General features: G+C 35.5%; 1 protein-coding gene across 1 annotated transcript; it reads right to left on the minus strand.

Moving 5' to 3' along the window:
* Positions 1-21,096: 21,096 nt before the first annotated feature.
* LOC149564899 (uncharacterized) lies at positions 21,097-57,841 on the minus strand. Its single transcript, XM_089818438.1, has 2 exons — positions 56,262-57,841; positions 21,097-22,280 (listed from the first exon to the last, which is right to left on the minus strand). The coding sequence occupies exons 1-2, from the start codon at positions 57,351-57,353 to the stop codon at positions 21,129-21,131; spliced, it is 2,244 nt and encodes a 747-aa protein (XP_089674564.1). The 5' UTR covers positions 57,354-57,841; the 3' UTR covers positions 21,097-21,128.
* Between the last annotated feature and the right edge of the window lie 14,248 nt (positions 57,842-72,089).

Genomic DNA, 72,089 nt, shown 5'->3' on the forward strand with positions numbered 1-72,089 from the left:
CTCATTATGATTTTGATTCATTCATGGCTATGAATCAATCAAGTTAATATTATATTTTATTGATGTTTTGTTTGTAATTATTTATTGGTTACATATGGTTGGATTACCTTTCATTAGATAATCAATTTCTAATTACATTATGTAATATTTTAATTTGTAATATATATACAAGTTGATGTGGGACAATATTTTTTTATGGCATGATCAAACTAATGAATATAAATTGCACATTCGAAATAAACTGAAATTATAATTGTTCTACTCTTGAGCTTGTTTCTTTATTAAAGATTTTAACATTTCCTTTTCATCTCACTATTAATTCTTATATTTCTACTCTAGAGCATACTTGGTTACTTAGTTTTGGGTGCATACCAAAGAGGAGGTAAAATATATAATAAAGATTTTTACTTAATTCTTTCACCTTCATGTTTTATGCTACTTTTGCATAATTAGGGTTGATATATATCATTATAAAACTAGATATATTTTATTATCATACCCAAGGGCACCTGTCAAGGAAGAAACTCTAAGGGCACCCTATTGCAATTCACTTTCCAACTCCTATGTAAGAGAACTATTGGTGGATCATAGATAACTCCAACCATAGATGAATGGAGGACCATATGGATGGAGAATCGTTGTCTTAAGGCACTCTACCATGCCTTCGTACTCCATATTTTCTATTATTTTAATTCATGTACAATGTAAGAGTTGCATAATGATGAAGATATAATCGCTTTATTCCAACCCTTACTTTATATATAAATAATGTTTGCATATACATACACATATTGGTATGTTTACATTTATGTTCGCATGGTGAATGCAAGATTCAAGTTACAGATCACAATATTATAAACACCATTTATATGGTAAACCCTAACCCTAGATTGTTTCAAAAATATGATTTTAGTGTGAATTCTAGGGCATCTCTCTTTTCCTCCAAGTGCAACAGTTGATTCAAATGCATATGCACTCTATCTTCTCCTTCCTTATATTCTTGCATGAATCGTAATGTTGGAATCCTCAATTGGATAGGAAAAACTGGATCTTGTCCATAGACCAAATGATATGGAGATGTCCCCAAAGAACTCTTTATTCTGATTCTATCCGCCCAAAGTGTGAATCTAAGCTGTGTATGCCAATCTCTAAGATTATTGTCTAATAACTTCGTCATTGCACTCAATAGATTTTTGTCTATTGACTCTGCCAATCCATTCCCTTGCGGATAGTGGCTTGATGAAAACTTCAGTGTAATCCCATAATCGAATGCCCAGTTTAAGAACTTCAAGAATCCAAATGCAGGTCCATTATCACATACAAATGCATGGGGACATCCAAACCTAGTAATGATATTTTCTTCAAGAAATTTGATAACGAACTTTGTTGTGCAATTTTTTAGTGATTGAGCCTCGGTCCATCTACTACAATAATTTGTAGCATTCAGGATATACTGGTGGTGTCTAAAAGATCACGGATTGATGGGACCAATGAAATCCAATCCCCATTCATCCCATTTTGTAAATGGCTTTACTTCAATAACAGGTTGTAGTGGCATAGTGGGATTTCTTTCACATGTCGCAACTATCTAACATGTGTGACAAATCTTCACATGTTCATAAGTGTCTTTAAACAATGTTGGCCAATAGTAACCTGCTCTCAATATTTGATGAACCATAGCCAAACCACTTCCATGACTAGTTCCATATTTACTGTGAAAATATTCAATAATGAGTCCAACCTCTTCCTTTCCAATGCATCTTAAATAAACCCCATCATGGTTCTTCCTATATAGAATAGATCCTTGAAGCATAAATGTTTTACCCTTCATTCTCAATGAACTCTTTTGCACAGAATTCAAGTGTGATGGAGACTTATGGTTTAGCAAGTAGTGAACGATATCATCATACCATTCATCTAGAGATACTTCTTCTAACACATATACTTGTTGTACTAACCCAGGACCAATTGTAGATAGGGTTTGAGCTAAAGCTTGTCCTCGTACCAACTTCATTGGTTGTATCTCCATGTCATATTCTTGAATGATTGCCATCCACTTTCCTCTTCTTTCTCCCAACTCATTCTGCATTAGCAAAATCTTCATTGTTGCATCAAGAACTATTGCATATACCTTTCTTCTTAGAATGAAATGTCGGAATTTATTTATTGCTTTTACCAAAGTGTAAGCTTGTTTTTCAACATTTGGGTATCTCAATTTTGCATCTTTCAAGGGTGAACTCATGAATGCAATAGGATGTTCATCTTGATCATCTACCTTCTCAGTGAGGATAATTGCATAGGTATGTTCTAAGGCAAAGAAATATATATAAAAAGGCTTGGTGTAATTTGGACTCAACAAAACAGGAGCATCCATGATTTCTTGCTTGATTTCCTCGAATGCCTTTCTTGTTGTAGGTGTCCAATCTATCTTTCTCCTTTCTTTAACATGCCATTCAATGGCCTTACTATCTCTACAAATCTAGTTATGAATTTCCTTATGAAGTTAATTTTCCAAAAGAATGACTTTAATTCTTTCTGACTAGTTGCAAATCCTATCTTTGATATTACCTTGATGTGCTCAGGATCGATTAAGATTCCTCATTCTGATATTATATGTCCTAACAAATTTCCCTCAATGATAGCAAACATGCACTTCTTTGGATTCAAGGAAATTCTAGATCTTCTACATCTTTGGAAGATTCTCTTCAAATCACTAATGTGGTCTTCCCTGCATCGAGAAAATAGCGTGAGATCATCCATGTATATGAAGATGCATTTCCTTAACAAGTCTCTGAAAGCATAATCCATGGCCCTTTAAAAAGTGGCTCCTGTGTTGATCAACCCAAAGGGCATTCTTCTATAAGAAAATGTACCCCATTTAGTTGTGAATGCAATCTTTAGTTTATCTTCTTCTTCTACCATCACTTGATTATATCCAGAATAACCATCTAAAAATGACATCATTTGAGAACCATTAACAACTTGTATCACTTCATCTAACGATGACACTAGATAATTATCTTTCTCTGAAGCTCTATCAAGATTTCTAAAATCCCCGCATAACCTTATCTCTCCATTCTTCTTTCTGACAAGAACAAGGTTGGCGACCCATGTTGAGTGTCAAATTGGGAATATAATTCTAGACAACAACTTCTTCACTTCTTGGTGTATTAGTGCTTCTAACAATGGATTTATTGGTCTCTACCTCTGTCTAAATAGCTTACTATTTGGCTTTAGTGGAATTTTGTGTGTGATGAGAGACATATCCTATGTCTTCAAATCTTCATATCCCACAGCAATCACATCAAAGAATTCCTTCATAAGCTTCAGTATTTCTTCCTTCTTTGTGGGTGTACAAACTTTCCCAATAAAAACATTCTTGATGTTTTCTCTCATTCCCAAATTTACCTTTTCACATTCCCCTCCTTTGGTACTTTGGTACTTGAGGGAACTTAATCTATCTATATCAACAAATGTCTCTAGTTCAATAATTCCTTTCAGAATGGTATTTGTCCTCAAATTCATAATATCATCGATTTCAAACCGAGCTTGTTGTTGTTCTCTATCATCTATGACTTGTGCTTCAAAGACCCTCGAGCTTGTTAGAAAATTGAGGATATGCTTATCATCTTCAAACACTTGAAAATTTGTGACATTGTCAGGAACTGATGGCATTAAAGTTAGCTCAACTATGAATTTCTTCACACAATCCATGGCTAATAGTTCTAATGAACTTGCAAATTGAGCCAAAGAGTGATGTAGTGCAAGGCATGAGAATCCCCAAAGGAGATGTCCTAGCCCCCAGCAAATAACCACACAGTGGAAACATAATAGAAATGCAAGATATAATACCAAATCACAACTCTTTATTCATAAAATAATTTTTACATGCAATGTCTCGAGTTGTAAGGCCTTCCCAGTTATGGCCAAATACAAAGCAATTACAATAATAGTTCTGCAAGATCCAACTCAAACACTAGCTAGTCCAGATCCACACTCTGGTACAAACCTCCAAGGAAGGTCAAATTGGTACTCACAAGCCCACCAAGTAATCTCCTTGTTTCTAAACCGCAACCACTATCCCTTCTCACAAACTTGCAACTCCACCACAATCTTGTTGTAAACTGCCTCACATTTGGCACTCTGTCCACAAACTTAGGAAAACTCGCTCTTTTGCTTCCTCCTCTCTCCAAGCTTCTACTAAGAAGAGATGGCACCTTGAAGCTTGATTACAAATGCTCATTAGCCTTGCTTAAATAGGCAATTACCACCCAAGACGTTACAAACACAACCGATGTGGAATAAAAGGTAAATGCAACTACCTTACAAAAAATATTTAATTCCCACCCAAAAACAACTAAGCACCACCATGTGGCCCAACAAATATTAAATGCATGATTTAAGGAAATGTCCACAAACTTCTAGAATTCCACCTACACACCTCAATAAATGGAATGACAACCATTTTTATTTATTTTTCTATTTACACCACCTATGCACCTTGAAAATAGAAATTCCTCTTTTCTCCTTTTTTTCTATTTTTTTATTTTTATTATTTTTTCTCTAATTTTCATCACTTTCTCTCTCCTCCAATTTGTTTCCCTCTCTCTTTATTTTCTAATGCAAGATGCTTTTGCATCAAAGAGTTTTTTATAGGATTTCTTGTTTGACTTATCCTTTTAATACTAAAAGCATCAAAGCTTTCGATTAGGTCCCAAACTCTATTGCGATGATGACCCAATATTTTATCATGACATGTATATTTCTTGCACGCTTGTCCAACCACTATGTCTGAATCTCCACGTACATATAGGATTTTGACACCCTTTTGCATAGCAAGGAGCAATCCAATAACCAAATGATTCATACTTAGCCACATTGTTAGTACATGGGAATTGCAATCTATGTGTTGCCAAATAAGTTTCTCCAATTGGGCTGATGAGTTCAACACCAACTCCACTACCTTTCTTTGCTTTGGATCCATTGAAGGATAGGATCCATACTTGATCATTTTCATATTCTATGGGTGGTTTTACCTTTGAATCCTTGGATTCTTTATGATGTTATTCTTGGCCTATTTCACCTTCCTAAATTCTTTCATGTTGTGTCTCTAAAACTCCCATATGGGATGAGTTCACTTTGGCCACATTTTTTGCTATCCACGCTTGTGGAACCATTTTGGATACTTGTGCAATTGCATCTTTGCACATGGTGCATGATATCTCAAAATGAAAATCATTTTGTATTCTGCACCAATTGGGTAATAAAAAATTCTGAATGGATGCATATTTTCCTAATTCAACTTCCTACTTAATGCTTTCTAGGACAAAAATCCTAAAATTCTCAAACATTCCTTCATTCAGTGATGGTTCTGAATCATCCATAACAAGTACCTTAGTGAAAGTTGGATTCACATTGGGACATCCCCTTGATTATAACCTTGCGACATTAGAGTCTCTCCTGTTTTGGGAACATATGATCCCAAAGTGGTTCCCATGAATAAGATCTCATTATGTTCGTTGTACTTAGTAATCAACAATCGGAGCCTTGGAGTGCTCTCTATCCTTATCTAATTGGGAATTCCTTCCATGGAAGCCACATGTGTGAAAATTTTATTGTAGTGTAGCCATTCAATTTCCTTGCCTAATCTCTACTCAGAAGCATGCCATATCCCTTAGGAATGTCCACAATGGATATATCAATACAGCTTTGAACACGTGGATCAAATGCTAATTGCATGTGAATATATTCAACTCTCCCATGACTGGGACCTATGTTTTATACAATTGTGTAACCTTCTTATTAGTCTAAAGTGGAACCAATCCCAACCTTCTACATATGTCCAAAGGCATTACATTGCTTGATGCACCAGAGTCAATTAAACAATTATGTAACATTTTCCCAAAAATTCTAATAGATACTAGGAAAGGTGTAGGTTCCTCCTTCCCTTGATTAAAAATCACTAGCTTCTGCACTTTCGAATCAAATGAATCATTGTTATGTACAAAATTTCTCTCATTTTGTGTTGTCACAGAATTTTCCACTATAGGAGAATTATCTCTAATCATTTCTTGTGGTGGACCATTTTAGGATATCTATCCATTTGATGTAACCTATTGATCATCTCGAAAGTTTTGTACCATTCCAATGAAACTTGAAGGATTTTGAGGAATCTCAGATGCATCTGGAAATACATCCTCTGCTACATTGGTTTTTTGTGCAAAATTATATTATTGGACATTGGATGCCCATCTTGGAAAATGTGATACATTTTGAGAAACAATATTTGTGGAGGTGTCATTTAAACTTCCCAACAATGTATCTCTAATTTCTAAAATTTCATCAATTCATATAATGGAAGACTCACTTTGATTTTCTTGAATTCCTCTAGTATATAAGAACTCAATCTCTTCAATTCCTCTCCTAAAGGACTTTCATTCTATTTTTGTCCTAGATTTTCATATTGCCCTTGTTCTCCTTATTGAGTAGAGGATTGAAGATTATTTTTCCCCTTCTCACTTTGTGAAGAATTCATCATGGAAGATTGGCCTCTATCTCCTTGAGAGTTGGTGAGTTGTCGATACTCTGGTGAATCTCTAAGAGGACCAAGATTATTGTTTGCATTGGGATGTGGAGGCGTTGAAAAGTTATTTGGAGGGACTAATGATGCCAATGGCTCATGGTTCCTATAATTCCTTTGATATGTCTTTATCGAAGTATTAGTAGATGTTTGTTGAAAAGCTTACACTTCACTTGTATCTTCCACCAAGACACTATTGTACAAAGGAGGGAACAAAAAGCCATCCTTATGTAGTGTTTCATTTGGGGACACTGGTGGAGGTTGATTTTCTAGTGGAACTTGATAATGTGGCATCTCCACTAGATTGTTTGTTGAAGTAGATGGAAACTTCTACTTAGCTTGTATTGGCATTTAATCTTGAGAATTGGGAGGAGGAAATTTAAAATCGTCAAAAACCAATGCTTGGTCATATCTTGGTGCAGGCACTATCTCATATCCCTTAGGAGGAGGATTCTCAGATGTGGTAGTGTTCCTCACTTCTCCCTTGAAAATATCTATTGCTCTTTGAAATTTCTTAAACTATAATTCAAAATGTTGATTTGTCTCATGTAATCTACACCATCTAGATAGTGTGGCTTCTACTAAGAAAACTTTATCAGCTAGTCGATTCTCAGATGGAGGGTTGTCCAATGGTGACGATATGCTTCCATTATTTGGCTTAGTGTTCTATGATCCTCTTTGATGACCTTGGTTATTATTATGATATCCAAAATTATTTTCTTGATGACCTTGGTTATTGCTTCTATATCCTTGATTACCTTCATTAAATCCTTGATTGTGTCCTTGATTACTATCATGATGTGGAGGGGGATTTCCTTGATAACCTCGGTTACTACCTTGATATGGTTGATAATTCCTCTGTGTATTTTGCAACTAATTATTCTAATTTTTGAGGTAAGTGACTTCAGTGGATAACTTTTTCACTTGTTCAATCATATCTTTCATCTCATATTTTCCCTCTTGGGTCCTTGTAGAAGGTGTCATGTTCTGAAGATAAATTGGTTGTGTGGCCATTGCCTATAACATAGGCGCTCCAGCTGGTTCGGAGGGGTAGGGACTGGATTGATAGTCGGAGCATAATTCAAAGCTCCTTGATTTAATGTATTTTCCTTTCCAAAATAGTTGGGTATTCCATTCGTAGTTGTAGGTGATTGTAAACTTTCTCTGCCTCAGCATATGCTTGAATCAAACTTGTAGGAGTCAAATGAGTTTTTGAACAAACATAGATGTGAAACAATCCAGGGTTTCATAGTAGATAGGTCATGTTGCATCATCTCCTATACGATATGGATTGCACAATCTTGAATAAGCCTTCTGAAATTGATTATTGAAAGCATTGATTAGTTTACGTTCTTGTCTCCTTATCTCGATAAACTACCTATATAATTCAGCAGGGGCAATAGGCAATCTGAACTTCCTTAAGAATGCATCCTTCAATTGTTGCCAAGTTTGTATTGAATTTGAGGGTAGATTGATACACCAGTAAAATGCTTCCTCACCCAACAAATAAGGGAATAGTCTGCGAGCAACATCCTCATCTTGCACATTTCTATTCTGGAGGAAATCTCAAAAATCTTAATGTGCTCATCAGCAATGCGGCTCACATCATTCACAAATAATTTAGAACAAAAGTGTTCAGGATTCTTTGGCATATTATTGTAGGCGGAAAATGTTGCAAGGGGTGATGCATTCTACGGACATCGTTGATGGGTCATTGCTAGAACTTGTTGTTGGATAGTTATAGTTGCAACAAATTATATAAATATTTGCACAAATAATTGTTGAATTTGTGTAGCTCCTGGTCGAACTCCTACTTGGATTGATCCTTGTGCTTGATATTGAGGTGGTGGAGTTTGGATTATCCTTGTGAGATCGACTACACTTGGTGAATTCTAACTAGTGGATGCTTCTTTGTTTCCTCGCCTAGCCTTTGGATCAAAATTCAACTCATGCAGTTCGTGCACTCTCGGAGTGAATCTCAGGGATCTTTGTTGTACCTCAGGTGGGGATGAATCAATGTGCTCCAATATGTGAAACTTCTATAAAATCTTTCAGTTAGGCCCTCCTCCTAGCGTTAGTTTCTGTTAATGTGTGTTTTATGACCCACCAAACAGTAGAACAAAATATTGAAATATCTTATCCTCTCTTGAATAAAGTCTCGTGTATGCTAAAATTTCTAGAAGATCATACAATGACTTCAAGGTTCCTTTGATGTCAGGACTTGACTATGGATAACATCGGTGGTCGATGTGATTTTTGGATGATCACAAGGGGGCTCACGTGTTTATTTAGATTCATTTCAACCCATACTGGATATGGGAGCTATCTTAAGGTTTTGCAATGAAGTGCCTTTTGGATTTTTCACAAAATATGCAGGAATTAAATAAGATAGGGTTCAAAAATTCTATTCTAATCCTAAAGGTAGTGATGATAATAAATGGTACTCTGGTGGACAAATTCCTCAATTTACCGAGCTCCACTTTACCAAGTTTTACTAAAACTACGCATGAACTAGTGCAATCTTCAAGGGTTATGCCAAAGATTTTCCTGGTACCACCACATACACCATCATTAAGAACAATGTATACAAATGATAGAAGTTAAACATATGCATAAAAGGGGTTCAACCTAACTTTGCACAATGAATTAGAATCACTAAAATGTCAAAAGTATGAACCAAAGGAAATCATCAATACACCATCATATTCTTCATTGTAATCACCACACATTAACTAGGATAAACTTAATCTAATTGAGGGAATTTAAGAGAAAAAGCAAGCACTAAGACACATCAAGTATTCACCAAGATTCAATGAAAACTTTATTATCTCAGTAGCTCATAGCAACAATCTCAAAAAAATCCCCCTTACAAATGAGAAATGAGGCCTTTATATAGGTCCTCGATTGCAATGGGTGGCCCAGATGATTACAATAACTGATGGCCAAGGTCATGTCACATCAACCCTAATAAGGGTTAGGGCAAAAAAACACAATCTTCATTAATGCAACAAGGAATCCACTACTGTAGTGGGTAATAAATGCCCACTATGCATGCTAGTTTAGGAAGGGAGTGGGGTACAATAAATGACCACTAAGAACACCCACTATGCATTAAATGCATCTATCCTTGATTCCTCGCTTGAAGGCATGTAATTGATCCAACATTGCTTCCAACTCCTTTGTACTAATGCTTGGTGTAGATTATTGCTTGAATTCTAGAACTGCAATTGCTCTTTCTACTTTTCCCAACCTTTCCTCCCAATCTGGTAGCAAGTCCTGAGTAGTGTGCATCGTATTCAAGAAGATGGAGAAGTTCTCAAAATCATCTCTTTCATAGACATTTAGTCAAAAGAATTCCTCTAACTTGAATTTTAGCTTATCAGTTGTCATTTCTTCTTCCACCAATCCCTGTACTAACAAGAATGCAACTACATTGGGTATCCCCTGTTTGATGTTGTCAACAATCTTCTTCCATTGAGTGGATTCCTTAGTGAAGCTCTCAAACATTTTCGTAGTTATGATCACTGTGTTGTACCATTGAAGAAAATCATAGACATTCCCCTCACTAATAACTTGACCATCAATCAATGCTTGCTTTAGGGTCTTCATCAGATTCTGAATGTCTGCAATCACTTCATCTTGGTGAATATGTTCATCCTCCCATGATTCCTCCATGCATTGGATCCTAGAGAGTGCAACTAATGTCTTACTTTGCACTTCCACTAATTCTTCTGCATGTTTGAAGGCTTCCTCCTAAATTCCTTCAACCTAAACCTTTGCACCTTGAGCACTTTGCTTGATCATATCAATGTTATCTAGCACTTTAGTGGAAACACCTGTCGAAGGGATGAATGATGGACCTTCCTCTCTTACTAGGTGAGGCAATCCATTGATGTATTGAAATAAGACCCTAATTTATCTTTTTTGTTTCTCGTACCCTTCTTCCACCTTCTTTAGTCTAACCTTCAAAGCCTATGTAGAGTCATCAAATTCTTCTAGTATTTGATCCCAGGAGGCACGACCAAGATTTATTTCCGTAACATGGTATTCATCTAAAGCAATCTAATTTTTTCTCTTGTCAATCGTAGAAGTCACAATCTGCAAGATTCTGGACCTTGATTCTCCTCTAACAACTTTAGTATATCTTCTTTCTTTCCCTTGCTCTTCTAATCGGTTTTCTTAGTCCAAAATTTCCTATAATTCAATTGCTAGATCAACCTCCTTTTGTTGACTCATCTGAATTCGTTGCCTCAACCATTCTGGAATGGGTATACTTTGGTCCCCTGGAATCACCAATTGTTCTTTCCTTTGGAATGCTCGAATGTTGATCTCCTCTTAACCTCTTGGACTATCCACCGTTACTTCAAGAACTACTGCTTCAACATTTGGAAGATGTATTGCTACTGTAGGAGCCTCTTCCTCTAGTAGACCATATCCAAAGTTCAGCATTTCTCACTCTAAGATTGTTGTGAGACTTTCCTGTGTAGTGATATCTTGATCTCTCCCTCTTTCTTGCATGGATTTTTCATAGGCATTTATACTTAATCTATCATGTACTAGCATATCCAAATTTTCTTCTTGCTCAAATCTCCTTATGCTTGTCTCTACCTCCTGCCTTTCAAATGTTTCTATCTCTTGAACACTAGGAGTGTGACTCGGAGAAGAGGGAGCATTTCCATGTTTTTGCTTCTTATTTTGAGGCTCTTGGATGACTTCCTTAATCCTAGGATGCTTTTCTCGACATACCTCTTTCCCTTTCTTGGTTCCTACATCCTCCAATGGAGTTCCTCTTTCTTCAACAATCCCTTCAGATATGTGTCCTAATCTTTCATCCCTAAGTGGTTGGTGACCAAGCAACCTATATGTGAATCCATTGGCTGGTGCAACTAATTTTTCAAGCTTACGCTCAATCCACCACTTTATAAAATCCAAGACTGGCTTTGAAAGAGCTTCCAGATCTGTAACCTCTTCCCTTTTCCAATCATATGGTTGAGCTATCATTTCTAGATTGAATCCTTTTCACATCACATTTGGATCCTCCTCCATTTGATCAGGAACCCTAAATATGTTGCATGTTTTGATAATGCTCAACGGTCATCTTGAATGCATCTTCTTTCTAATCTCATTCTCATCTACAACATTTGCCCAAAAGTCTTCAAGGTGAACTTTGTGTTGATACTTTGATCCTGCTACTGATGTGATATTGTTGTAGGGATCAAAATTAGTCCATTTTGGATAAAGTGGAAGATAGAAGAAGTGGAGCTCATCTAATGATCTCTCTGCAGCCTTTAGACATTAGCGTACCTCAGTTTTCCCTTCTCCTATGGAAATTGGGAACTGCAATCCCAACTTCTTCTTCCCTTTCTAGGTCTTGTATAGGCAATCCCAACTAAATGAACCAGGCATCCTAATCTTCGACCAACTTCATCATGCCAACTGAAAATCGCATAAGTAGCCTCTTTTGTAGTGTTCTCACTATGTGCATGGTAAAGTTATCATTAACTCTTATGTAATCATCCTTTGAATATAAATGCAATTGTGAGTAGCATTCATGAACTTTGAGGTGTTGGGTTCCACTTCCAATCAGTCCTTTGCATCATAATCCATCATAATTCATCGTCTATGCTAGCATGTAGATGACATAAGAGCTCATCTAAAATTTCCTTGTATGCTCTAGATTCATCAACTATTCATTTAGGTTGTCACTTATGAGCCCAACCCAATCTATCTTGGCACCTTGTTCTGTCACCTGCTCAACAAAGTACCACATCAAAGATTCAAATCTATAAGAATGAGGCATGTCAAATATGTGACTCAACATCATTATCATATCGTTGTACTCCCTCTGCAAGTCAATCCATACTATCTCCTTCGGAATCTTGGAATGGTGTGATCTATTCTTTTTCAACCATCCTTTGTTGATTATTTTCTCACAGAAATGGACTCCAAAGGTGTAGATTCTAAGTGCATGCTCATTTTTTCGTGACCATCCTTGGGTGAGAAGGAATCCCAAACACTTTAGAAATGGATGTTGGAGAAAAGTCTACCAAAATATTCCGTTTAGAACACCTGATGATTCTATCCCTAGGACAGTAGTGTTCGGTGCATTCCATGATCAACTCTAGATGGTGAAAGGAAGGAGGGAAACCAGTTGCAGCAACAATTCCACTTCTCACAATTCTTGTAGCTAGGTGTGTTGGATGATGGTCATTGTATCCAAACATTCTCCAATTAAACTCTTTCAAATCAAGGTCGTTGAGGCTTGTATCTCCGATTTCTGCCCACTTCGACATAATTTTGGATTCAAGATAGAATCCTCTCCTTTCATTATTTATCAATTGTCTGTGTGTTTCTCCTGTTCCCCTGAGTTCTGTCATTCCTCCTTCCTGCAAAATAGAAGATGCCCATACGTAAGAATATGTGGAAAGCATAAAAAACAGATACAATTTGTCCAAAAGACAAAGATTTTGGATTTTTGTCAAAATTTCCATATTCCTCCCCATGATTCACTTTTCAATATTTTCACAAGAAACGTGCAATTTTCCACAACTCACTAAAAAAGTTCCTTTTCTGATAAAATTCAAGATCCTTTATCGCTAATTCCTAGAAAACTCCTCAATGATTTCAAAAATTTCTCCAAAAATCTTATTTCCAAGCTCTTTGAATTTCACTCATATTCTCACTTTGCTCTTCAAGTTTTTGTGTGAGAAGGAATGAATGAAAGGGTTTCTTATATAAATTGTCCTTCAAAAAAGTTGCCTTCAAAGCTATAGGCTAAAATTAGGCAATTACTTTACTTAACCACCAAGATTTTCATTTTTTTGTGGCACTTGTCGCTTTTTCTGCGTGTTTTCAAAAGGTTGTCAGTATTGATGCTTTTAACTTCAGGGTGAAGCTGTGTCTTCATTTATCCCATTTTTATTTTTATTTTTATTTTTAATTAATTAAATATTAATTAAAGTCAATATTTAATTAATTTTCATGCTTTAATGCAAAAAAACAAATTTCTTTCTAATTTTTTATCCAATATTTCTTTTTTGGATTATCCTTTGAAATAGCCAAATTAAATGTAAATAATAATTAAATCTCCTTGAAAGAAAATCTTTTTTTTTAATTCCAACTTTTCCATTTATGAAGAATTTTCCACTCTTTTGCTTTTTCGATTTCGATTGATTTCTTTTCTAATTTTTTAATTTTGAGATTTTTCTCAAATTTCCCAAATATTTCAACTTTTCATGATTTTTCACACTTTTGGGATTTTTGGCGTGACTTTGGATTTTCATCCTCAAGAATTTTTTAATTTTCCCCAAATTTCTAAATTTTAAAACTTTTATCATTTGGATTCCAATTTTTTTTTGCCCTTTGAAATTTTTAGGATGTCTTAAATTTTCATGTTTTCAAAGTTTTCATGATTTTATAGAAAATTTAACTTTTTCAACTTCTCCGAAACTTGGATGATTTTTGGAATTTTTTAAGTTTTCCAATTTTTCCAATTCTTGGGATTTCTCCACAATTTTTGAATTTTCAGAATTTTCAAATTTCTCTGGATTTCTCCAAAACTTTTCTCATTTGAATTCCGAAATTTCTTGCCCCTTGGGATTTTTTAGGATGTTTTGGATTTTCTATTTTTTTTTATTGTCCAAGATTGCCCCCAAAAATTAATAAAAATTAAAAATTGGATTTTTCAAATTTCAACCTTTTGAATTTTCTTAGATTTGGTAGAAATGTGCTCCAACATTATGGGAGAGTGGAGGGTTTTAGGGAAATCATGGATTTTCATCCAAAAGAAGAAAATTCCACATAAAGGACAAAACAAATGCATTGCGAAGGGAACTCGATGAGGATTTGAGTTTGTCCAGGATTCTATTCCATATGACAAAATCCACAACCTTACAAAAATTGTCCTGCATAATGTGTGGAGAGCGGGATTTTCAAAGCTCTAATGGATTTTATCCATGTCAAAAAAAAATCCTCCACTATGTCCAAAGTGCGCTCCGAGAAAGGTGGACATCACAGTTTTAAGGCAATTAGGGATTCTTCATCCACAGGAGACATTCCATGATGGTATGGAAAACCCGCTCCAAGTTATGTGGAGAGCACATTTTTTAGGGCGTGGGAAATTTTAGACTTTTTGACTTTCCTTGAGGCGCATTGAAATGTGCTCTGCCTTGATCCGGAATCCATGTTGCTAAGTCTTCCATTGACTGCAAATAGAACACATAGACCACTAAATGCGGGTGGGGAAGGCTCCACATGTTGACATTTGGCTATATATAGTGATGTAATTGTTGTCATTAATGGCAACACATGATGTACATACTTGTAGAAAACCTCAGAAATAAAGATACTTAGCTTTTGGTACTCAAAAAATTGTCCAAGTATGAAATTGGTTTATAGCAGTACATTATTTTATATCTAAAATGTTTCTGACATCATATTATGACTAGCGAAGATAGATGAAGATAGTATACATGTTGATGATTATGTGTATAACCTCAGACATCAGTATGGAAAAGAGATATTCATGATTTACCAGTGAAACAGAACATCAAAATTAAAGGTAAAGGAATTATTTTGTTTACAAAATAATTACTTGACCAATTAGGGCCAACATCCTAGATGTTTACTCTAAGTTGGAAAAGTATATTGTGGTCCTAGCCGACCTAGCAACAATTTGTGAAAAGACATGATATTTATACAAAGGATATCTTGTGAGATTTAGAGTGCAATTGTAATATGAAAAGTGATATGCAAACTTTTTGTGAAGCAATATATGCGAAGTCTTTGAGAACCTGATTTTGTGATCCGGGATCAAGCTGAGGTCAAAGATCAGCCTAGAAGAAGTTACAGCGTCTATACATCTGTATTTGAGGAACTTAAAGTTCAGTACATGTTTGGGTAGTGAGCTCTTCTTGTAACTAGAAGTGCATGTTTGGGCAGTGAGCTCTTCTTGCATCCACTGTACTACAACTCCTAACAGGGTTGGAATCTCCTAACAGGGATTCAAAGTCTCCTAATAGGGACTCTTTATACTAAATTTTCTCATTGACTCCTAATAGGGTCCATCCTCTAACAAGGAACATATATATCAGTACATCATCTAGTTGGTATCATCCCCACTGGGGTTTTCCCTTGGTCAGGGTTTCCCTAGTTAACAAAATATGGTGTTATGAGTTCTCTTTATTCATGGTTATTATTACTATTCAGCATTACTTGTTTGCTTTCTTATGCATGGTTCAAAGTAATTAATAATATCCAATTGGTGACAAAAGTTTGTAGAATACTTATTCACCCCCCCCCCCCCCCCCCCATCTCAGTATTCCCTATTTCTAACACCACAGTAGACCATTTACAAAGAGAGAGGGGTCCCAGGCATCTATGGTGGGTGACAAAATGTCACAACAGATCATATAACATGACATGCAATATAGCCTAATGTCTCCCGCTCCTTCTGCTCTCAATGCTCTTGCGTTTGAATTTCCTGCTCCCGCCTCTTGTCCTGCGGCTGATGGGGTTGCATGTATGTTTGCTGGCAGTGGTGGGAGAGCTTTGTCCATTGCTGTTGCCGACTCCTCATTTGTAGCGTCCATTTCTGGCAGGGCTAGGATCTGCTCGCCCGCTTTTGGCGCCCATTCTTCTCCTTTTGCTCCCTCTTCATTAGGTGCTCGTCCTAGTTCTGTAGGGTCTCTTGGTTCTGGGGGAAGGACTTTTGCAGATGTCGTTGCCTTTGAAGCTGGATTGCATGGGGCTTTCCCTCATGCCTATTCTTCTAGGCCTTCTCGTCGTGATGTGTCCCCTGTAAGTGTCTCAAATCCTATTAGGGTTTCTTTAGACCTAAAAACAGTTGAAGATATCTTCCATACAGCAAAAGAGCTCTCCTCTTTTGCTGCTATTTTTTGCTTTTGGGGTTTTTGGCCCTCTCTTGTTGATCTTCATGCCTGGATCTCCATGCATTGGGAACCAATTATAGACAATAATGTCCACATCTTTTTGAATGCAAAAGGATTCTTTATAGCCAAGTTTGAAAGTGTTAAAGACATGAAGACTATTATGTGTGATAACAGTTTTTCATGGCACGACAGATATCCACTTATGGCTAAACTGTGGCATATGGATTTTAATCCACTTACAGAATCCCTTAACAGGTTCCCTATTTGGGCCCGACTTCTAAATCTCCCGATGCATCTATGGCAAGATTTTGTTTTTGAAACTATTGGGAATGCTATTGGTGATTTTTTATATGTGGATTCTGACACTTCGGATATTTTCCATTCGACGTGTGCACAAATTCTTGTGGAGTTGGATGTTTCTAAGGGCCTTCCTGAGGAGATTTGATTGGATTCTGCGAGGGGTTCCTGGACTCAAATGTTGGATTTTGAAGGTATCCCTTTTCGTTGCAGAAAATGTCACATCACAAGTCATATTGTTGTTCATTGTGGTGCTAAAAAGTCCAAATCAAGGCGACCACCTTCTTGGTGATCAGGGGCCTCTTTTGAGCACTATACGATGCATAAATCTTCGATTGTGCGCCTAGAACCTGTGGATGATTCTCCCCCTAATGATGCTTCTGGCAATCATTTGGTGCCTGTGGTAGAGGAAGATGTTCGGACTTCAGGTTTGGATCTTATTCCCACTCTAGCTCCTACCCCTGTATTGGATGCTCCTTCTGGGGGCCAATCGTCTTCTGGCTCTCCTAAGGAGATTGTTGTGGCTTCTACTTCCCCTGGGTTCCACCATTCCATTTCTTCTGGGGTTTGGGTTGCTGAGGCTGCAAAGGTGGAGGATGGTTGGATTGCGGTAAAAAGAAAGAAAACTAAGCCTTTTGCTCCCCCTTTAGATATGAACCTTCAGTCGCGCAAGGAAGGCACTAAATTAAAAGGAAAATCGTAAGTTCCCTTGTTGTCACTGGCTTTTTCGGTGAGGTGCTGGCTAATGTGCAAGTGTGCTGGTTGTGGTACTGGTGTGTTGGTTGCTGGCTTTTGCTTGCCAGTTTGTTTGGTCTCTAGGTTCCATGTCCCTGTAAAATCTGGTTGCTCTTTCTAGACTTATCTTTTAGTTCCAGGGCCTTGTAAAACCTAGTTTTGGTTTTTTAATTGGTTTCAGGTCCTAGTAAAACCTGGTAGTGCTTCATGGTTTATCTTTTTCTTTTATGTAAAGGGTTTCGGGGTCCCTTCAAAACTTGTTTTTACCTTAATCTAAAAAAAACATGACATGTAATATTGATATTAAGAACTCTACACACATTTAAATCCATAAGCATTTGTGCTAACCTATGTCTTTTTATAAAACATCAACTGAAAGGGAGTTGAATGACCGAACCATCACCAAACTTGCATATGAAAAACATAATGACCTTTAATGCAGGCATTTGTATGCGTATGAAAAAAAGACCTAATTTACTATTTAAAATGGCCACCCAATATTTCTCCCACTAGTGATGGGTGAAAATTAAATTTTTGGGTAGATATTGTTATTTTATTATTTAGATTGTTGGCTACTATTTGTCCTACTTGCAAGTCTGGTAGTTAGGCCACATAATGGTTTTTTAGGTTAAAATTCCACCTACATGTTCCCACAGCTAACATAGGGGTGACAACTATTACATTGGAAAAAAGAGTTTAATTAGTATAATGGATAATTTGTATTTGTTATTTAAGCAAATAGTAAAATATATATTAATATTTTACAATCTAAGCCAGGTAGGGGAAAAATCATTTAGGATTTGTTATTACTATATGAATCTTCAGCCAAATTTTATTGCTTTGGGTTTTCTTAGTTGGAAAATTTATTATTTTAAAAAACTAGTCTTTTAACATTTTATATGAGTTGTATTGTTTAAAGTTTAGGAGGAGAAAACTTTCTTCTTCGATCAAATTTGTTAGGGAAAGAGAACATTTATGAATAGGCTTATTTTTGTGCAAGTTTATTCCATGAGGAGAAGAAATATTATTGGCTTTACCAGGATATCTTGTTATTGTTGTTATTATTAATACTATGTGATGGGTTGTCAGCCTTTACTTTGAAATCTTCCAACACCACAAATTTGAATAAAACCTTATTACTTTATAGACATTTTTCAATCCCCAATGGAGGGATTTTGACACCTTCCTCTCTAGTAAGATCAATCCCTCTCTTATATGCCCTAGTTACACATGGAAATATATTATCTTACTCCAGGATTATGTTCTTTAGGCATATGATTTATAAATGCATAATATCTCACCATTTAACCTAATACAACTATCATTTCAATATATATATTCTAGAGGGTAATGGACATAACTGCACCACATGATAAAAGTCCTACATAAAGGCATAATTGCATGATAGATGACTTACCATTTGCATGTTGTTGGAACTTCCGTTGTTACCCCTAGGACTTTGGTGAAGCTTCAAATTGCAATTGCAGATATAATATATAGACTCGCCACAAAAATCACAAATATCAATTGTTGCCGCCAAGAAAAACTTACGCAAAATGGTATCATGCACCACAGAAAAAATAGTTGAGGGATTTAATGCAACATTGAATTTAGATGATACAGACATCTCCACACTATCAATTTGGACATACAACACTCTGACTTGACTTGATGCAGCAGGTAGGCATACTCTACTCTAATTTGACTTTACTCGTACAAGGTACTAACAGCACGGAATTACAAGGCTCAAAGGCATAGTTGGATGGGCATCGAATGATATGGCTGGAGAGCCATTGCCACAATGTTTAGCCATATGGGAAAATGGCATTGGATGGTTAGCCATAAAAACTTGAAATGTACTCTCTTCCGCAATTGATAGTTTATACTTCTACATTTATTTTTGTTCAATGACATCATTTCACCTCACAAATGATGTCACAGCAATGTTCATATTTGAGAAGCAACGTGAAAAAGAATAACACATATAAGAAATCATATATACAATATTTTATATCACTACAATATTAGTAGGTGCATCAATTTTCTAAGCACATACATCTTGAACTTATTCATAGGACTATTCCCCATGGCATGTAGGGTGTGCCATTTCAATTATATTGCATAGAAAAAGCCATGGGGAAACTATTGAAAATAATTGATCAATTGTATATTGTCTTTTACACAAAATGTCATACATTCACCCATCAATGTCTTCCGAGCTCACTCGGGCGATGAAGATAGTTTCCTGTGTCTACTGAGCATTTCTGTGTATGCTAAGTTCAAAAGTTAGTGTCTACCAAGTTCACTCGGGAGACAAAGGAACGAGTGTTAACCGAGCTCACTTGGTTATCAAAGAGAATTCGCAGATGGCAGTGTCTATTGAGTTCACTAGGGAGACAAAGAGAGTTGGCATGAAAACCAATGTTAACCGAGCTCACTTGGTTAACAAAGGAAATTTTGTTTTGGTTAGTGTCTACCGAGCAAAGTTGGCTAACGAAGAATTTTCTTGTTTTGGCTTATTGAGTCAACTGAATATGTTTGATGGTTTTGGCCGACTAAGGAGATGAATATTAATTATTCTAAATTGTATTCAAGCCAACTTGACAATATATAAGATATAAATGTAAGGTCAAGTTATGGGATTGAATGAGAAAAAGTGTGAATGAAAAGGATGCTTGAAGGAAGCAAGCATAAGAAGAATATCCTTGTGGAGCTGCAAAAATACATTCGATCAAGAAGGATCAAGTATTGAAGATCTGTAATCAACAATTCAATTGCATCAAAAATCAAGTCATCTCATTGCTACTCTCTAACTATTGTAGCAATGATCTAAACTCTTAACAGAGTTGGCTTAATAGCGATTTGTAAATCCTCTTAACAAGGTGGCATTTCTACTTGAAGTGTCTTGAAGACCTCTAACAAGGCCACTCCTAATAGGGTGATTAAATCATTTAACAGGGTCACACCTAACAGTGTGTTTTGTAACCTTTAACAGGATTGGCTCCTAACAGGGATCACTTCAGAAGAGTGAAAATCAATAACTAATTGCAATTGGTGGTTTTTCCCAAATTGAGTTTCCACGTTAAATCTTGGTGTCACTTGTGTTCATGCTATTTACTTTCATGTGTATGCAACTAAGTTACATTAAGGTTAATCACAGTTAACATCTTTAAGATCTGTATATTCAATTATTCCCAAGTAATAGTTGAATTTAGTGCTTTCCGAGTTACAGTATTTGCTAGTGTAAACCGAGTGTTTGCCGAGTTACAGCAAAATACAGTTTTATCAAAGTTTATTTTTTGATTTGTGCTAACATCTAAGGGATCTGGGATTTATTTTTGTGGTAATTGATTCACCCTTCCCCTCTCAGTTACTCTTATATTTCTAATAGAAACTGCATCATAATCCACAAATATGAAACACACTCAACGAAGGAGGCTACATTTTCAGAGAAGATGGATTTGAAACAAATTGGAGAACATCAGTTACAGTTGTTAATACCATGGATTGACCCCAGCTTGTAGGATTCGACTTTGAAGTTGAATTGATTTGTTAAATAAAAAAGGGGAAAAAGGAAATTGAGCATAAATAAAATTATTTGAAATCCCTTGCCTATAGGCCGATTTTTAATTTAAAAATTTAGCAAAACATTCATCTGCTAATATTTTGGAATCCTCTGGTAAATCAAAACCAGCATTTTTCATTCTTTCAAGAGTCCATTTTACCTCATCTTCCCTCCTGAATTTCATGTATACTTTGTACAAAATCAAAAATGTGCTCTTAGCAGGAGAGAAACCTGAAGACTTCATTTCCTCCATAACAATTTCCATGTCACTAAAACGATTTTGAAATCCATACATGATCATCATGCCATGATATACGGAGTGGCATAGCTTCCACCCAGCTGTTTTTGTTTGCTTCACAAAAGCTTCCAGTTTATCTATTGCACTGTGTTTGAAATAAGTAGTTGTCACTGAACGAGTTACACTTGTAGTTGTAACCACTGTGCAACGACTCAGTGCTCCAATTATGGAAGTTTCCATTTTTTCAACAGCATCTGCTTGAGCATAGAGTACAATCAATATCACATCTAACCAAGGCCTGTACTCATTCTCAGGTATAAATTTCAGTAACTTCTCAATTTTTGTCATTTTTCCTGCATCAGTACTCTTAAAATATGCATGGATCATAGCCCGAATTATGGGGACATCCCTCTCATATATCTTCCCCTTCAAATGGTTAAATGCTTCTTCCATTTTCTTCAATTGACCTGAGAATGCATAGCCTCTAACCAGCAGAGAATAGGTGGAGTAGTTTGGCTCTACGGAGCAAGTTTCCATCTTTTTGAATACTTTCTCCATTTCATCCCACATCCAGGCAGTTAAGTAACCAGCAATGAGATTGTTATAGGTGTGGATATTGGGAGGAAGGCACGACTCCTCAATTGCTTGATTGACCATTTCCATATGCTCAACAAGCATTGAACGCCCAAAGGTAGATAAGAGTATATTATAGGTCACAATGGTAGGACTACAGTCTGGATCCCTCTTCAAGTCATCGAACAATGCCAGAGTTTTTGTGGTAAAACCATTGCAAACGTATGCAGACATTAGAGCATTGTAGACTGAACTTTCCTTCTTAATTCCTCTTGATTCTATCTCGGAAAATAACTCAACAGCCAAGTCAATGTCCTTTGCTCTTCCTGCAAGAATAATTGATTTTGAATACTCATGAAGCTCTATTGTCATGTCAGATCGTGTCCTCTTCCAATTAAAAACCTGAAATGGAGATACAATAAATTATAAAGTCAATGGCTGCTGAAATGCTACTATCACAAAAACCAAAGTACAAGTTTGATGATAACAGCATAAATTTTATCTGAAAAACATATCTGTACAGAGTTTAAACTTTATGAATGTGTTGTAGAAAGAAATGGAAATGGATATTTAGGGAACCCACAAACAAAATAGTAGTAACCAGCAAAGTAAATCTGACAAACCTTAAAAATGAAATATCCCTGTGAGTGCAAGGTTTGCAGCCATGTTTCCTTCATAACAAGATAAGGAAATGAAGGATTCGAAAACAAAAGCCTCTTTAAAAACTGATTATGCTGTTAATTTTAAGCTTACTTCAAATGAGCAGCTAATGATAATCTAGGTCCAACTGGAGTTGGGTTGTCTCCAAAAGTAGTGGAAGAGTAATTTTGAGGGTAGCAAGAGGGCTTAGATAAGATATAATAGTACAAACAAGGACATCGCTTCAAGGTTTCACCAGTAGCTGAAGAGAAAGTAGAGAAGGATTAAGAGATTGAAGACTCGTTAACCATTATCCAGGCACCCTCCAATGCTGTAACAGAATTAGCCAACTCAGTAAAATATGCAGGTATATGTGAAAATAATACAGTGCTACAGTATATGAACATTTGATCTTAAAGTAATTAGAAAGATGATAATATTGTGGACTGGCAAGCTATGTGTGAGTACAAGGGTTAAAATTCAGATCTTTATATTGAATGTAACTTACCCCATTCTTCTTATACTGATAATAATTATTAATAGAGTTTTTAAAGACCTTTTGCATAATTACAAAGCATCCGACTCACTCAAGACAGCCCTTGAAATCTCATTTATCACTACTTCTTGCAGCATTATTGTTAGAAGGATTCACTTAAAAGTGTGAACTTCACCTTTTTTATTTGTTTTAAATAGCTTATCAAACAAAGGTGGTTCTAAGAGGGGAGTGAGAGAATTTGGTTGGGCTAATCTAGCTGTATTGAGACCAAAGATGACTCAACTCATAAAGTGGAAAGGTGAAAATGCAGCAGAGTGCCAGCTCAACCAGTGTCCTTGAAGGTTTGCTAGTGTCACGGAGAAGCAGAAAATTAAGGGGATAATGATTGAGACAGCATTGAAGAGGAAAAAATCTCTGCTATATTGGTTCAAGAGACAGATTCTTAAGAAAAATGTGGAAGATGGTCATGCTGGATGACTGTGCTTGCAAAGGGGCCCAAGCTGCCCTGCTCAAGCCTCAAATGGAACTAGTTATTGAGAAATGGCATTAACAGTGAGGAGTAAAATAATGAACGTTGAAATTGCAATAGTGGAATTAGGACAGTAAAACAATATCAAATTTGCATTAAGTGACTCAAATCATAGGCTTCAAGAAGAATTAACTTCTTTCTCCACAAGGAGGTAACTAATCTTGAGACTCAATTTGCTTTTGAACGTTGAAGATTTTGAGTGATTTGGACAACAGTGGCCATTTAAATTATTAAAAAAATTAGATAACAAAACTACATATTGATAAGTTGATACAGAATTAGAGTCTATTAGACTCTCTTTCTTGTGATTACAAGGGATGACCCCAACCTAGGTGTGCATAAGCGATAGCCCCTGGTAGTTGAAGGACATGTCAGGAATGCCATTTAATCAACTAAAGGGGGATTCTGAAGAAACATATTAACAGTAATTGTAGTATGTAACCAGTCATTTATAAAGCAGGTAGGAAGCTATAAGAATTATCTGAAGGTCTGGGATTCATGGTTTGTTTCACTTGTTCTATTCTGGCAACTCCTCTTTAGGCTATCTCCTAATTTAGCAACTGTTGGGCCCAGTCCCAGACATTATCTGTTGCCCTCTGACATCAAGATGTCCAGGAATTGTGTAAACAAATGAACTGCTAAGTATTGACAAATGGTTCTATGAATTCATGCTAAGTTCTAACTGTAAGAAGCTTGGGGTGGTGATAAACACCTATTTGGTCAACTCTTTGCTGATTTTCCATCCAGGGTTTGAATCCAGCAGAAATCCATTCAAATCTATTGCAATTTTCCCTATCTACAGCTGGGCAGTGTAGCTCAATTTTATAACATTGTGAATCATGATCTACCAAAAAAAGGTAGATGGAACCTTGACGACTCCCACAAGGAGAATATTGGGTTTAGACAGTAATATTATCCTTCTAATCATTGACCATTAATTATCATTTACCATTTAACATCCATCAAATATCAAATATCATTTATCATCATTTTTATTCATTATAATAATTTAATCAAATTATTATTATGTACTAACTAATTAATGTAAGCTAATTTTCCTTTCAAATAAATAACCATACCATATTATTATCCCATTATTGAAATTATCATTAAATACTAATAGTCAATTGTGAAGTTGCCGAATCTGGCTGGTACAAGTTCAGGAGTATGATTTGATGGCATGGCCCACTCCCCAACTGTCTTCGTGGTATATTCTCATGCTGGCCAAAGATGCATTGTGGACCTTTATGGGCTGGCCTATGCCTGGCTGCTTGGCAATGATCACTTGGCAGATCTGGAAAGAAAGAAATGCCCAAAATTTTAATGAAACTGCCTCCACACATGAGACATTACTAATGAAGACTGAAATAGGAATCTGTAAACATCATAACTAAATAATCAACATCATATCATGCATGTCCCCCGCACCCCACCCCATTCGAAACCCTAATTATAGTGCTCCAATTTTGTGAAGCCTCTCAAGAGAAAATATTGCATCAAATAAAGTCAGATATGTTATCAAGGATAGCTAGAGAACAATATTTAACTGTTAGAGTTTGATTTAGCTGCAGGAGCTATCCAATGTACCTGCTATGGTTGTCTCTATCTAAATTTGCCATCTTGCTCATAATTTGATGGTTCATATGTTTGCTGGCGGGAAGTATTTCTCAGTGCTTTATGGTTCATATGTTCACTGTCTGTAAGATGTAATTCAATCAGTTCAGTTATCAAATGGAATGATCGAAGAGTCATGCTTTAGAGAGGCATCTGCATACATGGCTGTTGGCATTCAAAGAGCTGTATGTTGTGTAACCATTGGAAATCGAAGAGTCACATGTATGCATGGCTGTTGAGTTGGACATATCATATGTAGTGTCTTCTTTATGACAACAATGATGTATGTGGTTGATGAAGTTTTGAATAAGGAATCATCTATATGAGGAGTCTCATCTTTGGTATCATCATCCTATTTTGTAACTGTCATCTGGTTGTGTGTCGCAGCAGTCAGGTAGCTAAGTGGCTTCAATTCTTTATGTCGGCATTCAGTATTAAAGAACTTTATCTTGATGTGGCTTGTCGAATTCAAAAGATTTGATGTATTGTAATGGCTTATCTTTATAGAGCCACATGTTCATGACAGTTGAGTTTTTTAAGAAAATGAAGAGTCATTGCAATGCAACCCTGTAACATCGTTTTTCTTGGTTCTCTACGATATGTTTCGGGGAGTAATAAAGTATAAGTGGCCAGTGCCATTCTTCTAGGAGGAGAGAGATTTTCCATATTCTCTAATAAAACAATATTCTTATATCAGTGTGTAAAGTTTGTTATGGTAGGATTGTATTGTTGATTAGTGGTGTTCTTTGATATTCAGCATTGTTCGCAAGAGATAGTTAGGGTGTGTTCTTTATTATATTTTGTAATTCTTCCAGCTGCAGATTCATTGTTTTGTAAAGAGAGTTGACTGTGCAGACTTGAAAGCTTGAGAAACTTTGTTTTCAGACTCTGATTCTTTCAATAAAGTATCAATTTTTCCCCTCTAGCTGGAGAGTGTTCCCAGGATAACTTTGGTGTTTTCTGTTATCTGTTTTTTTGTCTTGTTCTATTTTATGCTATTCTGGTTCAAAACTTACATGGTGTCAGAGCCAGGTTTAAGAAAGATCTAGAACCAGATTCATTCTTTGGTTTCAACAGTTTCTCTTTGCTTGACCTTCAGTTTCGGCTGTTACTCTTTGAGCTGTAGAAGACTAAATTGAAGGGTCCATCTTATTACGAAGTAATTGGTAAAAACTTTCTTGTTATTAACAAAGACCGAGAGGTCTATATACACAAAAGAATAAAGCGATGTTTCCTTAGTAAATGATCGTAAAGAATAGAAATAGTCTATCCTACCTAAAAGAAAGCTAAAGAAAGCTAACAAATAACTACAGCTAACTAAAAATTACAAACATTCTAATATTTACAATAGATTACAAACAGATAACCATTAACTAATAATAAACGCTTATCTATTAGGGCCCGTCTGGTGAGCGGAATAGGAATACGTATTCTGGAATAGAACGTATTCCTGTTCTCCGTTTGGTTCAGCCAATATTTGATGGGAATTTGCGGACCCGAAAATTTATGTTTTCTAAAATTTAAAAAAATGGAATAGGAATACATATTCCAATACCACCTATTTGGATGGAATTGCAAAATCCCATTTTTGGGCCAAAATTGGAATACGTATTCCTATTTTACCTCGTATTCCAATCCCGTTTTGGTGCATCCAAACAAGGAATTCAAAATTTTTGGAATACGTATTCTTATTCCGCTCACCAAACGGGCCCTTACCGTAATACCCTCCCTTAATGGTTGATCTATCTACAACACCACGCTGTCAAAAAGCGTAAAAGGCAGATTTTGTCTGCTCAAAGTGATCCGCACTGTTGTTGTGGGCCGTGAACCAAATTGCTTAGATAGGGCAGCTAAGCACTTCTAACATTCAACCTTCAGATGCCCATACTTGTGGCAATAGTTGCATTGAATGTTCTTTTTCCTAGAGCCTTTTGAAGCTAGAGCAGAGGACCTCTGTTGTGAACCAAAACACCTTATCGAAGATGGTTAACATCCGATGTTTCAATGTGCCATAATTGTGACCGTTGAACTTCTAATTTCCGTTGAGCAAAATATTAGTTAAAGATGCCATAGCACGTTTTTCAGTGAAAAAGCCTGAAAATCTCTGAAGGCACGTACTTCAAAGCAAAAACATGAAAGACCAAAAAAATGAAGAGGTACCTAGAAGAGAGCTCAAAAAAACCAAAAAGAATTTGTTGTCGGTTTTTGGATCTGCTGGCTCGAAAATCGAGGCACCCAGAAAAATCGAACAACCCAATTGAGCTCTCAAAAAACCTACCAAGAATATGTAAAAATATTTATGATCTGGTACTAAAAAATTAGGGTTTAAAAAACAGCCTTGGCTGTAAAAAAAGCTTCAAAATAATGGCGAATTTGCAGAAAAAACAGCAGATTCTGGGCATGAATCAAGACCAGAGGTTTGTAAAAACCCTAGATGCCTCCAAATAGGCAAAAAATGATGACTTTAAAAAAAATTGGAAAAACGGGCCACAAAACAAACGTGCAATTTTTAGAGAAATTTGGACGCGAGTGGCATAAAAATCGGGACATGAGTTGAAGAGAAATGGTGCCCAACAAACCTCCACATGGGCATAAAAATCTGGGGCATGAGTTGCAGATAGAAGGGCGCGAGTTTGCAGACTAAAAAAAATCACAAGAGTCATAAGACAAAATGGTACTATTTTCGGCAAAAAACCCTAGTCGAACCAGAGGTTTTGGAAGCAAATATGCATGAAAATAATTTCGAAAATAAAAGGCAGATAATTTCAGCCAAGAAATTATAATTATTTTTTAAAAATTTTAGAGTATTGACTCTGATACTATATTACAAAGTAATTGGTAAAATACTTGTCTGTTATTAACGGAGACCAAGAGGTCTATATTTACAATAGAATAAAGCAATGTTTCCTTAGGAAACAATATCGTAAAGAATAGAAATATTCTATTCTAGCTAAAAGAAAGCTAAAGAAAGCTAACAGATAACTACCGCTAACTAAATACTAGAAACATTCTAATATTTACAATAGAATAGATTACAAACAGATAACTATTAACTAATAATAGAAGCTTCTCTATTATCATTATACGTCTTTTGTGTCATGCAGAGATTATTCTTGTATGGATATTGTCCTTTTGTTGTGCACGATGACTGAATGGTTTCTTTGTGTCTTCATATTGAAATTTGTTCACCTTCAGTTATTCTTCGTTGATCATCGGGTATATTTCCCTTGTGTGATATTTTGCTTGTTACTTCTGCAAGATTATCAGAGGTGTTTTTCCGTGCAGTAAATGTCATGTCTTCTGCGCCAAAGCATAGTGTTGAGTCTATGTCTGCATTGATTCCAGCCGCTAATGTAGTTGTGCTTGGCCACTTTACTAAAGAAAATATATTTGTATTTCATTTATTTCACAGGAAGCGATCCTAAGTAGATGAAGTTTCTTTATCAAGTTCTGCATGTTGATGTGATAACTTCAATGATCATTTAAAATTTTTGTGACACTTTAGGCACTAGGAATGCAAAAAACTGAGCAATGACAAACCATGCTATGAGATGAATAGCTATTGTTGTTATTGGTATATGTCGCCTTTAATAAAGTTGGTATCAACTTGTCTCATGGGAATAAGTGCTGCTTGTGTTCATCAAACCATGCTGTTGTTTTCTAGTTATTGTGACAAGTAGCAGTGAAAATTACAGATGCTGGAAACAAAGAATATTTAACTCCTTCCCTAAGTTTGGCATAAACCACCATTCAAATACGTGTAGCAATTGATCTATTCAAAAAATTCTCAGTGCATTGAACAGTTGTAGCTTTGATTTTTGAAGTTTATGATGTTCAGGTCAGAACAGTACCAGCTAAATTGATAAATGTTTAGGTATTGGTGCATTTGAGCTCAAATCTGTTAATAATAAATATGCATTTATCCAAACTGTTTGATGAATTTACAAGAGCGAAAAGGTGAAAGTTTACCTCAGATCCATTAAGGGATATTACAGTATCTGAAAACTCTCAATCAGATTGTACATATTATGGTTGATTAATATCTAATCCGTGAAAGAGAAGAAACCTTGGCCCAGATTTGTGCGGGTGTATGGAATGGTTGGAGGTGCCAGCAACTACGGAAGTTGCTAGCTCAGTTTTGTAGATCAATGGATTTCTAATCATGCCCTGGTGTCTCAGCGATTAACGACAGCATCGGAGGCTTGTGGTATTCCTTCAGGAGCTACACAAGGAGGTTGTGAATAAGCCAGCAGGTGGATGGTGAAGAAGATTAGACGATAAAGATAATAAGCATTTTGTATCTTTGAATAATGTTCATGAATCTTTTATGAGTTATTAATTGATATATTAGAATAGTGAATCATGTATGCTTTTTGCATTGATATTTCCCTTCATGATAGATTGATTCTATGAGCTCTTAGTAATCTCTCCAAAATGCTTCTAGGTCAGATCAAGGAGCATAAGGATGATGAGAGACTGCATTCAAGGGAGGAAGAACCTGATGCAACCTGTGAGGAAGTCATGCAGGCTCAAGAATGGAGACTCTTGTTTTGTAATCAGCTTCAGATTGTCCTGTGATCAGTTTCTTCGAAGAGGAGGAAATGACATTCAAAGGGAGTTAAATTCCAAGAATTCAAGGTTCGAATTGAAAGCATTAAGGTTCTAAGATCACTGGAGGGGAGTTCACTTCCAGAGAATTTCTTTGCAGGGATCAAGAGAGAGTTCTTTGAAGAAGTGAAGATGTCAGCTAAACAAGTTGCAGTTTTGCAAAGCCAGGTGGTAAAGTCCTTTAAAAATCTCTTCAGCTGCATAGAATAGAATCGTACAGATAATTTGAATTTGACATTGGTAGCTCTTCAAACTTATTCAGAATAGGGTGATTTGGGATGAGGTCAAAAAGGATAGTCCTGGACTCTAGCATGTCACAGGTTTTAGAGGTATGTGTTGAAAACCATTCCTCTAAAGCAAGCACTGCAGGCAATCTTGAACAAGGAGATCAAGTGGTCAATACAAATGTTTGAAGATTCATTGGGGGAGCTTTGGTGGCAAACGGAGAGTGTCAAGTCCTGTGCAGAGGATCAGCAAGCTTGAGAAGCAATGCAGCTTCATAAGCTCATTGTTTGTTCAAACAGTGGAGCCAATTGTGATTATTTTTGAAAATCAAAGTTGTGGGAATGTTGCCCTTGTTGAAAGGGTGTCTTTGTTGAGGAGTCTCAGCATTCAATTGCTCTTATTATGAGCTTAATGCATTTTTCTCAGAAAGGGAGAAATTTGAGGTGAAACTCCTTGTAATACATTTTTCTGTGATGGAAAGATTTGAGGTGGAAGCCCTACTAATGCATTTTTCTCTGAGAAGGAGAAATTTGAGGTGAAAGCCTTTATAATGCATTTTTCTCTGAGGGAGAAATTTGAGGTGGAGGCCCTTGTAATGCATTTTTCTCTGAGACAGAGAAATTTGAAGTAAAAGCACTTGTTGCTCTTTCTACTCATGGGAGTAGCTATAGACTATGGTGGATGTCATCTTGAGAGACTCCATGACATCACGTTGAGTAAATCCATGATGAGAGCTTGTGCTTATTTCCGCTCATGGGAGTAGCCACAGTGGATATCGTGTTGAGAGACTCCATGGCATCATCATGTTGAGTGCCTCTATGATGTGAGCTTGTGTTTATTTCACACATGGGAGTATCCATGATGCAATCATGTTGAGTGACTCCATGATGCTATCATGTTGACAGAATCTGTGATAAGTTTCGATTTCGTTTACAATAGGTGTAGCCATTGTGACTGTCATGTTGAGAAACTCCATGACATGAGAATCTGGAAAAGCTATCTCCTTTGCTAAGAGGGAGTGCTGGAGTTTGATTTAGCTGCTGGAGCTATCTACTATACCTACAATGGTTCTCTATCTAAATTTGTCGTCTTCCACGGCATTTGATGGTTCAAATGTTCGCTAGCCAGAAGACGTATTTCTCAGTGTTTGATTGTTCATACATTCGCTGGTTGGAAGACGTAATTCAATCAGTTCGGTTATCAAATAGAATGATAAGGCTCGTGTTTTGGGAGCCATGTTGTACATGGTTGTTGGCATTCAAAGAGCCATTTGTTGTGTTACCTGTTGGAAATCGAAAAGCCACATGTATGTGTGGTTGTTGAGTTGGACATATCATATTTAGTGTCTTCTTTATGATAATGATGATGTACGGGGCTGCTGAAGTTTTAATAAGGAACAATTCATCTATATTTTGTAACTATCATCTGGTTGTGTCATGGCAGTCAGGTAGCTAAGCGGCTTCCATTCTTTATGTCAGCATTCAATGTTGAAGGGCTTTATCCTGATGTGGCTCGTGGAATTCAATGGGTCTGATGTATTGTAACAGTTGTTCTTTATAGAGTCAAATGTGTGTAACTGTTAAATTATTCAAAAAAATGAAGTGCATCGCAATGCAACGATGGACATCCTGTACCATCCTTTTTCTTGGTTCTCTGAAATATGTTTCCTGGAGTGACAAAAGTATAAGCGGCCAGTGTTGTTCTTCTGCGAGGAGAGAGCTTTTTCACATTCTCTGTTAAGACAATATGCTCAGATCAGTGTGTAAAGTTTGTTAAAGTAGGATTGTATTGAGATATCAATATTATTGATTAGTGTTCTTCTTCTTTGATATTCAGTTTTGTTCACCGGAGATAATGAGGGTGTGTTCTTTATTATATTCTGTAGTTCTTCCAGTTGCGGATATATTATTTTGTAAGAGAGTTGAGTGTGCAGACTCAAAAGCTTGTGAAGCTTTACTTTCAGACTCTGATTATTTCATTTAAGTATCAATTTTGGTTTGGCTGCGTTTTCTCCCTCAAGTTGGAGGGTGTTCCCAGGATAACTTTGGTGTTTTGTATTATCTGTTTATTTGTCTTGTTCTATTTTATGCTACTCTAGTTCAAAACTTAACATTTATAAATGAATGATGATGTGAGACATAGGATCAGAAAATACAATATAAATATCATTGTCAACATGTTTGGCAACACATTCAGTTACTTGGAGACTGATAACCCAAAAATACCAATTATGGGAGAACGTATGTATTGTGAAATACTAGTATCAAATCTAGAAACTGTAATTAGAAACATTACAAGCTATCACAACGATAAGTATAAACACCTACAGCAATCATGAGGAGCTCAATCCTTCTCTACAAAGATTTACAACAAACATCCCCATTATCTTAGAGATGGCAATGATGATTGGACGATATGAAGCATAGATCAAAGGGGACTTGGATATATGCTGTGATAGAATGCTCATAATGCTGGCAATTACTTCAAACTACTGTTCATTATGAAGAGTTGCAGGAAAGACTTAAACAAAGATCGATGGAGTATGATGAATAGCATTAGTCAAATAAACCAAGGAACCTACTAATCGAAGGTATGTCATATACATAGTAACATGGGGACACATCCCCACTGTTTTTGGGGGCCACACCCAAGATGGAGACACACCCAAGATGGGGGGACGCATCCCCAGCAGCGCCACCCAAACGCTGCCGACAAGGGGACATCCCCACATCTCTGTTGGGGACAGGGACATGTCCTTCAACCCTGTTGGGGATGGTCAGTCGTCCCCCATGAAAAAGTGCAAAAAAATTAAAAATTAAAAAGGTTTTGGTAAATTGTTTTTAATGTTTGGTAACCCTAGGATGTGTGGGGCCCATCTAGAGGTTGAAATCTCATTAAGTCTTTGTTTTCTCATTTCTATTCATTTCATGGTCTTCTAGTTTTAGCAATAGCAGCAAGAAGAAGAATGAAGAGCTCATAGAAGGGTGCTTTTATTTGAGTGAAGAGAGAGTGTGGAAGGCAAAGAAGAGTAAGGAGCAAGAAGAAGGAGAAGCAAGATTTTTCAGCTTGTTCAAGAGATCTGTGAAGCAAAAAGTAAGGTTTTTCATGGTTTTTTAATTTTATTTTTTGATTTTTCAAGTCAAGATCATTGTTTTTTGTTTCTAGTTTGTAGCTTTTAGTGCTTAGTTGAATTTCATTTCTATATTTCAGTGGATGTTTCTTGTTTCATTTCTGAATTTTTGTTGCTTGAATTTTACTTTAAAAATTCCTGATTTTGACGAAGGGCATAGGCTGAAAGCATGTATTTATTTTATATTTTTTTCATTTTGTGAAATGTAGTGTGAAAATGAGCTCCCAAAGTCATGACTCAAGTGGGTCAAATCAGAGTGATGATGAGATGGATTTAGAAGCCCATTCTCATAGTGATAGCAGCCAAGAAGATTATAACCTTGAGGCTGAACATGATAAAGAGAATGAAGAAACTGATTTAGAATCGACAGATAATTGGCCACCTAGTCCACCAGCTACAAATTGCCCCTCCACTCTTTTGGCAAAGTGCGCTAGGGGTAGTTATGACTCTAAATCTCCTCTCAGATAGTTTGCAACAAGGATAACTGCACCGACAGCTGCAAGTGGTGGTACAAGGAAGTGGAAATGTAACATTTGTAAGACAAAATGGTTTGGGAGCATCACTAGAGCAAATGCACACTTCGTCTTTTGGATAGGAAAAGGTGTGGGTGCATGCAAGTTTTTGACAAAATCGAAAAATTTGTATTACAAAATTGAGTTCAGCAATCTTTGGGGTGTTCCAAATGACTTGGTGTTGAGATACCTACCACCTTGACTGGTAGGCAACAGGTTCAGAGTCTTCAGCAAGCTTATGAGCAAGGGCAACCACCTTATTCTACTCCTAGTCCTAGGGTAGACCACAGCAGAGACCTACGGCTACATCATTTGCAAGGGCAGCCTCAGGTCCTTCTTCTACATCTAGTGCTCTGCCTAAAGCACACTCCAACAAGGGGAAAAGAAAGGTGTCATCTGAAAGTAACACCATTGCTGATTTATTTAATGCCCGCCTAAGAGATGAGATAGAGGAGGGCATTGGTAGATTATATTTTCCAATGGCATACCTCTTCATGTGATACGGTCTCCTAATTATAAGGAGATGATGCAATTGGTGGCAAGGGGAGGACCGTCATTTGTGCCACCAAGTGAGCATAAATTGCGGACTACAATCTTGGATAAAGAGTATGCCAAGATTGCTTTAGAGGAGAACTTGAGGCCTATTTGGGAGGAGTATGGTTGCAGCATCATCATGGATCGGTGGATGAACATTGGGAACTGTCCAATCATCAATATCATCATTACATGCACAGAGGGGCCATTTTTCAGTTTCATATACTTTGGGATGCTATTGAGGAGGTTGGGCCACAAAATGTGGTCCAAGTAGTGACAGATGCAACAATTGTGTGTAGAGTTGCAGGGAGACTTGTTGAGACAGCTTACAGACATATTTGGTGGACTCCATGTTGTGTGCATGCGATAAACAATGCACTAAAGGGCATGGGCAAGATTCCCTAGATTAAGGGAGTAGTGAGCGATGCTAGAGATGTGCATGTGTTTATCCGCAATCACCACACATCACATGCCCTTTTCAAGAGCTTTGCAAGGAAGGAGTTCTTGAAACCAGTCAAAACCCAATATGCATCTTACTTCATTTTTTTGGAGAGAATAATTGAGTTGTAGGAGCCATTGCAACTCACAGTTATGACGAATGAGTAGAATAGGTGGGATGGGTCCAGGACAGAACAGGGGTTGAGGGTGAAGGAGATAGTGAAGAGTGATGTATTTTGGAGTGATGCAAAATACATTGTCTCTTTCATCACTCCAGTTTTCCAGGTCATCAAATATGGGGATGCAGATACAACTACTCTTGGAGAGGTGTATGAGTGCATTGATGATATGCTTGGCCAAATGAGGTCAGTTGTGCGAGAAAGGGACCCAAGTTTAGCATTTTACACGAGCACATTCGGCCTATTATTCAACGTTGATGGGAAAGCCTAAACACTCCCTTACATATGGCTTCTTATGCATTGAATACGAAGTGGTACATGCCAAGGCTGAATGATGATGAAGTAATCTATTATCAATTTTGAATTTGGTACACTTGCACTTGAAACTTAGAATGTGTACACTTGCACTTACACATATTTAATTTGTTAATTTACTGATTTTAAAATTTAAATTTTAGGTGAAGGAAGGATTCTTCAAGTGCATTGATAGGATGTATGACATTGAGATAGTAGGGAATGTTCGCACTGAGTGGACCAAATTTTCTACTCTTAGGGGCTATCCAGCTACAACAAAGGCCAAAATAAAAACAATGGCACAAGAGGATCCTATTTTGTGGTGGAATTGTCATGGACCCAAAACAACAACTACCACACTAGTCATTTGTCTCCTATCTTAGGTTTCATGTTCTCCAATTTTAGAAACTTTACTTTTCACTTTCAAATTTCAATTTCACTTTTACTTTAGTCTTTTAGTCATGAATTTCAATTTCAATTTTCTGATTCTCATACTAGTCATTTGATTGTTATGATGTTATCTTAGGTATCTAGTTCTTCAACTTTTGAGAGGAACTGGTCTACTTATAGCATGATCCACTCTCTTAAGAGGAACAAACTTACCTTTGAGAAAGCAAAGAAGCTAGTGGTTGTACATTGTGCCTTGCGCATCAAAGATCGCAAGACATGTGTGTACAAGGAGAGCCCTGCAGCACGATGGGATGTAGGGCTAAAGGAGCCCTCACAAGTTGATAAGGATGTAGATACTTTTGATGCGAGGTTGGTTGTGTTGAAAGTTTAGCATCAGTCAAAGTAATTCTGAGTATCTGAATCTATTATGCTCTGGTGTGTGTGTGTGTGTGTATATATATATATAAACATATGATTATATGCATATGTATATATGTACAAATATGTATGTATACAAGTTACAATCATCATTTAGATCAGGCCTCTCACTATTGTTGCTAATTCACATCGGATTACTTTCATTGTTGATATCATAACATTGTTATCTTCGATCAAGGATTGGGCTCCATCTATATTGCCATCAATATACATATTAAGTATTATCGGACATGTTTTATCAGGCGTGATTAATCGCCGGTTGAATATGTTAACTAACAGTTGTGACTATGTAGGGTCATGATTGGCCATGTAGAGTCATGCCCCTACGGGGTCATAACCCTTCATCTTGTGTAAGTATTTCCTCTCATCGGTGGAGAAGGCAATATCATTACATAACATACTTGCAATCCCAGTATCGGCAGAGTAATATTGCAAATTATCAAATACATTCTTTTCAGCATTCAGTAGTCCAAACAAAGCATATTGGAGCATTCTGAAGGTACACTCCTGCTACACACAAACAATAAGAAGTAAAATCTGATATAATCTGATATTCTTTCTATCAGAGATCCTATAAAAACTAACATGGTATCAAAGCCATTCTGAGAAGAAATTTTATTCAAAACTCGTATATATATATATATAAAATTCAAACTTTACCATTTTTGAATTTTTATTTTTTCTTTCAAAATCAAAATGGTTAACCATGTGAGGTTAAGAGGATAGATTGGAGGGGGCATCAAATTTCTCTTCATGGAAAATTCGTGTCATGATAATCCTAAGAGAAATGGAATTAGAAGAGTATGTAGAATCAAATAAAACTATTCCAGAAAATGATCCAGACAAAACAACGTGGAAAAGGCACAACAATAAAGCCATGAAAATAATTATAGACTCCGCTAAGGATCATATTCTCCAGTCTATTTCTAGCCTTTCTACAACATTTGAAATGTTCTCCACCTTCAAGAACACTTTGAAACAAATAATACTATCAGGTTGTTGACTTTAAAACAGGATTTATTATACATAAAAATGAATAGTGGGGAAACTATCACTTCCTATTTTCTAAGAATCTTTGAACTAAAAGATAAACTTGCTACAATTGGAAGTCAAGTTGATGATAAAGAACTTACCATGATCACCCTAAGGGGACTTCCTCTATCTTGGGAAACTTTTATTTGAGGACTAAGCTCTCGACCTAAGCTTCCTAAATTTGAATTACTCAAGAATGAATGCACTCAAGATGAATCAAGATTAGTTTCAAGGGGGATAAGCTTAAATCAAGAGGGAGACATTCATGCACTTCAAGTAAGCTCCAACAGGAAAGGAAAATTCAATTGAAATAGGAAAGAATCCAACAAACCTTATAAAAAAAGAGATTGGTCAAAAGTGAGATGTTTTAAATGCGACAAAATTGGTCACTCTCATAATGTTTGTCCTGAACGGAAAAGAATTCAAGCTACAATAGCAGAATTCAAAGAAGAAAAGGAGGAAGTAGAAGAAAATCATGCATTTTATCTAGCACTCTCTAGTGAGTTAAACTCAAACAAAAACACTTGAATCATAGACAGTAGAGCATCTCGATATATAACAGGTTTTAGAGACAAATTCGAAAACTTCTCAAAATGCAACTCAAAAGAGGTAACCATCGGGGATAACTCCACTCATCCAATTAAAGGTATTGGGTCTTGTTTCATTCATCTAAATTCAGGCATTACCCTTCAACTTAACAATGTTTTATATGTACCTGAAATTAAAAGAAATCTAGTCTCTATATCTAGCCTTTCTGATCAAGGATACAGAATCGCTTTTCAAGAAGACAGACTTTTGTCTTGGCCTAAAAATGTTAACATCAAGAAAGCTATCACTATCAGAGTTAGAGATGGGAGTCTATATAAACTTTGTAATCAACCAAATTTTGCACTAAGTCATCAAATATTAGAGTCCACAGAAATTTGGCATAGGAGATTAGGTCACCTACATTTCCAAGCATTGTCATCTATAGGGAAAATTGTCAAAGGGTTACCTAATCTAAAATCAGATCACTTAGGTGTTTGCAAAGGCTGTGCCCTAGGTAAAAATGTCAAGAAATCCTTTCCCAAAAGTGTTCATAAATCAAAAGAAATACTTGAACTCATTCATTCTGACCTATGTGGTCCTATGTCCATACCCTTTCTAAATGGGTGCCTCTATTATGTAATCTTTGTTGATGATTATTCGAGGAGAACTTGGATCTATTTCCTGAAACAAAAGGAATCTAGTGAGGTACTCTCAAAATTCAAAGAATTCAAAGCCCTAGTAGAAAATCAGTCAAGAAAGAAAATTAAAATTTTAAGATCAGATTATGGAAGAGAATACATCTCTGAAATTTTTAAAGATTTTTACATTACTATTGGGATTAAGAGGGAGTTTTCTATACCTTATAATAATTAACAGAATGGAGTTGCAGAACGTAAGAATAGATCAATTGTCGAATCAGCCAAAGCTATGATGGATGATCAAAACCTTCATACTTTGTTCTGGGTTGAAGCATCTAACACTGCAATTTACATCCAAAATCGATGTTCGAACTCAATCTTGGAAAATACCACTCCAAAAGAAGTATTTACAGGCATCAAACCAGATCTAAGTCACCTAAGGATATTTGGGTGTCCAATCTATGTGCACATTCCTAAAGAAAAGAGAACAAAGCTAGAACCATCTGAAAAGAAATGAACTCTCATTGGGTACAGTGAAAATTCCAAAGGTTACAGGGTCTATATTCTAGGTCAGAGAACAATTGAAATCAGCAGGGATGTTAAATTTGAAGAAGACATTGCCAACCTTTCTAAAAATAATGATAAGCCATTCACAAAACCTACCACCGAAACAAATGAAGATCATCCGGTAGAGAATGAAAGGGAGAATAATACTTCATCTACTGTACCTACTTCGGATGATGTTCAAAATAATAACAATAAAAAGAGACCACTTTAGGCCAGAGAATTCATAGAAGAAAATCATGTTGAACTTGATGAAGTATTAAAAGAAAGCAAGAAAACAAGAACTCAATCTTGTTGCATTGCGTTAGTAACAGAACTTATCAAATCAGAACCTTCTAACACTAAAGAAGCCTTATCAAGTCAACCTTGGAAAGAAGCTATGATTGAAGAAAACAATTCAATATTAAAAAATGATGTATGGGATGTTGTACCCAGACCTAAAAACAAATCAGTAATTTCTTCCAAATGGTTGTACAAAATCAAACATGCACCTGACGGTAGCATTGAGAAATACAAGGCAAGATTCGTAGCGCGAGGGTTCTCACAGAAGGAAGGTATCAATTATGAGGAAACCTTTGCTCCAGTTGCTAGGTACACATCAATTAGAACCATCTTGGCCATTGCAACATCTAAAGGATGGGAAGTCCATCCAATGGATGTTAAGACAGCTTTTCGAAATGGTGAAATTGAAGAAGTGTACATTGAACAACCAGAAGGGTTTATTACTCATAGCAAGAATACTCATGTATGTAAGTTAAAGAAAGCACTATGTGGGCTCAAACAAGCTCTCAGAGCGTGGTATGAAAGAATAGACATGTATTCTTACAAATTAGGGTATTCTAAGAATGAAGTTGACCCTAATCTATATTTCAAAGTAGATGGAAATGACATGATTATTCTTGTGTTATATGTTGATGACTTATTAATTGCAGGTGAAGAACATCTAATAAGAAAATGCAAACAAGAATTGACAGTTGAATTTGACATGAAAGACTTAGGTCATCTCCACTACTTCTTAGGACTGGAAGTTTGGCAAAAGGAAAACTACATCTTTCTAAACCAAGGAAAATATACTATTTGATATTCTAACAAAGTTTGGAATGATGGATTACAGACCAGCTTCTACTCCTATGGAACTTAATCTACATAAACTAAAGGATGACATGGATAAATCTGAACTTGCAGATCCTACTCTCGACAGACATATCATTGGTTCATTGATGTATTTAGTAAATTCTCATCCTGACATATGTTATGCTACTAACACCTTGAGTCAGTTCATGGTTACTCCAAAGAATATTCATTTGATGGCAGCTAAACATATCCTAAGATATCTAAGAGGAACTATTGGCATGGGAATCAGATATGATCAAGTTGAGATAAATCCTCATGGTTTTTCAGATTCAGATTGGGCAGGCAGTTCTACTAAGCATAAGAGTACTTCAAGATGTTGCTTCAAGCTTGGATCTGGAATGATTTCCTGGTTCAACAAGAAACAGTCTTCAGTTGCATTGAGCTCTACTAAAGCAGAATACATAGCCTCTTTCTTAGGAGTCAGAGAAGTTGTATGGCTAAGAAAGCTTTTATTTGATCTGTTTAAAGAACCTTTGAAGCCTACTATCATTCATTGTGATAACCAAAGTTGTATTAAACTTTCAGCTAATCCAGTTTTTCACAATCGGTCCAAGCATATTGAAATTCCCTATCACTACATCAAAGATATGGTAGATCGAGATATCATCAAACTTGAGTACATCAGTACTAATGAACAGACAGCTGATATTTTTACCAAGCCTCTTGCTAAAGTGAAGTTGGTATACTTCAGAGAAAAACTTGGTATGATTAAATTGTAATTTTGAACATTGAATTTAATTTCAATTCATATGTGATTATGCTTTTATAGTTGTTGCTTCAGATATGTAATGAAAGGTGACGATCTTTCATGGACATATATATTCAAAAGGTAATCTTTGTAAGGTGACGATCTTACAAATGATAGGCCAGTTATTATGACTACTGGTCCGGATATTCTGGAAGTCATGAATAACAAATGCATTATGATTACTCTAGACATTGTTTCAGACAATTAGAGATTATAATTTATGTTATGATAGTGTTCATGGCATGGTAATTTATGTTATTTGATGAGTCTATTTCTTACAGTGGTATTGTCAAATAATGTATTATGTGTAGATATTCTAATATCTGGATTCTTTATTACTTCTCCCTTGCTAAAGAGGGAGTGTTGAAAGTTTAGCATCAGTCAAAGTAATACTAAGTATTTGAATCCATTATGCTCTGGTGTATGTATATATATATATATATATACAAGTTACAATCATGATTCAGATCAGGCCTCTCTCACTAATGTTGCCGATTCACATCGGATTACTTTCATTGTTGATATCATAACATTGTTATCTCCGATCAGGGATCGGGCTCCATCTATATTGCCATCGATATACATATTAAGTATTATTGAACATGTTTTATCAGGTGTGATTAATCGCCGCTTGTGTATGTTAACTAATGGTTGTGACCACGTAGGATCATGACCCTATGTGGCCTTTGGCCACATAGAGTCATGCTCCTACGAGGACATAACCCTTCATCTTGTATAAGTATTTGCTCTCATCGGTGGACAAGGCAATATCATTACATAACATACTTGCAGTCCTAGTATTGGCAGAGTAATATTGCAGATTATCAAATACATTATTTTCAGCATTCAATAATCCAGACAAAGCACATTGGAGCATTCTGAAGGTACACTCCTGCTACACACAAACAATAAGAAGTAAAGTCTAATATAATTTGATATTCTTTCTATCAGAGATCCTATAAAAACTATCAGGTTGGTATTCCTCTTGTGACTCTTACCCTTGAAGAGTTTGAGCGTTTGGAGGATGAGTTTGTTGAGCCTGAGCCTCAAGTTGACATGGATGATTAGAGGCCTCTAAGCAGCCTCTACTGCATTTCGGTAGCCCTTGGTCCGTTAGTACTTGACATTTTGTCTTTTGATTTTGTAGTTTGTACTTGAGAATTGGATATTATCATATTTTTCATTTAAGTTTGAAACATTGAACATTGAACATTGTGCTCATATCATTGTTGTTGCTATTTGATGTAATTAAGTTTATGATGCCACTAAATGATTGATGAGATAATGATACTCATACTTTGATGCCATTTGAATCTTTAATCTTCAATTGTTTTAAGTTAAGTTATTTGATAGAAGTTAGAACTTAGAACCTAGATCTCTTTCATTGTTCATTGTTCAATGTTCAATGCTATTACATCCCAATTTTTTGACCTAGCTTGAAATACAGTCGTTGAGCTTCGCATGGAGTTAGTTGGCAGTTTAATTTGTTATAATCTGGCGAAATGGTAAGAGAGTTAGTCATTATGATTTCAAGTGAAGATGACATGTTAGCTAATCGTTAATCACAAATTCATGGAATTGAGATGAATGTTAACTGTTATGATTATTTATGATTAAATAATTTATAATTTAATTACGGAGAAATTCCTTGCAAGAAGCATGTCAAAGGGGTGGAAGCATTGTCAAAAAAGAATTAGGCAGAGCATCACCATCATTGGGCAAAAGGGTAGAGGATCTAGTGACTTGAAACAAGATATATCTGTGGGACCCACATGAGTTATTTAATAAATAATTTAATTAAAATAATTGAGTTAAAATATAAAACGTATCTTAAAGGATTTTAATTTATCCTTCATCATATTATTTTTAATAATTATTTATATACGTGCATTTAAATATAAAAATGATTTGGCATCTTTATATTTTAATAATTTAATAAAGTGATGCTTTCATGTACATTTATAAATATAAGATTATAATAATAATTGAAATATAATAAAATTTGAATTATAACATTCAAATTTTAATAAAAATGGAATTATTACCTTCCAACCTTATTCTTTTCAATTTAATATTCTTTTCTTTTAAATGATAAAATTTGGCATGATTAATCGATTAATATTTGGCAATTCGAATTGTCTTTCCAACTTCTCTTCAACTCCTTATTCCTTTCCCTCCTTGATTCTTTTTCATATTTTTTTTATATTTGTGATGCATTCGAATGGCTTCTTGTAACTATTGGACGCTGATGAGCCAAGTTATTCTTTTATATTAGAGTCTTATGATTGTATCGGCTATCTATCTTTTCCACCTTTTATTCTCAATCTTCTTTCTTCTCCCTGTTGGTGGTGTCTCTCTAAGTAACTGAGATTATACTGATTGAAATCACTACTCTTTTTCCTTCTCTTCCACCTCCCCTACTGCGGAAATCAGAGTCATTGAATTTGCATAACCAGAGCATTCAGGAATATACCTGCGAAGCCAAGTAAGAATACAACCGAACTAAGATTATGCTATTTACGTTTTCTTAATACTGAGTCTGTGGAAATCGCATGTTTCCATTATGTATGATTATGTCCTTAATGCTTAGTCTGATAAATAGCATAACTTCATAGCCTATATTCTTCTTAAATGCTGAGTTGTGAATCGCACACTTCCAAATGTATATAATGCAAAGTCTGTCAGATTCATATAGAGTTCAAGAGTCGAATGCATATGCCACAGTAACGTGTTTGCTTTTTATTCCATAAATCACACCATTCATGCATAGATTCCATACAGACTGAGTTTCCAAGTAATAACAGTTAGATCATAACGTATGCACTCTGATAAACAATGAAGTTACTTTAGCATATCAATCATGAGTAGTAAATATCTCAGATTCAAAAATAAAAGGCTTTATTGTCCCATGTCTTTTACATATGAGTGCATCAGTTTTTTTTTGTTAAAGTCATGCTATGTAGGATTTTCTAGACGATTTCCAATACCAGGGAAAGTATAGTAATTCTTGATTTATTTTTCTCTGAGTATAAGATCTATTTTCAATCAGTACATAATGATGGGTCAGAGAATGAATCAAATATGTTCCAACTCATTTCTTTTCTAATTGGATAATCATCCTTAGCCGACTAGGCATAATAGTTGAGAACAATATATATATATATATATATATATATATATATATACTAGTTGTTGGTTTCCTGATGAATTCTAATAGTAGTGTTTAAAAACCTAATTGCTTAAGTGAATCAACATCAATGCACATGTTATCATAATCTTTCGAACAAATCAAGAATACTATTAACACCGAGGAACTCACCGACAGAGAAGCCATGAAATAGTGAAGAGGTGGAGTTAATTTGCAAGAACGCAGTAGAGGAATCAGTTATGATTAAATTAATTAAAACATTCAGTTTTGAAATCTTTAAAGAACATAACTATGTAATCCCAGTTTGTCAAATGCTGGATGCATGTATAATTGACAAAACCGGTTGTTCTGAGAATTCCTAACCTCTGGGATTCACCCGGCTGTGTAGCCAAGAAAAAGGGTGGCGAGGTGAAAGAGAGGAATCTATAATAATATGAAGCAGTATTAGATATGACATAACAACGTTTATCACTTTTATGAATTAATTAATAACTCGTGCATATTCCTGTTGTTGTGATCTCTTGCTGCCAAGTCGTATGGTGAGTTAAATAGCAGGATGCCAGTGGATGGCAAGATCACCCCTGTTTGTTCCGAGTAGGGAGGGCCTTTCTCGTTAGAGATCGTGTGGGGATAAGATTTGGTCTGAGGTTGGGTGGTTAAGCCCTTGACAATGTTTCACCTCTCCCCAAGATGTCAGTTGTGAGTCAGACAGAGATAAGCTAGACAGTCAATTGTTTAACGGAAATAGGTAATATCACTTTTATTTATGAGGAGGTAAGATTAAATTGAGTTATTTCATTGTTACTGTTATTTACACCTAGATATAAGAGACAGATTCAAGGATTGCTTTTCATTTATATGAATATCGAATATAAGTATATTTCTAATCTTGAGATACTGTCACAGTCAAGTAATCGGAACAAAAGGAATTTGAAGCCCTAATTGATTGAGTGATAACTGGAACCCTAAATTATACAGTGGTATCGAGAGCCCTAATTGAATCCATGATTTCAGAAGCCCTACTTGAATCAGTGGTATCAAAAGCCCTAATTGAATCCATGGTAGAGGAAGCCCTAAGTGATATAGCGGTACCAAAAGCCCTAAATGAACCGATGGTAAATAATGCCCTAATTGATACAGTGGTATATGTTGCCCTAATTGATACAGTGGTATGTGATGCCCTAATTAAGAATTATAGTGGTATTTAATTATAATTATCATTTGATTTTGAGATAGCGATTTTTAGATGTTAGTCGTCATGTGAAATTGTTATACTGTATATGTGGACTAACCCGGGTGGTTACAAAAGCATCCCTAGTTTGATTTTGATCTCACTTTTTTGAGGTATGTGGTTTTCAATTTCTGTAGTAATTTCATTTGATGGTATTTCAAGTTTTTAGTTAAGAAATTTTGTTAACTAATTTTTAACGGTAAATGTTATTCACATGAACATGAATGATATAACTATCTTCCTATGAAACGATGTAATAACTGTATTCTTTGAGTATGTTAGATGTTAATTTAGACCCGAAAAAATCGGATGTTACAAATGCAATGTAAAACTAAACTAGCAATAGCGGTCTTGATGAACTTATACTTCATATTTATGTCTTATATTGTTACACATCTTTTCATAATTAGCATTTTAAGTATCATATGTATAGTATATACAATATAAACCCTATGACCCCCTCCTGTCCCCCGCCGTCCCCAAATTGAGGCCCCTATGTCCCCCCATCCCGGAAACTTGTTCCCCCATCCCCCAAGTCGGTGTATCTATGTTCATATACTATCAAATAATATGTCAATACGTAATAACCTTAGGGCCCGTTTGGTTGCAAGCATAGGAATTGAGAATTATAATAGAAAATTTGAATGAGAATGGAGAATGAAGAATAAAAATGAAAAATTGCAATCCAATCTTGTGTATCTCTTGTTTGGTTATGCAAGTTTAAATTGGAATAGGGTTAACTTGCAATCAGTGCCATTTCTAAAGAAACAGTGGTTGAGTTGACTAATGACCGTCTGCAAGGGCAAAGATGTCTTATAGTCCTTCATTATTTGTGGGAGCTTTCAACAAAAAATAATCTCATGGATAAACTTGGTCTGCCAGCCCATAGAGATTGCAATGTTGTGGTGACCACAAGAAATGTGGAGGTTGCCCAAAATTCAAACGCTCATGTTTTTAAGATGAATATTTTATCAGATGATGACGGCTGGGATCTATTCACATTCTACACTTTTCCGGCTGGGATCTGTTCATTGGACTTGGAAGAGGTGGGTCGCGATATTGTGAAGTATGGAAATTTACCTCTGCCTAGCAAAATGATAGCAACATCTCTTGCAAATATTTGAAAATATTTCTGAAAATGCAATCAGTGCCATTGGAAAATCGCTGAAATATTTGAAAATATTGAAAACAGAGTTCCAGCGCTCATCCCAGGTCAAAGAGGATTTGAAAATTTAATCAAATTTGAGAAAGTTAAAATGAATGCAAGAATAGCAATTCTAATTACAGGTATTTTTTGGAATGGACAAAAGCTCATTTTGGGGCTAAAATGAGAATATGTATTCCTATTCCCTATTTCTATTCCACGCACCAAACAAAGAATACAAATCATATTCTAATTTCCTATTCCTATTCCGGTTGTATTCCAGCAACCAAATGGGCCCTTAATACCATCATTCAATTATTAAAAATTCACGATGTCAACAACTAGACATATAACTAATTAGATAGCAGCTATAAAGGAAGGCTTGCATAAGAGGTGCATCTAAAATAAGGCGATAAGAGTGAGGAAAAGATGTGTCATTTGGAAAGACACTTGTTCCCATGAATGTTGTATAAGATGAGGTTCAAATACATTTCATTGGGCATCATGGACAAAGAAAAGAAAAAAGAAAATTGAATGAGAATAATGAAGTCTGTAAAGTAGATAAATTTCACATCATGGGATAGAACAACAAGCAGAGAGAAGAGAATAATAAGAAAGAGATTTCAGTAATATATAATGAGTATTTTCTGTTGTAATGTATATTGATTTGGTATGCATTTCAGTGGCATGTTATTATGCTGACACACACACACTCTTATGCATGCCATTTAATAGTTTAATATATACAGTTCTTTGATAAGTTATAAATGCTGTAATGAAGAAACTCCATGTAAACACTACATTTTTTGTATCATAATTATCAATGGTAGGGGAAATGAGATAAATTACAGGAAGGAAAATGGTGATAAGGTAACTTTCTAAGCACACCACCTCATGCTGGACTAAGGAGTCCCATGAGGCAAAAAAGGGACAAAAGGGCTGCCTTTGGGCTAAGGAGGAGAGGTTTTCTAGGCACCCTACTATATATTCCTCATGACCTCTATGTTGGTGACAAATGCACAGGACGAGAATTCATCAAAGATAAGGTAGGAGTGATAAGGATGACAAAAATGACAATAGGACACCCTACTAGGTATGCAATCTCATTCATATGGCAAGAACCACATGAGGCCAAGAGGGATGGCATATCTACTCTTGGGCCTAGGGTAGGGGGTCTGTTGGGCACCTCATCATATCACCATACCCTTTTACTTCTATGGTTGAGCCATCTTAGACCTGATTCAAGCAATCCATTAATCTGATATATGTTTATTTCTAACTCAAGAATGTCTAATTATGAATTATGATCATTATGTTTTCTATCTTGCTTGCAGAATTTCAATCAACACAAAAAGGTACCCTAAAAACCCTACTTGTTTTTATATAGGTACTATAATCTATGACAAAATTTGGGTTTATCTAATTTGGGTGCATTACAAGTGGTATCTGAGCATACTTTTGTCACATCCTAAGGGATAAACCTACCATAATTGCTATAAGGATTAACTATTCAGCCCTTTACTTAAGCAGGTTAAGGATATAATAAAGTCAAACAACATTGCATCTCTAAATGTGCCTTGAACTACATGCTTAATTTGAGTATTTCTCTTCATATGTATAACTTGTGTCTGTTTCACAATAGGTGAACTTCATGATTAATAAATGTTGTATGGACTACTTCACGATATATGTTAATTGATTGCTTTTGTTACATCCCAATTTTTGGCTCAATTTAAAAATGTTCATATACCCGTTGAGGTTTCATGCAAAGTCAGTTGATAGGTAAAATTAGTTACGATCATGTGACATGGTAAGATGGTTAATCATTATAATTTCATATGAAGTTGGCATGCTAATTAACCATTATGATGATATTTTAATATCATCTTGGAAAGTTAGTTTTTCATCATGAATTCATAGAAAGTGAAATGGTGGTTAGTCGTTATGATGGTTTATGAATAATAATTGTTATGGTAATTATGGTTATATTGAGGAATATGATATTATCACGGAGAATTTCTTCCTTGCAAGAGCACGTCAAAGGGGGGAACCATTGCCAAAAAGGAGTATACCAAATTACTAGACTGAATAACTAAATACTAAATTCTGAAGTTCATATCTTGAAACAGAAATCCAAAAGAATGTAAAACAGTTACGAAAAGTAAATTACATAACCATATTACCAAAGTAAACATCTTTTACACCTTACAATCCTTTTCATGTGAAAGTAACTGAAATACTCTTTCAAAACTGAAATAACTAACTAATTTATATATACAATAGTTCAAAAGAAACTAAATCGTTCCATTTATTCCATGAATTATATAATAATTACAATAAATGAACTTGCAAGATAAAATCTAGGAAAGAAAAACATATTGAATCTAACTAAGGTATCTAAAGAAGTTGTTCAAGCATCGGCTTTTTGGTAAAAGAAGCATTGACATAAGCTTAACCTCCCAACCACGGACCTTATAGATCCTCACACAATCTTTTAAAAGAAAGACCCTCCCTACCCCTGGGTTAGGCTTGGGGCACCATAGTCCGGCCATCCAAGCATACCGGTGTTTAGAATGTCCACTCAGTAATAGGCGGGCATGCCTGATTAACTAGCACCACTGACATATTGTGATCAATAATAGGCAAGCATGCCTCTAAATGACATTGGCCAAGGATTTAGAGGGGTTTCTATTACCCGATCACCACCACTCGACTTGACAACAGGGTACATATTGGACAAACATGAGCTTACTTGGATGTTCTGTTGGAAATTATTATAAAACTTATCATGTTGACATATATTGATGTTCTAATTTCTGTTTTCTTTCCCTTAAAGAGATTTCTTCCTCTTCACCCCTTTTATTGGTTACTCTAGCCATGGTGAGTGCTTGAAGAAAGTAATTCCATTTGTATATAGATCATCTTGGTTAATCATGGATTTCTATCCATGGGCGGGTATATCGCGAGTAACAAACTTGTATAACGATATAATTCAATTCTTACAATAACCGGACTTTAGAGCAGGGCTCACAGCAAAGTGAAGGCAAGTATTGCAGATGTAAGACAAAGAAAGAACATAGACCACAATGAAAATTACGCATCTTGTACATCGGTCTTCATTTGGAATTAACAATCTAAGAGATTTCGAAACAAAAAGGCCATAGAGCATCGGCATAGAACATAAACTAGTGCATAGACATTAACATAAAATCTGATGCATTGATATAGAGCATAATATCAGGTGCATAGACATAGAACATAACCTAATCGATATTCTCTTGATGGAATAGTCGATGCTCCAACCCCACGGCTTAGAGTCAACTCTTGCTGTGAAAAGAATGACATAAAAGATAAAGATAAACTAGCATCTGAAACAAGAAGTATTTTGTTCAAAGGGAGAGGTAAGAATGACCGTCTGAAATCAAACATGAAATGTTATATATCATTCCTTTTGCTCAAGCGAACCGCAGCCTTTCTTGTCCACTCGCTCAAAGTGACAGTTTCCAAGACCATTAGTTACAAGGTCACCGAATTTAAAAGAAAAGGTGGTGCCAAGAGTACATGGTCGCCTCTCATGGAGAGACACAAGTGTGATTTATTAAAGAGCTCCAATGGAAACATATATATATATATATATATATATATAATTTTTAAATGATTCCATCATGCTATTATTGTATCTAAGGTCGCACTCATTAAAATACGTATAACTATATACATGTGTAGTTCGAAGAATTATGGTTTATTTCTAAAATCATATCCTCTTGATATTTGCACATGTATTAATAAGTACGAACTATAGATATTACCTTAATATCATGTTGGCATCATACATATATATATATATATATATATATATATATATATATATATATAAGGTGATGATAAAAAGGAAATAGAGACGACATCACGAAACAACAAAGGTAATGGTTCTAAACATGAATTTTTGATAATGATAGATATATATTTTTATGTATTTTTGTCCAAGTAGCTCATGACTGTCCAATGGTGTACTATATTGTGAAGTCGATAAATCCTTATCAACGTAGTTAGAGGTCATACCTGGCGATCAAACAAATAGACTAGAATAGTGCCCTATTCCTCGGATCTCGTTTAGCAATACTTTCTCCGCTTTGTCTACTCCTGCAACCACCCATGCAACATTTCCACAATAATAACAAGTTCTTCCATTTAAATCAATATTAGAATATATCACAGATAACTGTAACAATGGTTGAATACCATTATCAATTAACAAGTAAATATAATAAAGCAACGGCTAACTATCATTTTCAATAAACAAGTAAACATAATAACTATTAACCGACTCCATTATAACAATCATTTTCACATGAAATAAACGGTTAACTATAACTTCCCTTTTCACATGATCAAGAAAATGATAGTTTTAACTAATCATCTCAACGGCTATAACTTATTTTAACTACGTCAAAAATTTTGGGATGTAACATCTTGAACCACCATGACCAAGGATGAAATGGCTAGACAAGCAAGAAGAACAAAGGATGACCATGAGCTATCCAATTAATCTAAAAACACTTTAAAAACTTAATAAGATATATTACCCTCTTATGTGGATGATCTCTGTGTACCTTGCAAGCTATCATGTCTTAGTATAGTAATATCACATCTATACTCATACTTGGGTGGGTATGAACTGTGTACATATGTATACACACATATGTGTGCGTGTGTGTGTATAAGTATGTAAAGTTCATCATTTATGTATACATATATGTATGTATGTATGTATGTATATACCCACATATCAAAATTATTCAGGCAAGCATGAATATATATAAGAACGACATTAATATACTGAGACAAGAGTTAGGCGTATATTGCCACCTTTGCTTTTATGTATTTTCTTGACTTTGACTTTGGGCATTTATTTAATTGCTTGAATGACCACCTATTTTTGTACTCGCCACCTTATGGCATCGAACAATAGCATTCTTTTGATATTTTTGAGTTTGAAAGTCTTTGCAACGTTTCTTGCCACCTCAGTCTTGGCGTAACAAAGCACGGCATGGGTGACCTTTGCTCATCTTGGCTGATGCCTTGCTTCCTTTTTTACTCTCTGTTCTTGTCACAGGGGCACACAATTTTTGCTCGTTGTTGTAGCATTCCAAATTTCTCTCGATATCACCCCACCGTATTTCATAATCGAGCTCACACAAAAATGCTTGACAATGGTATAGTTGTTTGAGCCGAAGCTCGTGGATTACGTCTGTGTTACACATCGAATACCTTGAGATCTCGGGTGTCAGCATTACTGCAAATTCCATATACATCGGACCACCCAAGTTGGATCAGGTTATGCTTTATGTCTTTCATCGCATATAATTTTCCTTTCTAACCTGTACATGCCGATTCCTATCAGCTCGACCTCTTGTTTTTATCTATTTGCAAGTACAAACTCGAATGTGATAAATTTCCATTGTGACTTTATCATTTCACCAATATGTTCTGATTGGATATAATGTTGTGTTGCATATACATATAATCTGATTGAAGGAGTACCATACAGGGATATAATCAATATATCTCTGAGATGGAATGTTCTCTTTATGAATGAAATCAATATAGAAGAAAAGTGCAATATCCTATAATGCCATAGGCCGAAAATGACATGAAGCATTGCAAAGGAATAAGTGTTCATGAACTAGAAATTATAATATTAATCTCCCAAGTAATGAGGACCATTTTGATCGAGATAAGGGGAGAAAGTGAGTAGGAAGAATTCCTGCAATGAAAGAAATAATATGATCAGTAATAACATCCAAATAAAATAAAATTTCCAACAGAGCTGAGTTCGACCACATTTCACTTGGTGGACTGTGCAGTTGAGATGAAGGCGTTGATGGAGAGATGGAGGCCACTTTCACACTTGTCTATGAAAAACAACATTAATACTTTCAAGGGAAGATTAGCGAGAAAAGGTTGAAGAGTATTTTTAAGATTGATGGGCCCATCTTCTGGAGATAGTCGATTTAATACTGGGACAAAATTTCATGAAGACAGAGCATAGGAAGCGCTCAAACATAGATATTGGTCGTACATTCCTTGCGTGGGCATTAGGATTGGGTTCAAAGGTGAAGGTTGAGCATGCAATTAAGGAGTGCATTGAGGCAGAATGGTCTAGCGGGTTCTCTACCTTTTTGGCTATGGTCGAGCCTTGATGGGTTTGTGAGTGCACGAAGGCGATTGGCGTTTGGTTGGCAATGCTAGGCCTTTGGTATGACCTTTCTTGGTCTAGGGTGTTTTCAAAAAAAAGGATGCTCGTCATGAGGAAGCCCTTATTGGGTGGGAGTCACTACTAGAGCTTTTGGAGATCAGAGAGCTAGAGTGAGCACAAGCGAGAACAAAGGACATGAAAAGAGCCAAGAAGACCAAATTCGAGCCAAAGGATTACTGGTAATGGCCCAATGGGCAAAGCAAAGGAAATTTGAGTTTTGCTTTTGATGTCAACATATATTTTGTAAGGGTTTCCTTTTGTCTATTAGTAAGGGTCAATATATATCTTGAAGGGTCAGACGTTTTTGGTTTGCAATACAATACTAAAGTAGCCATTTTTTATGTATATGGACATGGCTTTAATATGCAGGTGCTGGTTGCTGGTAGTTGGGTAGTTGTTTTAAACCTATGGTTTTATGTTCAGGGATGGAGAGTCATATAATGTATTTGCAAGATGTAATCCTCTATCTTTTAATAAAATATTATCTATTAACAATCAGAAAAAAATGCTGATCTTGGGACCACCCTATACATTGCAGTAATCTTTTGGATGCACCAGAATTAGGGGAACGGATTTAACAATATTTACTGCTTATGATATTGTCGAGCGCGCTCGAGCTGGAGTAGTACTGGGATGGGTGACCTCCCGAGAAGTCCCAGTGCTTCACCTCTGTGAGCATCATCTAGATCCAATGAGTGCTAAGTGTTTCATTCATTCTCATGAGAGATGGGTTCGGTGAACCACTACTCATGAAATATGGGTCAATGAGTTTGACTCAAAAATCACACAGTTAAATCCTGATAGCAATATCATAATTTGACTTGCTGTGGAAAATATCTCCTAGTTATCAATATTTACTGCTGTTGCATCACGATTTCCAACCTTTAGTTGAAAGTTCCAGCATTGAATGGCAGGTCTAATTAATTGTTGAATCCATTTCCAGCCGCTGATATGCATTTCCAGAGCACAGTTTTTGCCATACACCTGTCATCTGTATCAGCAAGGATTCTGTCTCAAGCAACCATACAAGTCTTTTTATCATTTGAAATTGCCATCCGTACAGAAGTATGGTATTTTGTAAGTTGGAAATTGGTCATTGAAATTGGCTAGAATTGCTGGTGCATTCTGATTTGAATTTAGTCACTGATTTGCTGATAAATTCAGGAGCATTTGCAACAGATGCTCTTGCTTGATTCAATCCTTTCACTAGTAAGATAAGGCTACCAGTTTTGGTATTAATGCAGGTATAGGAACGTATGTATGTTGTATCTTTCATCATATATACATAGAGACACACATACGTACATACATCCACGCATGCACGGAGACATACATACATGTATATGTGTATATGCAAGTTTTATATTTTAGGATTTTTATATCTATTATCTTACTCCTAGACCTATTGATGGATGCTTCTTAGTTAGTAGTCTTAAGGGCCTTTTGTTTTAATGAAAACAATGAAACCTTAATTGTTTTTGCTGCTATACTTGAATGAATGATTGTTTGGCATCAAATCTCGAACTTATCCACATACAAACGTATGTGCATACATACATATATCAAAAAAATCATCTGTTCTAGAAAATTTGGGATAAGGGACATTTCATTCTCTTAGGCAAAGCTTATCACTTTAAGAAGTTGTGAATGGTTTAAATCCTCACTACCATAAGCTACTGATAGGGGAGATATTTTGGCTTATTGTTCAGCAGGATGGTACTGAAGATGAGTCCCACAATGTCAGTTCTTTAATAAAGCCTTAGACATGTAGAGGCAGTGGAGGTTTTTACTTGCATACGAGGAGATCAGTTTGTAGGTATTTTTCGGATCTGCTAACGTGAAGAAAAAAAGAGGCCACAGTATGAATCAGAGGTCTTACAAACAAAGACAAGAATTGAAATAGAGGAGGGAACCCAGCAAAAGTTAGAACGGTTTTATAATGTAGCCTTTTTTCAAGGCATATGGGGAAGAGCCCTCCACCTCGGAAATGAATGGCATATCTTTGAGTCTTAGGGGAATCAATTCTCATAACAAGAGAAAGCTGGTGCAAAGCCAATTGAATAAGTTGAAGTTGGAGTTTATTTTCTCCAAGAAACCAAGTTATCAGTGGAAAAATTATTTGAGCTCTTTACCCTCTTTAAGAGATGGAAAGGTCTATTGGTGGCAACAAATGGAGGTTTCAGTAGCATTGGTATGCTATGGGATCAGACGTCTCTTCTTTGGGGCTGTTGGTGCATTCTTTGAATTGGCTATGCTGTGAGTTCAAATGCAAATATATCTCTTGTATTTTGTTTAATCCATATGGCCCTGCTTGTTACATGAGGAAGAAAAGGCCTTGCGAGGAACTGTCTTGCCAATTGGAGGTGTTGAAAGATACCATATCCCTGCCCTAGCTGGGTTGACTCAGCAAAAAAAAAATGTATTTGAAGTTTAAACACTAAAGTGTGTGTGTATTTATTTTGGGCCGACCAAGACATTCTTTTGGTACCATCGTTTGGATCATAGCTAAGAGCAGATTTCAGCAGCAATTGTAGAATATGTTCATCCAAATTTGAGCAAGTTTTGTTTCCTAAATGTGAAACTAAAGTACTGCAAGCATGCCATACTGTCTCTTCCTGTTCAAGGGTTAGGAGTGAACGAAAAAAAGAAATCAAACTCTAATCATAAAATGGGCATAATGGATGAAAAAAATATGGATCCTCTCTGGAAGGAATGATGAAACAAAACTTTGATGATGCTACAAAGGATAATGCAGGGGATAATTTAGTTTGGTCATTGGTGTACACTGTAGGTTTCTAGAGGTCTGTAGAATGTGGGATAGAGCTATTCCTGATCCCATTTGGTTGCTGGAATACAACCAGAATAGTCATTCAAAATTAGAATATGATTTTTATTCTTCGTTTGGTGAACGGAATTGGAATGAGGAATAGGAAAACGTATTCCCATTTTAGTCCCAAAATGAGCATTTGTCCATTCAAAAAAATACTTGTTATTGGAATAGGCCATTTCTATTCTCTGTTTGACTTTTCTAAATTTAATTATTTTTTAAGTCCATGATTACAGACAGGTAAAGGTTTTCAATATTTTCAAATATTTCAGCGATTTTCCAATGGCGCCGATTGAATCTTCAGAACAACATTCGTCATTTTATTCGCCTACGGACTTCTACGCTATTACCACAGACCGCAGAGTTACATTGACTTGGACATTAATCACAAGTTTTTTACATCTCTCTGGCGTATTGCTTGTCAGCATATGAAAGAGACGATCCAGATGATGGTTAGATATGTCGCTGGATAAGCAGCTAGATACGTCGCTGGATAAGCAATAGGGTGAAGAGAGTACCATCAGAGATGCCAAGCTGAATAAACATACAAACATGCCAAGCTGATTAAACAAACAGAAATGTTCTGCAAGGTTGAAACACCAAGTTGATTGAGCATACCCAAAAGAAAGTTCTGCAATAAAGCAATTGATCAGGGAAGAATATCACGGAAAGAAGATTTATCGGTTTAACTTTATTTTAATATAATATATATATGAATTTAACCCTATTCCAATTTAAGCTTGTATAACCAAACAAGGGATAAACAAGATTCGATTGCAGTTTTCCATTCCTATTCTTCATTCTCCATTCTTATTCAAATTTTCTATTCTAATTCTCAATTCCTATGCTTGCAACCAAACGGGCCCTTATTACTGTCTTGCTATGTCTGTTGTCTCCTTTTTAAGCATTGTCCTGATTGTTTTTTGTGGTTATGGAAGGTGTGAATTTTTAGATTAGTAATCTACTTTGCTAGTTAAATGTAACGTCCGGTATTCAAGTATATTGAACGACAGGACCCCCTATATAAACCCTTCTATCTAATCTACTATATATACTTGCGTGTATACTTACATGTTATTGTTTAAAGAAGGAAGAGAGCCGCACCTCTAGAGCTAGTTGAGGTCTTCGTTCCAAAGTATTTAGTAGTCCCAGAAATATGCGGGTATTCATGTTGGAGGCTTCCTGATTCAAAATTTGGCTGATTTCTTCACCATTAGCCCAAGCATTTTTCAGTTTAATCTGCAGCTTGCCAATATATTCTCTTATGGTTAAATGACCATCTAAAAACTGAACTATCATTTTTGCCTCTTGCTCTGCATCTACTGGCCGTATTGTATGTTCGGTCTCTAACCCTTGATCAACTGTGCTACTGGAAGTCTGGAATGATGATTGAGTTACTTTTCTAAGATCGACTCTTGTTCCTTTTGTTTCTACATTGGTTGTGTTTGTCTTTTGCTTTGCGTCTACAGCCTGTATTTTAGATTTGCCAACTAATCCTTCTTTGCCTGCGCTCTCGGATACCTGGGCTGATGATTCGCTAACTTTTTCATAATTGGCTTTTATACCTTCTTCTGTTACAGTGGCTGTATGTGCCTCTTGCTTTACATCTACAGACTGTATTTTCGATTTGGCCACTATTTTTTTCCTCATTTTGCTCCTGGAATTCTTAATTAATGATTGGCTTACTTTTCTGCCCTTTGATCGTTTACTTTTTTTGTTTCCACTGGTTGTGTTTGCCTTTTTTGCATGCACGGACGCCACTGCACCTTGGCTGAGTGTGCTCCATAAATTCCGGATTAATGATGGGTTTGCATTTCTACCATTCGATCTTTCACTTTTTATGTTTACACAGGTTGTGTTTACCTCTAGCTTTGCAGCTACATTCTCTGTTTTCGATTTCGCCACTAATCCTTGCTTGAGTGTGCTCTCCGAATTCTGGATTAACGATTGGCTTACTTTTCTACCATTGGCACTTCCGCAATTTTTGTTTACACTGGCTGTGTAATAACGGAGATATTTGCAGGTGTCGACCTCAACAGAACCGAGCTTCAACATTGATTTGCACATGTAGGTCGATAAATAATTAAATAAATGTTGGGAAGGGCCCCTCCTTGACAAGACTGGGTGTTCTGATTTTACCTGAAGCCCTGGACATTGCAAAATTAGATTCCAAATCTTTCCTGATGCTGTGGCCATAGCCACAAACCTCCGAAACTAACCTCCGCAGACGATGTAATTATTCAAAGACCGAAAGTATTTACAGAAATGCTGTGCTTTGAATACATTCAGGACTGATTTTAGCAAATCCCAGCATTAAGACAGAGACGCATTTTTGTTACCTAAAGCAATTTAATTTTAAAATAGAATATATACTGGAACACCCGACTGGGAGCTTCGGCCAGGCACCTACTTTAAAGTCCACGAAATGAATTACATTGATACGTAAGAAAAATACCCAGAGGATATAAGCTTTACATGAATTCAATTTAGCATCTGGACCATTCTATTGTTACTCTTGGCCGAAAGTAATATTCAATTCGTTTGGCATGATCTCATGGTTAAAGGAATTTCACCATTGGAAAGCTCTAAAACCCTGCTGTCGAATTTGATCTTGTACAAATTCATTATCCAAGGAGATTCAGAAAAGAAAGACCTCAAACTCGACCCTGAATTCTAAACTGTAATATGCCCTAGTCATAAAAAAATATTACGGTGATCTAGAAACAATCATAAAAAAATATTTGGAAAAATATTTGGGAGTTTCATCTAGAAGGAGATAATCTTGCTAATAAAAGAGCAGATGGAAAAGAGATGAAACTTTTTAAAAATAAACATTTTAAATTTAACCGATATCATGGAAATTTAATGTTAACAAGAGCTCTTTGCGAGCTGCAGTCCCTGCCTTTTGGCAAGGAGACTAATATGTGTTAATTTGTATGATGTCATGAGCTTTAACGAATTATAGAATGAATCGGATGTTAAAAGCTTTGTAAACAATTTGAAGCGAACTAGAGAAACAACTTTCATAATATTGAAATGGAAGAAGACTAATGTAAGAGATAAGCAAATAAAAAGAACACGATAGAGAAGTAATACAGACCACTAATAATAGTATGAAGTTTATATTATGCTATATTGTATTAAATTGTCTGAACTATATACATAAGTTTTGTTGTATGCAAATGTTGGAAATGCATTGTATACATGCTATTTTTTTTTTTCGTCTTTGCTACTACTCGCTGGAAATGCATTGTGTACATGGTGGTTTTTTGTTTTGCTATTTGCTACTGCTTGCTGGAAACTACATAGAAGTCTGATTTTGTAGTATGTACAGTTTTTTAGTTGCTGAAAACTCTGGAAGAGCTTGATTTTCAAGTCGCTGCATTTTTTTCAAAATCTATATGTTGAGGAGGCTTTTGATGTTCTGTATTTTCTGGTCTGATGTGCTTTTGCTTTGGCTGCAATGTAGTGTGTGCTGTTGATGTGGCAAAAAGTGACTTTCAAAAATTTTAGATGTGCTGTTGTTGATTTGTTGTGCCAATACAGAAAGAGTTCGATAGTTAGATATTCAAAGTAATTTAATGTAAAATATGAAATAAGTGTGAAACATTTTTAGTTTTTGGGTGCTTTTTGGTGAGTGTTGACTTTACCTTGACGTGTGGTGTTTCTGCCTTCCAAAATTGTCTTCACGAGCATGTGCTGCTTATGTACCCTGTAATTTGTAAATATAAGTTAGTTGCTTGATTGAATTTGATTAAATTGTAATTGATTGTGTGGTAGTGGAAGTAATGAAGAGTTGTAATAAGGTCTTACAGTCAGTGTTTCTCTTGTAATTGATGTAACCGTATGGTCCATGGCGAGTGTAAAAGTGCCTTGGATCTCAAAGCTGCGCATCATGTAGACTGTTGTAGACATGTGTTCTATGTACTTGTCAAACTCAATTTTGGTTAGTTCTGGGAAGTGTTGTTGTAAGAGGCTGCCATGTAGACTGCATTCAAAGATAGTGTCTTCTGTCTCAATGACGCATTGGAGGTAGGGTTGAAATTGAAATGTGGTATCTGTTCCACACTTAGTGCAGTGGATGTCAGTTGGATTTCCTGTGGTTGATAGAGAGACAATTTGTTGGCAGATTGTGCATAGTGGCTGGTATGGTGAGTTGTGGACATTTTTTGGTCGTAATGTTCCTATAAGCTGAAACCAACAAGGTCAAAAATACTCAAAATTCAGTTTAGCAACATTTTAGTAGCAATGAAAACTAAATCTGGGCTTTTACAGATTATTAAACTTGCCTGTAAATTGACTTTTGCGAGTTGTTGTAATGATTGTTTGGTGCAGTTGTCATTCAGAAGGTCTATGTAGGTGGCTTGTCCTGATCTAATGACTGTTGAACCTCTTGGCCCAGTGTGTGTGACATTTTTTAGTAGTAAGAGGACTATTGCTGATGATGATGTCGATTTGCATATGTTTTCAAGGCTTTTGTAGCTGTAGCTGTGTGTTTTTGGCACTATGAGCTGAAAACAAAAGAGAGCATAGATGTTAGGAATTAATGTATGAAAATTGAATAATAACATTGTTGTGAATGTTAATTTGCAGTGTTTGTCACTTACAGTAGCTGTGTCGGATGGCCATTGTCCATCTCTTATCTGAAGCTGGAACTGTGTGGCATTGTGTAGATGTAAAGTGAGAAGAACGCCAAGAGTGCCAATTGGATAGTTGTTAGGTGACTGAATGAGCTAGCAGATTTTGGTATCAGGTGATAGCTGTTGTTGTTTGCAAACAGGAGCTATTTTTTCCACTTCAGTGTCTGACCTGAATTGTATGCAGTAATTAGCATCTCCCCTTTCATATTGGGAGTTTTTTCTCTTGATTCCAAATTTTTGAATACGGATACTTGTTCTAGGCATGAGCCAATGCAAGTATTTGTCAATTGAGGCATTCGTAATGTTTGTTGTTATAGTCAGTAGACCAACTTGATCTATTAGATCTATGTGTGCGATTGATGATCTTGGTTCATTTTGTGTAGAGGTCTTCAAAGCTGGTCCATATGTAGCTAGAATGTCACCTTCGAAGACTGCTGCTGACTGTGTGTTGCAAATGTCAAATATGGGAGTTGGCAAACCGGTGGTCAGCTTCTATCTGTATTGAAATTTGTTACATCAACTTCAATTTGATTTAGTATGGTTAATTTATGTTGATGCATTGGAGAGAATTAGTATGAAAGCATTAGGAGTACTTGCCTCTTTTTCCTGTTGTCATGGATGGTGGTTGGAGAGTGTGTGCTCTGTTGTACCTCCATGGTGTTGTCAGATGTTGCTACAAAGAAGAAAGTAGTCAGTATTGCATGATTAGGCATAATTTATGATATTCATTTTGGTTGATGATATAATAGACAAATGGAGTAATGTCCTAGATGTGCAATTGGAGTGCGACTACGAAATGGTCAGTCCAATATGTATCTAAGATGGTTGTTGTTATTTCAGTGTCGAGATTATGTATCCAAATATGGTCGAGGTTGATTCATGTTTCTGTCGTCATGTTTTGAGTTACAAGTTTAAGATTATGTTGTTGCATGATGTTGAAGAGGTCTAATTTTTTCCTTGATGTCTTTAGTGTGTCGATGTTGAAGTCTCCTGCAATCAGCAGTTTTGAATGTTCGGGTAGGGTTGCAGTGATGGTATGGATGAAAGTAAAAAGTTCATTTGTTGGTGTTGTTGGTGTGATATATATATTTACAATGCGCAGGGATGTTTGAATGTGAGAGATGTCGATTGTGATTGATTCAAGGTGTCTTGTTGCATATGTTTCAATGTTTTTGATTGCGTTAATTTTGCTACAACATGTTAGCAATCCATGAATATTGTACAATGCGTAAAAGACAAATTTCTTGTGCAACAATGGCAATTGGTCAATGTGCTTAGTTCTTGTCTCTTGAAGACAAATTACAGTTGCAGCATGTAAATCATGATCGTGGTCTATTTCTTGTGCGTGGAGTTGTAGGCTTCAGGTATTTAGAGTGCATATTGTGATGTTGGTTGGTGATTTAGGTGATAGAGTATAGGATAGTGGCCATTGTCGTGTTGTTTGTAGTCGTTGCATTTCTAGTGTAACTTTTTGGGAGATCTTGAAATTGTTGTGTTGTATTTTGTTCATTAAATACAAATTTTCTATGTCTCTTACGCGAGACAAGGCAGTGTAGGAAAGGCCATGTTGATAGACTTTCGCAGGATCGAAAGCAATACTATCCATTGTTAGACCTTGTGCTCTATGAATAGTTCTTGCGGATGCGAGTTGTATGGTAAATTGTGATCGTATGACTATGTTTTTTAATGTTTGCATCCTTCTTGTAATTCGTGACAATGGTGTCCATGTAAGTGGCGTTGTATCTTTATAGACATGTTGCATTTGTTGTCTTCTTAGTTTTCCGATATTAGGATCATTGAACTCGATCCAGACAATGTCTTGCTTGTCATGTGTATGTAGTTGGAATGTACCGTCAGCACCATTGACTAGGCCATCCTGTGTGTCAAGATTGCCTGCAATAAGCTCAATGAGGATTCCTGGCTTTACGAATATAGTTGTTGGTAAACTTGTCTTTTCTAGTTGGTAAGGGTTTTTGTCGAAGCTTGTGTCTTTTTGATCAATTGCTTCGAGTTTGTATAGTTTTGTTTGTAGGAGGTCTAGCATTCTTTGGTTGTGGTCATCAACAGCAAGGTTGCGTTGGAACAAATGTGGTAGTCTTGGGTCATTAGGTATAGGCTTGTGACATATTCTATTTATGTAGCAGATGTCGTCATTTGTTTGCTCACAGATTCTTATACGATTGAGAATCCTGATAAAGTGTTCATTTCGTTGTCTAATTACAGTTTCCAAGTTATAGTATTTGACGTTGTCTATCCAAAATGTGTATGGAATTTTCTCCCCATTAATTCTTGGTGCTTCAAAAATCCAACCATCACATACTGGTTGTGCCTAGTAGAAGTCACCACAAAATATGATGTCTATGTTACCAAATGGTTGAGTTGGTGTGTGCTTTATTTGATGCAGTCTTTTGTCTATGTTGTATAAAGTTGTTCAGCCTATTAGTGATGTCTCGTTGATTAAGAGAAGTTGAAGTTGGTCTAATTTCTTGCTTAAGCTGTCCAGAGTGTCCGAGTCTAATGGCATCATTTTTTATGCCGTGCATGGTAGATGAAATATGGAATGTGCAGTTACACCGCCTATGTTGTATGCGGCCTTTCCTGTTGGTGCAACAATAATGCCTTTTGGTTTGAGTGGATCACTATGCAATTGTTTGTCATATAGGCAGATTAAAGCCTGATAGAGGAGTTTTGTTGTGAAGGTCTTACCAGTACCAGCTCCTCCTGTTATGAATAAGTATATTGGTTTGTGTGGGAGGAGTCTTTTTGTCATAACAACATCTTTTAATATTGTTTTTTGATCTTTGTTCAATTGCCTTCGCATTGCGAAGTATTCTTCGGTGCTTTGTAAGAATGGATGTGCAATTTGTGAAAACAGCGAGTTGTGGATAGTTTGGTTTTGTTTGCATTTTTTATTGTGCATTAGGTCAATACCTAAGTCATATTGTTCTATTGTTGTGGATGTTTCATTGGATTGTAACTGACAATCGAATATCATTGTTGCATTTTCATTGTTCTCCAACTCTTTTTCTATGTCATCTATGCTACCCCATCCATAAGCAGTTTGTGCATTGAACATTTTTTCAATGTTTTGTATTTCTGCTTTTCTAGCATTGTATGCATCAACCCATGTGTTGTGGTTTGATAAAAAAGTTTGCTCGCTTACTCGAAACGGTATGTACAACATGAGTTTCTCCCTACAATAGTTGTCATAGTCAATATGTGGATTGTATTTGACAAAGCGTATAATTTGTGCCTTTCGTCTCTTTTGAAAATTAGTAGATCTATTGTAGTACAATGTGGTGTACTCAGCAAGTTGATAAATTTTGTAGTGTGCTTGGCCTAGTTATGTACTTGTCTATTGCAGAAGGATACATGATGTTGTTAGAACTGTCATGCTCTTTAGCTAGCAGTTTTGGACTTTTAAGCATAACAACTCTACTCTCTGATGGTGCAGTGTTGATGAATACAGTTTTTCGTGATGATCTACACAATGGTAGTAACAATGCAATATGCACAGCTTGACGACTAGACATTTTTTGGTAGTTTAGTAATGCATTTCCAAGTTTGTGTATGAATTTTGTTTTGTTGTCTTAAGGTGTTGTTGTTTCCTTGCGCAATTGTTGAAAGGCTAATGTTGTTGTTGTGTCTTGCTTTGTCATATAGGAGCAGCAGCATAAGCATCTAGAATGAATTGGGTATCGGTATTTGCATACCATAGCGATGGCACTTGCCTTGAAAATGCATTTGTCCAAGTGTCAATTGGGTCTCTTTTCAATAGCAACACTCTTCTTTTTAACATCATTCGTAGCATTAAGATGTAGTTGGTTTCAGTCATGTCAAAGTCATTGAGGAATTGGTCAAATGTCACATCTCTTGAGTATTGTTTATGCTCAAGTTGTTTGAAGAACTATTTTGTTGTCTCTTTGATGCTTGTATCTGTTGGGGGTAGAGGCTCTAGGATAGTTGTTTTTCTAATTGAAGGCATGGAAAAGTTGAAGCGACAACTTGATGTCCTATACTTCTTGCAGCTTTTTGTATGGTGGTGTGTTTGAATTTTGACAAGAGTTTCATCTAGAAGTGTTGAGCTAGAAGAGAGATATTTGTCAACAAAGTTCTTGATTTCTTGATTTGTGGATTGTCCGTATATGGGTGCATTTTCAGTCCAAACCATAAAGTGCACATGTTCATTTCCTCTATTTTGGAATTTAGTGACAAAGAAGTAGTCAGACACCTTTCCAAATATCTCTGTGTTTGTTGACATCATTCTACGGAATGCATTAAGTTGATGATTGAAATATTGAGTGCATAGCACTGGATTTTGTCTTATTTGGAAGTCTACATTTCTGTCCTCTATAGTCTCAATGCCTTTGTCGTTATTTTCAGCACAGGTATGGTTCAGCGCTTGAAGTAGCGGGGTCCATAAGTGCTCAGCACTTGTTAGTGTGGCAAAGAACGTTGGTGGTCCTAATTGCCTTATCATAGCAAATATGTTCTTTCTTGTATTGTCCAAGTAATCAGGAGATGTACGAATACTTTTCAATGATCGAAAACCAATCGGCGATCGTAATATTTGTTCAATGTTTGCAGGGGTGCGGACGTCTTTTGCCAACAATGTTTTACCTTTTAACTCGGCTTTCCTTATGCAAACCCATGCGATGGATGAGATTTGTTGAATAATAAGCTTTATTGCTTTAAAGAAAATGTTTGTAATGTGTCTGCTGAAGTCATTAGCAAGATGCATAAGCTCCCATTTGACTATTTTTTGGAAGGAGAAATTAGAGACAACGTGTTCTGGTCTTGGACAACCGTAGAAGAGAGTTGGGAAATTCATTTCCTCTGAGTTTTCATCTTGGAATATTCCAAGAGGTCTAATTCTTTCAAACAGTGCGATTTCAATTATTGTTGTATCAAGATCTCTAATTGAATGAGTGTCATTGAACCAATGGATAAGAGATTCTGAGATAGGTTCATTGTTTAGTTCTTCAATGTCGTTAGACTCATGCATTTCTATGTTATTGAGTAGACACATTTGTTGTTGTTTTTCTCTTAGAATACTTTCCCAACGGTCATTTATGACAACATGTTCTCTAATATACAATGGTGTTTTGCATAGACTTGCTAATGCATTCATTACACAGAAAGGTCTTATATTGCCTTGGGCATATGCATTTTGGTACTCTAGTTTGCACTTTAATCTTATTGCAATTCTTTTGTTCTCATCAAGTTCTCAAGGTAGTACTCGTTGTACTCTATCGATATCTACAGGAACATTGATGATTGTTCCATTCAAGCCATATTGTGACCTTTTGTAACCTAGTTGCCTTATTTGTGCAAATGCAATGTGCAAAGACACAAGCCTTTCCTCTAATGAGGTTAATATGTGCACTGAATCAATACGCTTGTTTCTTTGTATCCTCCAAGGTGCAGCAAAAGGAGAAACTTTGCTAGATATAATGGCTTTGAAACATTCAGTACATACTAGTTCAGTGATTTCAATTTTCTTTTGTTCATGTGTTATTGGAAGATGATTGAAAGCATCAAGAAATGTTTGGTTGATGCTTTGCATATTTTTTCGAAAGTGCAACATTTCACAGACACTGCATGGGTTTATCAATGTGTCATTTATGATGCGTCGATACAGTTGGATTGATTTCAAGATTTGTCTACGTAGTGATAGTCATTTTTGTTTCTTTTTTGAAGTTTGATTCAAATGGATATGCAAGTGGTTTTTGTTTTGCTCTATAGTGGCTATGTTTGTAGTGATGTGTGTTTTTTTTTGAGTTTGATTAAAATGCATGTCCGAATGGTTTTTGTTTTGCTCTACAGTGGCATTGTTTCTAGTCTTCCGTATTAGATTTTTCAATTGATGCAATGAATGCTTAGTTTCATGATGACATTGTTGTATTGGTTGTAGGTGTATTTATGATACATCGATAGATGTTGTTGTAGACTGTAATTGAGGTGCACTAGTTTTTGTTGTGGAAGATTCTGATTCTTCTTTCAAAATTTTGTTTGTTACTTGCTTGCCCATGCTATGGCGTATGATATCTTTTAAGCATCGCAATGACTGCGCATTTTTTGCAAGCTGCAGTATTGTTGGTGTCGATTCTGTCTTGTGTGAGACAGTGAATGATGTTGTAGGCACCATTGTACATGGTGTTTTTTGTACATTGTTACGTTCCAACAAGATGCATTCACTGTAGGTATTATGGATATCCATTTTTGAATAGACTTATGAGTGAAACAGAAATTAGGCAAGTTATGATGCTGATCTACTCAACTAAGTAAAAACATAACCATGGATAGAATAAATGGAAGTACTAGAGTATGTACATTATAGTGAAAGAACTTGTTGAAGCGAAGTTGTTCTAAGAAGACTATATTAAGACAATAGGATTTTTACAATCATAATTTCAATGTTTTTCAAGCGTTATATCATTTGAATGGTAAAAGCTATGTTGAAGTAAGTAAATGCAAAAGCATGAATACAATTGATGAAAATACTAGAATATATGCGTTAAAGTAAAATAACTTATTCAAAGTAAGTTGTTGCAGGAAGGATAGATTAAAACAACAGAATTTTTAGAATGATAATTACAATGTTTTCCAACTACTATGTGATTTCAATTTGCTAAGAGCAGAAGGTAACTAAATGAAACTTTCGATCTCGAGCAAGTGAGATTTACTAAGGTAATGTACCTAAAGGAAAGTTGTCTTCTCCGTTGGTTGTGAGTTTTGATTCCGACGCAGGAAATTGTACTAGTATATCACTTGTCAACGTAACAAAGTGATAAAAGAAAAGTGAAATAACATAATTAGCATGAATGAAGGAAGGCTAATAAGAAGTGCCTTCAGACGAAAAATAGTTAGCAAACATGAGTAAAATATAAAAGCATGCTAAATAATAGTAATGCACTCATTCAGTAAAGTCTAGAACAAGTATGGTGGAACTGTTTTCTTAATATTTAATATCTTAAAAGAAAAAAAAAAAGCAAGACGATCACACAATTTTGAAATAGATTTATAGATGTCAAAATAAAGGTTTCCTTCAACAAAACCATAAGTTCTATATACTAAATCGACGTTTGTTCCTCTTAGTATTTTTTTTTAATTATAAAAATATTTTTCTAATGATGTTGTTAATATCACAATTCTTTGTTACTATTGTTTGTTAATATAGTTTCACTTAATTATAAATTGCATACATCTCTATGTAGATTGGTATCATACAAACTTAAATCTATAAAATACTTTAAAATGTATAAATTTTTATATAAAAAATGTGCAAATATAAATATGTCTGATTGTTTTTAAACTTGTTACTGTTAGTAAATAATTAGTTAAAATAGTATTTTAAAGAGATATTAAAACTTTATTCAATTATTTATTATTTACATTTTATTTTTTCCCAAATCAAAACACATTTTGAAAGCATTTCTTTGAACAATATTACAAAAAAATGCGAAAGACGAAGATGGAGAAGACCAAGACGAATCGCAAGTATGGGTAGGTCTGGCGGTTGAAATAACAAAAGAGGTGCAGGAATCATTGACAATTGCACAGAGGGTGAGGTGTCACTGCAGCTATGCGTGGGCAAGAAATAGGAACAAAATGTGGGTCGAACTGGATCTCGGATGTCTCTTTGCAATATTTCTTTCCGGTTGGAAGAAGCTTTTGCTTGCAAATTCTTTCGGTCAGAATTGCAATGGTGGCTTAGTATTAACCAAACCCTCACTAAGAGCTATTATCAAACAATTACCTTGCCTTTCCACCGACTTTGCTTGGTGTACAATTTGGTTAGAGAATTATTAGTTGAAGACATTGGATTTGTAGTATATATATTATTAATACGCTTGCAATCGTGTTTTGGAGCTTGTATGTGTTGGGCCCACTTGCCGTTGCACCAAAAGCCATGATTGTTAGTGAACATGGAACACCACATAATTAACCACTTGTGGGCAAGGGAGCGCGTCGCATCACCCAACAATCTCCCCCTCAACGCGCATACCAGGTGCTTACGCGGGTCGGGATGGCACCAAGGAGATTTGAACCCATGACTAGGCCAAAACCAAGCTCTGATACCAATTGTTGGGCCCACTTGCCGTTGCACCAAAAGCCATGACTGTTAGTGAACATGGAACACCACATAATTAACCACCTGTGGGCAGGGGAGCGCGTCGCATCACCCAACAGTATGTCCTGTGGATTAGGGTCCAGCAAGGGCGGATTGGGAAAAAGAGCAACTTGAAGACTGGACTTTGAAATGAACAAACAAGCGCTGCTCATTCTTCAGTCGGATTGTAATTTGACTTTCAAATGAACAGACAAGCACTCCATCATAGTCTATGCAGTGCTCGAAAAGTTCTCTTGCGCGAGGGCTTCATCAGATGGACAGTCAATTGTTATTGGTTTTAGGCGAAGGGAGCTTGACGAAACTATGGCGGTAGCGTTGAGACGTAAGCACAAGAAGATTAGTGGTGCACGAACATTTGGCAGGACGACAACAATTAAACGATAAACGTTGCCTGCTTTGCGCAGGCATTTCATAAGCTCAACCATACCTTTCACATAATCTCCACTCTCTACCAGAAAAGTCACCTACGCTCCTTTGGAATATCCACCGCGAATGCTCACAGCTTTTTCTCCAAAAACCTCAGGTGAAACCTCAGGAGCCATTTTCTACAGGACTCTGCTGGTTTAGGGAAAATATCTCTAGAAGCTGTTTAAAATTCTGAAATCTAAACAGGTATGAAGAAACTTAGCAACCTATTTCTCTGTAAAGAAGATTCGGTGAGTCGTCTACACGGGTTTAGAATCTTAATAATATTTTCAATCCTACAGATTACATTCGAAAAGATGCATATAACTACTACATATAACTATTCATGGAAACCCCAGTTCCATATGTTCTGCACACAGTTTCAAAATAATCCACAAATGCAGTGGATTTATTCAGCGAAAACAACCAGACAGGAATAAAATACAGTAATAGCTTGTGCTCGACGGAGAGATAGCTGTGTACCTGGTCTTTCACTTTATGTGGACACTGGTAACACTTGGTGCAGAGCAATGGCCAGACCCAACCTCTTCAATTTCCTACATACGATGGTGGTCTTCCTGTTCACTAAATCATTTTATTCAAGTCATAGGTTTTAATTCACCTACTTGCACAGTTCTCGAATACAATTAATGCGCATTAATGGTGGGCAAGGGTTTTCGTTCTCTATTTACTGTAATCGACAGCTGTTTACCTTTATCCAAACTTGCACAAAGTATCCCGATATAACAATCACAAAATAGGTAATAATAATAATACTAATAAATCTCTAAAACCCCAGCAAAATACCTCTCGACCAATACAAATTCTAAAATTTTCATTTCATATATAGATTTTTTAAATATATGCACTTAAACTTTATGATATTTACATACTTTGCTAAAAAAATTAATTAGCTGGGGGGGTAAAAAAAAACATTAGTCTCCTGCCTCTTAATAAAGGCAGGGACTAATAAGCGATGAATATTTGGTTATTCAAAACTTTTTCTATTTTAAAATTAAAGTTAATATGAGATAAGTTTCAATTTGATTATGAAGCATATTTGTTTTTGTTCTAACAATTTGATTCGTCAGTTAATTTTCAAGTTATATTTACAAGGAAGTATAAAGAGCAAAGTTATAAATTCATAAATATACTAGTAGTTGCACACTTTTGTGCTTGCAACAATAAGTTGATAAGTACTAAATAATAAAATTATTTTTTTAATTATAATCTTATGTAAACGAATTAGATTATTAATAATTTTCAATTTAAATAACATAATATTTACTAAAATCTTTTAAATAGATTAATAAATATTATTTATGTAAATTCAATTTATCAAATATGAAAAAAAAATCATTAAAAAAAATTCTGACATCAAAAAATCTATTATGAAAAATTAATAAGAAAAATAGAAAAAAAATAAATGAAAATAATGTCTCTAACAAATATTCAATTGACTAAGGCAAGAGCCTACAAAACAATGGTAAATTGTGAGTCTCTTATCGAAGAGGTCTTGGGTTCAAACCTACTCATGCTTAATAAATAATAATAATTAATCACAACACATAATAATTAATCTTGGCTCTGGTCTCTTACCAATCAAAAAAAAAAAAAATCAATTGACTAAATAAATTATAAAAAATAAAAAATAATATTTAATGAATAAAATAAATTAATATAAAAAATAAATTAAAATAATTTAAAAACTAAAATCTAAACCAATTTTAAAAATCAAAAGTTAAATAAATAGAGATCACAACATAAGCTAATGTGGAGATCACAAGTAAATTTTTTTTTAAATAAATAGAAAAAAGAAAAACAATACTTAAAAGTGGAGATAATAACTAATAAATATCAAAACAAAAGTTAAAAGTGAGATAACAACTAGCCGGTAAATAATTAACAACAGGAAGGATTTACAATTTTCCAGTCAAATTGACAATTTTTCCAGCAGATTCACAACTTTTCCAACCAACTAACATCTTTTCCATCAAAAATTCAATTTTCAGGAACAAAATTCCCACAACTAGCCTATCAACTAAATTAAAAATCAAAAGTTAAATAAATAAAGATCACAACATGAGCTAATGTGGAGATCACAAGTAATTTTTTTTTTAAAATAAATAGAAAAAGAAAAACAATACTTAAAAGTGCAGATAACAACTAATAAATATCATAATAAGAGTTAAAAGTGGAGTGAGATAAAAACTGGCCGATAAATAATTCAGTATTTTTTTTAAAAATAAATAGAAAAAAAAAAAACTTAAAAGTGGAGATAACAACTAATAAATATCAAAACAAAAGTTAAAAGTGGAGTGAGATAAAAATTGGCCGGTAAATAATTAACAGGAAGGATTTACAATTCTTTGGCCAAACTGACAACTTTTCCGTCAAAAAATCAATTTCTAAGAACAAAGTTCCCACAAATAACCTATCGGCTAAAAAATAGGTGCTAAAATTAGATAAATCACTATGAGATATTTATGTTAGAGCTACACCAAGGATACCTATCCATCTCTATCTTTGGTGTTTAATTGAGATGATTTTTTAAATCTAATACAATCTTAAGCTTCACAGTCTTTTATCTATTAAAAATAATAATAATTAAAATAATTTCTTTGAAGTAATTTTTAAAAAAGTACTCATGATATTATAAATTTTAATCAATCTATGTGAGATTTGAAATAGAATGAAATTTATTCTTAATTATATAATTGTTTGCATTCTTAATATGATTAGATTCTATAAAAAATAGTTACTAACTTTTAACTATTTTTAACCTCTAACAATTGAGGACCCATTATTAACTCAATCTCAATCTTCATATTAATAAGTAATCATAAACAAATAAAAATTGATGAATATTCTAAAAGTTACATTGGAGAAAACATGGACATAACACCCTTCTTATTTTTAAAGGCAGAAATTCTTGCTCCAACAAAGCTCTTGTATATATTTTTGTATCGTTTCTTCGCCATAGATTTCTCTCCTTGAATATTTATTTAGTTTCTAGTCCAATCATTAAAGATGTATTTGTCTTGAAGTAGATAGAATAGAAAATATTTGAAGTTATTTAGTTTCATTATATTTTGAACTTCAAGGAATAGTTTTTTCTTTAGAATTTTCAAAATTTTCAAAATGTGGGATCATGGTTAAGCCACACAAACTCTTTTTAAACCTCCTTCAAGAAATGTGGTCCCATGGAATGCAATGACTATAGGATATGACATGTATGATATTTTTGGAAGAAATTGTCAATATATGAAAATAAATGCCTCAAAAAATACATCTCATGAACTATAATGATTGAAAGATATTTCTATACTACATTTTTCCTACACCTTGCATTGAGGCATTTATATTCAACATTGTATTTTATGTATTATAAGAAGTATTACTGATCGTATTTCCATGATTATATGATTTGTGTATGCATCAATATGGTTATGTTTTTTCTTGATCATACATGCACAAGATAAAGATCTTCCCAACAATTGTCAGTTGGAAGATATCATAATAGACTTTGTCTATCTATTCCTTTTCTCATCTCATCCTAATATTGAATTGACACTATTGTCATAGCTTATATTCTCTCTACCCAACACTCAACCAAACCAATATGCCCCTACCAACTCAAGGAGGGGACTCAAGCTTGCGCTTGCACAATCCCTATTTTTTACTTTAAAAATATAATTATTTGAAAACACACACCTTTGAAATTAAAATGAAAGATAATTTATATGTGACATG

This window comes from Cupressus sempervirens, chromosome 3 (genome assembly GCF_028749045.1).
Source record: "Cupressus sempervirens isolate cs-2001-9-10 chromosome 3, ASM2874904v1, whole genome shotgun sequence".
Classification (NCBI taxonomy): Eukaryota; Viridiplantae; Streptophyta; class Pinopsida; order Cupressales; family Cupressaceae; genus Cupressus; species Cupressus sempervirens.

Bases quoted from the DNA above. Each gene is read 5' to 3' on its own strand.
- LOC149564899 (XM_089818438.1), bottom strand. From the start codon at position 57,353: ATGGCCACAGCATCAGGAAAGATTTGGAATCTAATTTTGCAATGTCCA. The intron at 22,281-56,261 runs GTGCGGCTCTCT...TCTCCATTTCAG, and splicing joins GACCTCAACTAGCTCTAGAG to GTTTTTAATTGGAAGAGGAC.